Here is a 60,948-nt window from a genome sequence, read left to right as displayed (position 1 = left end):
AAAGATGCAAGGCGAGTCCGCAGAGTCGCGATTGGCATCATGTCGCAGTGATGGCAGCCGCCATCACCGAGAGCGAGAGCTGCATGTTCCTCGCCCAAGCAGGAAACACACAGTTCGTGGTGGTCCCCGTCGATGAGCGCGGCTCGGCAGGAGCCGCAGGAAACGCGAGACATCTTTAAAAAGACACTCGTTGCTCTTTTGTGAGGAAAAAATGTGTGCCGCGGTAGGCGAACACACACACAAAACACACACAAAACTGAAAGGATATTCCACGCCGGAGAAGCGCAGCAGGGAACGGCGGCTGAAGGCGGCGATGACCAGCGGCTTCAGGTAAGGGCTCGTCCTGCTGAGGTGCTTGTTCCAAACGGCTGTGGCGGCTCGAATCAATCCAGCGATGCGTGCAGCTTCGTTGAATTTAAGAAAATCGGCGTGTTAGACAGCTATGCTCGTATTTATAGGCCTAGGCCACGCCTGTTTGGGCGGGAGGTGACGCAGAAGGGCGCGAAGCGCCCTCATTGGTCAGCGTCCTGGCCTCGCATAGGCTGTGCTTTTCTGGCAGAGCAGCCAATGGGTGAGCTGTATTGCTCCGCCTAGGTTGTATGCTTCAGAAAAGCGTTTTACATTATTACAAAATTAAGGATTAATTTTAGGCTTCAATCTCGACAAAGAAATATCTTTCCCGTAGCGTTCTTCGACGCAGTACGAGAGAACTCTACGTAAGAGAACAATTGTTTTAGCTAGCTCACTGTTATGATCCCATATTGGCTGATCTTATCTCTCCTGGATTTTCCTCAGACGCGCGTCTAATAATCTGTGAGACGTCTCTGACAGACCCGATCTTGTCACCTCAAATCGGCAAGGTTTAGCAAATATGCTTCCTGTAATTACGGTTTACTTAAAATCTTTCCGTGAGCACTTTCCAGTGCTCGACTGACTTCCTCAGGTTTCAGAGATTTTGAGTAAACCTAATTAATCGGTGTGGCTCTTCGGTCCACGGTGTGGCTCTTCCGTCCACGGTGTGGCTCTTCCGTCCACTTTTACGAGCTAGTTTTCGGCATAAAATTTACTTGACTTTCTCAGGTTACAATGATCAGTCGTCAAATCCGTTGTATTCAGGATCAGAAGAAAACCTCAAGGAGTCGCACTTCTGAGTTCTGACACCAATTGTTGTGGCAAAAAACAATAACTAACAAATGAAAACAACATCTCGGCAGTAAGAAGCAGTATGATTCCAAATTGTCCTTAAAGATGGTTTATTCATTCTTGCAAGAATGGTTCTCAGATTCCAACCATACAGTCCAGCTGTAGGCGGGAGTGAGACCCAGAGGAGGGGTTCTGCTGGTAGTTTTATAATGCTCTCATCAAAGCTATCTTAACAACAAAAGGAACTAAGGACCCATTGGTTGTCTTAACCCCTCCCCAGCTCGGGAATCTTCTCACCCCTGTCACACACACACCCTCCAGCTGTATCAACATCATAATACAGCTCAAAATACAGACAACATTAATTTGTTAAATCATGAAGAACAAAATAAGAAATAAAAGATAAAAATTGCCATCACAGTACATATATATATATATAAATAAAAAATAAATGAGTAGAAAAAAAAACTAAATTAAAAAACAGCCACAGGACTTTCAGACAATAATGTGCGTCTTTCAGGTCTGCAACTTTTACAAACAAGAGGCAAAAGAGCTGCATTTAGAATAGTTAATTAAACTTATGTTGTAACTTAAAAGCACAAATTTGGAAATGGACCCCAAGACAGTGTTTAGGTGTGAAAAGCATGATGAACGCTGTCTGAATGAGAACTGGCTCTAGCCGTGGTGGTCAGAGAGTTACAGCACGTGAGCAGGGCTTGGCTTGGCTGGCACGTCCAGGCTGCTCTCGCGGCCGCAGTGAGATGGCATGTTTCCAGCGCTCTGCTCCTCCGCGGGAAGAGGAATCCTCTGGTCACGGATCTGCTGCATGCACTGCCTACAACCAAAGATCAGTCCGTCAAAAACAGCCTTTTCCAGTAACGATTCTTTTAGTACCACAATTGGTAACACTTTACAATAAGGTTCATTAGTTAATGCATTAACTAACATTAACAAAGATAAATAAATAATCTAACAAATATTGCTAATTGTTTATGTTAGTTAATATAAATACAGCTGTTCAGTTTGTTCATGTTAGTTCAAAGTACATTAATGTTAACAAACACAACCTTTGATTATATTCATATATTAGTAAATGTTCAAATTAAAGGGATAGTTCACTTTGAAATAAAATTTTGGTATGTTTTAGCTTACCTCAAGTGCATCCAAGATGTAGGTGTCTTTGTCACCGCAGAAGTTTCAATTTTGATATTTTTAGGTCAAACCGTTCTTGTCTGTCAGTCATATAATGCAGGTCTATAGGTACTGTCTCCAAAAGCATGCAGAGAAAAGTCCAAATTAAAAAATTCCCCATCGTAAGTGCACATTGATGGCCTAAGACACGAAACAAGCGGTTTGTGTGAGAAAACGAACAGTATTTATATAGTTTTTATCTCCTTTACACAACCACGTCCAAGTGATCTGTTTACTTAGTCTGCGCAAGCGCCGTAAAGCGCCGGAAGTGGTCTCTCGAGCGTGTACGTCACTCATTGTTTACACAGAGATTTCGGCAGTGTTACCTTTCACAGTGAGGAGCTAAACTTATTTAGTTTCACATTGGTTTTACTACATATCTCTCTCATGTAAAACTATTCTTACCAAATGGTGCCCATATAAAAAAGTAGTAGTTATAGAAATTCAAGTAACCACCCAAAAAATTGGTTTTACTAACTTACATCAAAAATACATTTTATTGTTCAGTTCATGTAATGCCAGCTTTACAAATTGTTCACATACCTCCGTTGGATGCGAAAACACCATAGGTACAGCTGATGATGACAGTACTATGCGATCCTCTCCTTGTTTTATAAAATCATCAGGGGAAAAATTATCGCTGCAGACCCTCCGCAACTTTAGTAAGTTTGTGTGTGTTGATATCCAGCCGAAGAGCAATCAACCATAACTTCAAGATAGATGGCTTACAAACTGCTTGCGCAGACTAAGTAAACAGATCACTTGGACGTGGTTGTGTAAAAGAGATAAAAACAATATAAATACTGTTCGTTTTCTCACACAAACCGCTTGTTTCGTGTCTTAGGCCATCAATGTGCACTTACGATGGGGAATTTTTTAATTTGGACTTTTCTCTGCATGCTATTAGAGACATCTCTGCATGCTTTTGGAGCCAGTACCTATATGCCTGCATTATATGACTGACAGACAAGAACGGTTTGACCTACAAATATCAAAATTGAAACTACTGCGGAGACAAAGACACCTACATCTTGGATGCACTTCAGGTAAGCTAAAACATACCAAAATTTAATTTCAAAGTGAACTATCCCTTTAATATTATCTAAGATTAATAAATGCTGTAGAAGTATTCTTAGTCTTAGTGTTCATTCTTAGTCCACGTTAACTAAGGTAGTTAACTAATGAACCTTATGTCAGATCTGCTTCTGTGTCTTGTGCTCTGTGGGACTTTTATGTTGTAGTTTCTTTGTCTAGTTTCTGTAGTCTTTCCTGTGTCCTGTTTCCTGTGGTTAGGTTGTAGTTTTGTAGTCTTTTACATTTTCATTAGTCTGCTCCAGGTGTGTCATTTTCCCTCGTTAAGCTCGTTTACCCCTTTGTTTAAATAGCCCTTGTTTTCTCTGGTTCTCTGTCGGTCGTTGTTTCATGTCATGCAGGTGTCTCCAGTTCCCCGTGGTTTCTTTGTTTTTCTCAGTGTTATTTAGTTTTTCAAGTAAGTTATGATTGTTTATTTTCATTAAAATCTCTCTGCATTTGGATCCTTCAACTCTGCCTGCCGTCTTTGATTCCCCCGTCCCGTGACACCTTATTGTAAAGCGTTACTCAATAATCATACTTTTTGTTTGGAAAGCAGCATTATTTTGAGATATTAAAAATATTATTTGTATCATTTTAAACTAAATATTTAAGAAATTCAGTGTTATTTTAGATGGTACTGAGCATTTTAGTAAGGTGTTTGGTCTACGTCAAACGAAAGAACTTAAAGGGTAACTAAACCCTAAAACTTTTTTTAGTTAATGATCTGTAAAGGCCATTGCACACTGAGTCGAACCCGTTTCGATTTTTTTTATGACGGACAAAAGTTTCGGAGGCAGTGTGCAAGCGTGATTGACTTAACGTGGGGTCGTATTTATTTTTTAACGTGCGAAAATTTCGGATGCGAATTTCGGACTCAGTGTGCAATGGCCTTAAGACTGGGGCTTTATTAATGCTGTTCATTGATTCAAGTCATTTTTTTTGACATTTGGGTATAAAGTGTTTTATTTCTACAATATATGGTGTAAAAACGTCTGAGTGCTGCCCTCTTCAGGTTGAACGGTGGCTACTGCAGTTGAATTTTCCTATTGGCAGTTGTGGTACCCTGTGATGTAAGAGGGTACCAGCTAACCACACCCTTGCCTACAGAGAGATACGTCTCAGGTGCACACACCCCCTCCACCCCCTCCACTCAAATATTGCCAGTGGGTGGAGTCAGGCTCTGACCAGGGGTTTAGTTACCCTTTAAAGAACAGTTAACATCATGAAAATGACTTCCCAAACCCAACTTACCAGGCTGTTCGGGACATGATGTAGTAAATGTCGGGTTTCTGGAAGCCATTGAAGGTGGAGAATGCGGCTACAGTGTAGGCACCCATGTTCTCGAACAGCAGCCAGTCGCCCACCTGCATGTCCGGCAGGCTGCAATGCTCCATGATGCGGTCCAGCCCATCACAGGTGGGTCCCCAAATACTGCATGGGTACATGCGCTCATCAGGCTTGGGTTTCTACAAGAGTGTACGGGTTAGTTTTAGAGAATAAAAACCATCATAAAAAAAAAAAAAAAAAAAAGACAATCTGATGGGCTAAAACTAAATTTCCACACCTTGTGTAGAATGGACAAGACATGCGCATGGTCGAACAGAATGCCGTTAAAGGAACCATGAACGCCATCATTCACGTAGTACATCAAGGTTCGGTCATTGGTCCCATCCTCTTTTTCTGAAGTGGGAAATTTTTTTAAAATCAAGTTAGTCATCACATTTATTCATATGGCAGAAGACAAGTGTTATTATTCAGCTCAAGTCAGTTCAATGTTGATTCAATTCAGTTCAATAACAGTGACGATGCTGCAAACCCATCACAACCCATCTCAATTCAGTTCAAATTTTCTTATTCGATGGTGTCAGTGCAGTTAAATCATTTACATTTACATTTAGTCATTTAGCAAACGCTTTTATCCAAAGCGACTTACAACAGAGGACTACAGCAAGCGAGTCATCATGAAGAGGCAAAAATAACGCAAGAAGTGCTCAAAATACAAAGTTCTGGCATTGCTCAGAGTAGCATAAGCCAAACAAGGGAGGATTAAAGAGATGAGTTTTCAGTTGTCTTTTGAATGTGGTCAGGGATTCTGCATTCCGGACGAGGGTAGGGAGATCATTCCACCAGCAAGGAACCGTGAATGAGAATGTTCTGGAGAGTGATTTTGTGGCTCTCTGTGATGGTACCACGAGACGTCGCTCATTGACCGATCGCAGGCTTCTGGTAGGGATGTAGACTCGTAGGAGCGAGTGAAAGTAGGAGGGAGCTGAGCCTGTGGGTGATCTGTAAGCAAGCGTCAATCCCTTGAACTTGATGCGAGCAGCGAGTGGTAGCCAGTGCAGAGAGATGAACAGAGGAGTGACGTGGGCCCTTTTGGGCTCGTTGAAGACAAGACGGGCTGCAGCATTCTGGATAATTTGTAGAGGTTTAGTAGCACATGATGGAAGACCGGCCAGAAGAGCATTGCAGTAATCAAGCCTAGAGATAACCAAGGCCTGGGCGAGAAGTTGTGTTGCATGCTCAGTTAGAAAGGGCCTGATCTTCCTGATGTTGTGCAGTGCAAACCTGCATGATCGAGCTGTCTATGTGATGTGGTCTGTGTAGGTCAGATGCTCATCAAATGTTACTCCAAGGTTTCTGACCGACCTTGATGGGGTGATTAAAGTTGAATCTAGCTGGATAGTGAAGTCGTGCTGTAGAGACGGATTGGCAGCGAGGACGAGAAGCTCAGTCTTTGCCAGGTTGAGCTGCAGGTGATGTTCCTTCATCCATGCCGAGATGTCCGCCAGGCAGCTTGAGATACGTGCAGCTACTGTGGGATCATCAGGTTGAAATGAGAGGTAGAGCTGGGTGTCATCAGCATAGCAATGGTAAGAGAAGCCATGTGCCTGTATGATGGGTCCCAGTGATGTGGTGTAAATGGAGAAGAGGAGCGGTCCAAGAACTGAACCCTGAGGAACCCCTGTAGTCAGTTGATGTGCTTTGGATAACTCGCCACTCCATGCGACCCTGAATGACCTACCTGTGAGATAGGACTCAAACCAGTGGAGAGGAGTTCCTGTGATGCCCAGTGATGAGAGGGTGGACAGGAGGATCTGATGATTCACAGTGTCGAAGGCAGCAGACAGATCCAGGAGAATGAGAACTGATCATTTGGAGGCAGCTTTTGCGATCCGTAGGGCTTCTGTGACTGACAGAAATGCAGTCTCGGTTGAATGCCCTTTCTTGAAGCCAGATTGGTTTACATCTAGTTGGTTGGTCAGAGAGAGGAAAGATGATACTTGGTTGAAGGCAACTCGTTCAAGTGTTTTCGCAATGAATGGTAGGAGAGAGACAGGTCTGTAATTCTCTAAGAGTGATGTGTTTAATGTCGGTTTCTTAAGCAGTGGAGTTATTTGAGCCTCCTTGAATGCTGTAGGAAAAGTGCCAGTGTGGAGCGATGAGTTGATGATGTGTTTGAGTGCTGGTAGAAGTGTGGGAGAGATGGCTTGTAGAAGGTGTGAGGGGATGGGATCTAGAGGGCAGGTGGTGGGGTGACTGGAGAGGAGAAGTTTAGATACTTTTTCCTCGGTTAGTGGAGAGAAGGAGGAGAGAAGGTTTTTGGGAGTGGGAGGGGTTGGACTGGGTTCCTGTGTGTGTGGAGCTGAGAACTGACTGCTGATAGTTGTTGTTTTGTTGGTAAAGAAGTTAGCAAAATCATCAGCAGTTAAAGAGGAGGTGGGTGGTGGTGGAGGTGGACAGAGGAGAGAGTTGAATGTCTTGAAAAGAGTTTGTGTGTTAGCGGTGCTGTTGATCTTGTTGTGGAAATAAGAAGATTTTGCAGCATGAACATCAGCAGAAAAGGAAGAGAGCAGAGATTGATACATACTAAGGTCAGTTGTGTCTTTTGATTTGCGCCATTTCCTCTCTGTTGCCCTGAGTTTAGTCCGGTGTTCATGAAGAACCTCAGATAACCAGGGGTTAGAGGGAGTAGTACGTGCTGGCCTGGAGGAGATAGGGCAGATATTGCCTAAAGAAGAAGTTAAAGTGGAGCATAAAGTATCTGTTGCGGTATTAACATCCAGAGATGAGAATTGTGAGTGTGAGGGGAGAGAAGATGACACAGCAGAGGAAAGATGGGAGGGAGAGAGTGAGCGCAGGTTTCATCTGAAAGTAACTGGTAGGGGGGTTGGTGGAGCATTGGTAGAGAGTTGTAGATTGAAAGTAATGAGGAAATGATCAGAAACATGGAGAGGTTTCACCAAAATGTTGTCCGTGATGCAGTTGTGTGTGTATACCAGGTCCAGTTGGTTGCCTGATTTGTGAGTACCTATGGTGATGAGCCGTTTGAGATCGAATGAGGCTAGGAGAGAGATGAAGTCTGTTGCATTCGGCTTGTCTAGATGAATGTTGAAATCACCAAAGGCTACAAGTGGGGTGCCATCCTCAGGGAAGGAAGACAGCAGCACATCCAGCTCTTGTGACGCAGATTAGCAGTATTGCGCTGCCTTCTGTGCGTGATGAGAGAGCGTCGTCGAGAGACAACAGGAATGTATTGAAAGCACATATTGAGTAAGGGAGATACTATACCAGTGTGAAAGGAAGAGGGAGAAGAGGATACTTAAGTGCCTTTTAGGTGTCCTTGCTCGGTGGAGTCGCGCAGGTAGAGTCGATGGTCTTTACCCGAGTCGGTCTTCACACGAGGAGAGCTGAACGCTACCGCTGACGCTTCCGCGACAGCGCGCACACAACAGAAATATAGGCTAGTGCTTTCAAACGCCTGAGTGAGGACAGCTGTCTCTCCAAGCAATTAACACAGGCAAAGCAAATACTCCGAAAATGGGAGAAATCGAAACTGCTTGTTGGACAGCTACACTTAAGTGCTATAAAATTTTAACTGCAATACTTTTCAGACGCGGCTGTTATGTAAAGTAGTCACGCGTCTAGTTAAAATACAGATTTGTTTGAAGGTAAAAATGTACAAATAACCACAGAATCGAAAATAGCCCTACTTTCTGGAAAATAATACACTGAACAACAAGAGAACTGAATATTAAGAAAAAACCACTTGCGCGCTCTTGTCCTTCCCGCAGACTGACGCTTTGTCCTGTGAGAAGATTCTCAAAGATAATTGTGAGACTTTTGTCGAAACAATTAAAAACTATATTCTAGGGATGGCCCGATACCACTTTTTCCAGGCCGAGTCCGATACCGATACTTTCATTTTTGGTAATGAGGAAATGATCAGAAACGTGGAGATCGATAATATTGCCGAAATCGAAATCGATAATATTGCTGAATATTAAGCGCATATTAGAAACAAACATGGTTTTGGATGTTAGCTTTTACCGTCAGAGGCCGATTGCTCCTTCATGATGACCTTTTTGGCAATGATGTTGACCGCCAGCGTGTATGCAGACGCCACGTAAAAGCGGCCAGGTTCAGAAATGATCCTCACGCCGGAGTCAGCAGGGAAGTATTTATCCAGTGCAGGGTTAATCACAGCAGCGATCTGCAAACCACAAAAAACAAACAAAAGTTTATCATATAAACGTCTTCGATCACCCAAAGTTATGATGCTGATTAAAAAATAATAATAAAAAAATACCTCTTCAAATTTCAGTTTGGTGTCATCTGAGCCTGGAAAGCCTCCGCCAATATCAAGCAGGGTCATGTTATATCCCAGCTCCGCCTGGTGGACAATGCATTTTTCAGATTAATTATGCACTGTGGCAGAAATGAGTGTGTTTTTTGAATTTCTACAGCAAAAGGCCACTCACCCCCATGTCAAAAACACAGCGTGCATCTGAGATGGCCTGCCTGTATGTCTCAGGATCAGTGCATCCGCTGCCCACATGGAAACTGACCCCGATCACATCCAGCCCAAGCTCCTTGGCCCTCTCCAGCAACAGCCGGCTGCTCTTCAGCGTGGCACCAAACTTCACACTTAACCGGCACATGGCCTTTGAGTCGTCAGTGGCGATACGGAGAACCAGTCTGCAGACACAGAGAATGGGTTTAATGGTCATGAAAACCTTGTCATACTGCACAAAATCTTCCTTTTTTGTTATTAGTCTGTAGTTGTCAACTGATATTTGGGATTTTTTTTTACATTATCGGCACAAGTCTTTCTGTTTGGCCGATAAGTGTGACTTTAATTTTGATTGAGAATACCTGAGCACAGGCTTAGTCTTCATTATTTTACCGTATTTATTTAACAGTTCATTTCTTAAGTTTAACAGATTTGTTATATTAAAAAATGTTTCCTAGTTGAAATTTTTCTAAATATTTACTAAAATAATTAAGTTGTATGTAAGATATAATTGCAGTAATTGTTATGCTTGTTTACTATCAATACATTTAATAGTCTGATTTTATATTAGCTTTATTATGTCACGATACACACACGGGAGAAGGTAAGATCCAATCGCAGTACTTTATTGGGTAATCCACAATCGTAAATCCAGTCCAGGCAAGGGTCAAAAACCATACAAGCAATCCAAAACAAGAAACAAACCAAAAACAAGACGAGAAACAGACCTCAGGAAGTGTGTAGACATTAAACAAGGACTCCGTGACCAGTGTTGGGTAAGTTACTTAAAAAAAGTAATTAGTTACAGTTACTAGTTACTTCTCACAAAAAGTAACTGAGTTAGTAACTGAGTTATATCATTACAAAAGTAACTAATTACTAGAGAAAGTAACTATTGCGTTACTTAGAGAATTTTTTTTTAAATATGTGAAATAGGTTGGATACCCCTAATATTAAATATGTTAAATGAATGAAATGGTCACTAAATAGAACAAATTATTATTATAAAACATTGTACACTAATCTACGCTAGTTTAATGTTGCATGTGGGACAATGTGAGAAACATTAAATATTAAAATATTTTCTATAGTGAAACAACAAAACACAATCGATGGTTTAGAACTTTTAATACCCTATTTCACGACTGGCCAAAAAAAAAAAATAGTAGTAAAAAAATATACATATACTCTTTGTTGTGCAAATTAACATGATAAAACCTTTACAACTGGTAGTAGACATACTGTATCTTGAAGTATTTTCTTCCTCACAAAAGTAAACAGTTTAACTAAAAGTGTTATCAATATACAATACTGAACAATGTAAAAACATAAATAATAATAATAATAAAATATAATATTTTGGGGTTTGATTTTTATAACCTGAGAACGTCATCATCAGAGGTTATTTATAGTTAGGGAAAGTTAGGCATTTCTTTGGCCAATCTGCAAAAAAAAATTCTTACCAATAGCTTTTTTTACCATGTGTTCCTATCTGTGTCTAGTAACACCTCCCAATTTATCCACGGCCAAATCCTCGGGGAAACGCCTGGAGAGGCCATCAAAGTTGGGATGCCCAGAGGGCCTGGGTACCAAAAAAAAAAAAAAAAAAAAATTGAAAAAAAAAATCTCAAAATGAGATGTCTAACTATGGGTTTTTAGGGGTGCTGAATCTATCCCAGCCATTAGTTTTGAGTAAAAATGACTCCAAATCCATACAAAATCCATAAAAATGTTTAAAACCATTACAAAACAAAACTTCCTAAATCAGTTTAAAATTTACCAAACCTCATCCAACTCCCCTGCATCTCCCTCACTCCTGTTATCATCTGGCTGGTTGATGTTCTGGCAAGAGTTACCATGACAGTTCCCACAAACAGAAATACACTTGACTCCTAGCTGCACCTGAGAGTGTCACAGTCCTCAGCACAGTTGCAGCTGACAAACTTCAGAAGGTGGTCCGGTGCAATGGGACCACCTCTGTTGTAGGGACTGGTGCATAACCTTGTTCTCCTTGTTTCCATCCATACCCAAGGACATCCAGTTATGGACTTTGTCAAGTCAAGTCACCTTTATTTATATAACGCTTTTTACAATACAGATTGTATCAAAGCAGCTTCACAGTGATAATATGAAAATAATACAACAAAGTTTGCTTCTAGAAGAACATTGCGTCATCGTCCACCTTAAGTAAGGTAGATCAATAATATTGTTGAATATTAAATGTCCCCAACTAAGCAAGCCAACAGCCAAGGCAACAGTGGCAAATAACCAAAACTCCATCAGTGACAGAATGGAGAAAAAAGCCTTGGAAGATCCCAGGCTCAGTCGGGGGCCAGTTCTCCTCTGGCCAATCAACAGAACCTCTCCGGGAGGGCCACCCGGATCTTTCCAACATCGTAAGATGTGTCTTTAGCTGTTGTGAGAAAAAACGGGTGGTTTGCCCTATGATGGACCAGCATAACCACAACGTCAGTGTCCTCGGCCCTCACCTCAACAGAGGACTCTATTGCCTCATTTAGTGCTGCACACACGATAGAAGTGTCAGCATCATCAGAGCATTGGTGTACACCCCGAAAGCCAAAAATACTCAGACTTATAAAACCGTGCGTATGCCAGAACCTGCGCAGAATTCACTTTATAAATCCCAGTCAGCGGAAGACTGTGCACACATGCGTCTCCTCCCCGAAATAACCTTACAACGCCTAGTTTTACTATGCATATCCTCATCTGCATATCATTTGCATATGATTATTCATCCACATGTTTAACGGTACAAGACATTAGGAAAATATGAAATACGGATGTGCCGTCACATTACATTAATAAAAATGATTTAGTAGCCTCTCCTTGTCATGATTCTAGTCAGTGTTCCCGTCTTGTTCCATGTTTAGCAGCTCCCCATTATGTTTAATGTTTATTAGTCTCCCCAGGTGTTTCCTATTAGCCATGCCCTCTTGTTTTCTTGTTTAGCTTGTCTACTTCTGTATTTACGCCCTGTGTCTAGTTTCAATCTTTGTCAGTTCTTAACGTTGTTTGTTCTGGTCAACTCTGTTGAGTCTTGTTCCTGAGTCTGAGTCTATATTTATGTAGTTATAAGTTTATTTAATAAAGTAATGCTGCACGTGGATCCTGCTTCCTCCTCTGCTTCAAACTACCGTGACAGAAGAACTGACCATAACATGGATCCAGCAGATTGTCTCTTCCGCCTCCGCCAGGGTAACCGTCCGATGGAGGAATATGTGAAGGAGTTTTGTGAGCTTTGCCATGGGGTGGACTTTAATGATGCTGTCTTAAAGAACATATTTGGCCATGGACTTAATAAGTTTCTTCATTTCCTCATGCCTGACGATACCCCTCACTACACTCTAGTGCAATATATTGGCTTTGCCCTTTTATTGAGCGGTTCGCCATTTACTGTGGGCTTTGCGGATGAGGAACCCCGCAAGCTCACAGTATCTCCTAAGCCTGAGCCAGTTCATGTCATGCTCTTTGGCAACTCCAGTACTCACACCGCTCGCCAGCACACCAGAGCCTCATCGGATCTGCCCCGTCATGGCCGCCAGTCCAGAGTCTCGTCCCGCCAAGACCACTCTTCCGGAGTTTCGTCCAGTCTTGACCACCCTTCCGGAGTCTCGTCCAGCCGTGACCACCCTTCCGGAGTCTCGTCCAGCCGTGACCACCCTTCTGGAGTCTCGTCCAGCCGTGACCACGCTTCTGGAGTCTCGTCCAGCCGTGACCACCCTTCCGGAGTTTCGTCCAGTCTTGACCACCCTTCCGGAGTCTCGTCCAGCCGTGACCACCCTTCCGGAGTCTCGTCCAGCCGTGACCACCCTTCCGGAGTCTCGTCCAGCCGTGACCACCCTTCTGGAGTCTCGTCCAGCCGTGACCACCCTTCCTGAGTCTCGTCCAGCCGTGACCACCCTTCCGGAGTCTCGTCCAGCCGTGACCACCCTTCCGGAGTCTTGTCCAGCCGTGACCACCCTTCCGGAGTCTTGTCCAGCCATGACCACCCTTCCGGAGTCTCGTCCAGCCGTGACCACCCTTCCGGAGTCTCGTCCAGCTGTGACCACCCTTCTGGAGTCTCGTCCAGCCGTGACCACCCTTCTGGAGTCTCGTCCAGCCGTGACCACCCTTCCGGAGTCTCGTCCAGCCGTGACCACCCTTCCGGAGTCTTGTCCAGCCGTGACCACCCTTCCGGAGTCTCGTCCAGCCGTGACCACCCTTCCGGAGTCTCGTCCTGCCGAGACCACCTTTCCAGAGCTTCTTCACGGCATGCCCGCCACGCCTGAGCCCTCGTCTTCGAACAAGATGGCCGCCACCACGCCTGTGTCTTCGGACAAGATGGCCACCTCGACGCCTGTGTCTTCGGACAAGATGGGCACCTCTACACCTGTGTCTATGCCTGTTTCTTCAGACAAGATAGCCAACTCCACGCCTGTGTCTTCAGTCAAGATGGTAAGATGTGTCTTTAGCTGTTGTGAGGAAGACCGGGTGATTTGCCCTATGATGGACCAGCATAACCATAACGTCTGTGTCCTCAGCCCTCACCTCAACAGAGGACTCTATTGATTCATTTAGTGCTGCACACACGATAGAAGTGTCAGCATCAGAGCATTGTTGTACACTGATCCTACTTCTTTGGAAGGTCTCAGGAAGGAGCAGAATGAGCTGGGCCTTGTTGTGCTTGTTGTCAAGGAACTTTTCCCGTGGAACAATGGTTTTTTTAAGTCTGAACGAATCTGAATGTCACAGCATGCATTTTTTGTACGTCTCAGGTGGTCATGGTCCTTGGTGGAGCTACCGTATCTGTCAAAGATCACAGTAATCCGTAGATGCTTCTCTCCATTGATTTTGGGAGCAGATCTGATGACTTGACCTTGTGCTTGGTTTCCATTGTATCCAGAACAGTTTTCAGCTCAGTAAACAGCCCAGATGGAGAAAGACAATGATGTTGTTAACGCCATAGTTGGATGGTTGGAGGAAGTCAACCCCTTCGATTCCATACGTGACAGGAAGACTCTGGTATCTTTCTCTACGGGGTTCAGCAGCACTCCCGGGGACTCAGTCAATGCTGATCAGGCAGAGGAGGTTGGCAGAGCCATACAGGCCAAGATGGATGGGAAAACTGTTCTGATACAAAGTAGGATCAATGTACACCAATGCTCTGATGATGCTGACACTTCTATCGTGTGTGCATCACTAAATGAGGCAATAGAGTCCTCTGTTGAGGTGAGGGCCGAGGACACCGACGTTATGGTTATGCTGGTCCATCATAGGGCAAACCACCCGTTTTTTCTCACAACAGCTAAAGACACATCTTACGATGTTGGAAAGATCCGGGTGGCCCTCCCGGAGAGGTTCTGTTACATAGCTGATCTTCCTACACAGCTTCTCTGGCTGGGATACCGTATCAGCAATTTCTGGGTATAGCAAACCAACTTTGCTCACCAAGCTCTGCAAGACTGACAAAGCAGAGGGGGCCATGGATGTGTTCAATGACATCAGAGCCAAGAAAAGTGACATCATCAAAGCTGGCTGCGAACTGTTCAACTGTCCGGGCTGCAGCCGGGAGCATCAAGCCTGAGAAACTGCCTCCGACTACAGGAGCTGCAGCACAGCACTCTCTGCGGGCATATCTCCAGACCAGAGATAGGCTACTGCTATAAAGTCTGCTACACTAGTCAACTAGTCTCTCTCCTGTTTACTGAAGTCAGCTGAATCCGGGCCGTATCCAGATCAGAGGATGGACCTGCGGCTGGGCCCATCCACAAAGCATCCCTCATCAGCCCTGTGAAGGCCTCATCGACACGACAGCCATCAGCACTGATCCTCAACAAACCCGTCTACATACCGACGTGATGACTCCGACCTCCAACCAGATGGAACTGGATAAATGTTCTGATCCAATCTAACTTTGCTCACTAGTTTGTGTCATAACTGACCTGTAATGCTGCCTGAATCATAATCATACACTGTTCACTGATTGGCCAGAGGAGAACTGGCCCCCGACTGAGCCTGGGATCTTCCAAGGCTTTTTTCTCCATTCTGTCACTGATGGAGTTTTGGTTATTTGCCACTGTTGCCTTGGCTGTTGGCTTGCTTAGTTGGGGACATTTAATATTCAACAATATTATTGATCTACCTTACTTAAGGTGGACGATGACGCAATGTTCTTCTAGAAGCAAACTTTGTTGTATTATTTTCATATTATCACTGTGAAGCTGCTTTGATACAATCTGTATTGTAAAAAGCGTTATATAAATAAAGGTGACTTGACTTGACAAAGTCCATAACTGGATGTCCTTGGGTATGGATGGAAACAAGGAGAACAAGGTTATGCACCAGTCCCTACAACAGAGGTGGTCCCATTGCACCGGACCACCTTCTGAAGTTTGTCAGCTGCAACTGTGCTGAGGACTGTGACACTCTCAGGTGCAGCTAGGAGTCAAGTGTATTTCTGTTTGTGGGAACTGTCATGGTAACTCTTGCCAGAACATCAACCAGCCAGATGATAACAGGAGTGAGGGAGATGCAGGGGAGTTGGATGAGGTTTGGTAAATTTTAAACTGATTTAGGAAGTTTTGTTTTGTAATGGTTTTAAACATTTTTATGGATTTTGTATGGATTTGGAGTCATTTTTACTCAAAACTAATGGCTGGGATAGATTCAGCACCCCTAAAAACCCATAGTTAGACATCTCAAAAGCTAATATTGGTAAAAAAAAAAAAATTTTTTTAGTTTTTTTTGGTACCCAGGCCCTCTGGGCACCCCAACTTTGATGGCCTCTCCAGGCGTTTCCCCGAGGATTTGGCCGTGGATAAATTGGGAGGTGTTACTAGACACCTATAGGAACACATGGTAAAAAAAGCTATTGGTAAGAAATTTTTTTGCAGATTGGCCAAAGAAATGCTTAACTTTCCCTAACTATTAAGCCAAATTCTAGTCGTGTTTGCCTTACGTCTTCACAACTGGTCAATCAAAGATGTTTTCTGGGAACGTTCCCTGCAGGTTATTTTATATTATAACCATGTAAACTAATTAAAACGTTGCAGATGAAAAACTATATTATGCTCGGACACACTCGGTCTCTCGCGCGAACTGTCGACTTGAGCGCGCTCTCAGACACACTCGGTCTCTCTCACGAACTGTCGACTCGAGCGCGCTCTCGGACACATTCGGTCTCTCTCGCGAACTGTCGACTCGAGCGCGCTCTCGGACACATTCGGTCTCTCTCGCGAACTGTCGACTCGAGTGCGCTCTCGGACACATTCGGTCTCTCTCGCGAACTGTCGACTCGAGCGCGCTCTCGGACACATTCGGTCTCTCTCTCGCTCTGACGACGTTCGCTTCGCTTTTGTCCAGTCTGGCGCCTCGAAACACGCACACACACACACTAGAGAAAAAGTTTGCAGTTCCTATAGCGGAGAGAGAGAGCCCGATCATATGAAAACCGCTTCAGTGAACTCAATTATAGTAACAGCGCATTTTTTTTGTCAGTAACGGTAACTGCGTTGTAAAGGAGGAAACAGTAATTAGTTAGATTACTCGTTACTGAAAAATATAACTCCGTTAGTAACGCCGTTTATTTATAGCGCCATTATTCCCAACACTGTCTGTGACAAACACTAAAACAGACAGGGTATATATACACAGATACTAACAATGTGATAGGGAACAGCTGAGTGCAATGATCTAGTCTGGGTTTCCCCATACTGCCTTTGCGCAGCGCGATTTTATTCTCGCTGAAAGGCAGTCTGGAAACCATGGACCTGATTTTCGCCTCGTTTAGGGAACCAATCACAGAACGGGGAGGGAGCAGCAAGACGATGACGACATCTATGCGACACAACTAAGCAGTTTGTTTATGGATTCAACATGGCAGCAGACGCGAAGCTACCTTTTGATGCAGCCTTAGATATTGTTCTAAGTAGTTTAGAACGCAAGTTTATTTCGAAAAAAGAGCAGTTTTTGGCGTCAGCTTTTGGCGTCTCTACATACGTCATCTGGTATAATGGAAACGATTGGTTATGAGCTACGTACAGGCGCATTTGATAGACATTCAATAAACGGCGCCGGGCATTCGTAAACCACGCCTCAAATACGAGAAAATGCGCATGTGGTTCCCAGACCCAAGTCTCAACGAGAATTGGGTCTGGCGTTAGCCAGGCTAGCAATGATCAGTGATTAGACAGACATGATGATGGGAAACGTAGTACAGGATGATGTGGTGACTGAATGGGGAAGAGACCTCTAGTGGTTACCCAGGGAAACACAAACCAGACACTGTGACGTATTAGAAATGGTAAAGCTTTATTAGAAATGGTTTTCTAGTGACGTTACTCACTTAGCACTATCATGGCATCCTGCAACCTTCATGAGCTCCACGTCGCTGTCAAACGTCATCATCTGCACGCCGTGAGCGGAGGCGTATTTGATCTGAGACACCTGTTTGCAGGGGTTAGCATAGATGATCCTGCTGGAGTCCACACCCACAGACTGCACGAGCTGGATCTCCGTCTAGCAGAAGAGAGGAGGATTGAAAGTCAGGTTAATACAGGATAGTTTTTGCTGCGGAGGTCATTGAGGCACATGGAGAAGTCACATTTGCGATTTAAGGGACTTTGATGAAGAATCTTCCACATACCTTGCTCGCACAGTCGAATCCCGCTCCCAGAGACGCCAGTGTCGTGACAACAGCCCTGCTGTCGTTGCACTTCACTGCGTAGAACGGAGTGACTCTGGGTAAAGCGCGCAACCAACGGAGGTGCTTCTTCATGACGTCACCCAGGTCAGCCACGTAGAAGGCATCTTTGTCATCCTAAAGGGAGAGAAGAGATGCGATCAGAACTCTTGACTGTATTTGCAGCCCCATTTAGGAACCAATGGAGGTATATCAAGATGAATTATAGTGCACGAATCTCATGAAAACGTGACCGTGTCACATTTCATCACAAAAACCATTTGCATAATCAAAAGGAGGCATATTTTTATATTAACATTTATTATTTTTTACAGCAACATCATACTTCCCAGCAGACTGATTGTATTAAGAATTGCAAACATTCTACACGTTTTCTGAAATTGTATGTTAAAATGCACAAATGAGCATTATCTAATTATAAATACACTCATACATTCCAGAACAGAAATCTGAACATTAGATAAAGCCAGATTCAAAATTCTTCTTTTATTTTTTTGACATATTAAAGTTTATTACTTGTCAACAACCAGAAAAAAGTTACCATGTTTTTAGAAATAAAATGAAATAAAATGCCTGATAAAATCAGGCAAAAGATATATGGAGGGAAAAAAACTATCTCTCTCTCTCTCTATATATATATATACCGGTCAAATTTTTTTTTGCCAAATAGCCCCAAATCTCTAAATTGCCTTGCCTTAAGCGGACAGGTAGGAATGCAGGTATATAAAAAAGGGTTAACTCACCGATAAGGACGACTCGTTGATCTTCTGCTCCACGATATCCCGTGCACAGAATCCCTCCTCCAGGAAGGTGAAGTCAAAGTCTGATCCAGTCAGTGTGGTCATCGTGTTTGTTCAAGAATTGATTGCAAAAGAAACTGTAAAAGAAAATGACAGGGGTGTTATAAAATGTGACCTCTAAGATAACAGACTTTACTCTGACAGATAGTCTTTCCTTGAATTCAACAGCCACAGTGTCCTCAAACAAGCACCTTATCTTTGCTCCAATGACCCTGTACAGGAGGACCATCACAGCTACTGTGCCGCTAGTCTCCGCTAATCTCTAGCATTTTAATATCAATGAGATACCATTAGAGTTTGCAATATTTTTTTATATATATTTCACATTGTTGTTTTAACTTTTTATGGTGTAATTTTTTTTTATTTAAAACAATTTTATATAACTTTTTATTTTTTATTTATTTCTGTTTTAGTTATTCTAGCACATCAGGATAAACTAAATGATAATGCGGCTCAGCTCTTTCTTCACCACGACAGACCGGTACATCGACCGCATTACTGCAGAATCTGCACCGATCCGTCTGTCAATCTCCCGTTCCATCCTTCCCCCGGACAACATAGCTCCTAGGGTCATTCGGGTACTCAAACCCCTCCACCACGTTAAGGTGGCAGTTCAAGGAGGGGTATTATTTCGAGAAACATTTTTGTTAAATGGTTTTAGTTACTATAATAACCACAAAGTTTAAGGAAAGCACTCATATACAATTTTTTTAAAGCTTTTAGGATGTTAACACTTAAAATGTAACTAAAAATGTTGTAATTTACTTTATAAAAACATCTTTGCAGGCTGTTATGGAAGCTTGTTTCTGCTACAGAAAAGAAAAAGAAGTAATTGCAACTTTTTATCTTGCAATTCTGACCCTTTTCTCAGAATTATGAGATATAAACTCACAATTGTGAGTTATAAATTCCATTTATGAGGGGAAAAAAACAGACTTTTTTTTCTCAGAATTGCAAGTTTATATCTCTAAGCAACTCATGTTAGCCCATTATCAGGGTTTCATAGCTTCTGACCAAATTTGTTTTTGAGATACACTAAAAAAGATCAACATCTACTAAATGAGCTAAACATTACTAAAATATTCACATTCAGAATGTCCAAGGACTTAAGATCCTATTAATTTCCACAATCTTTTCCTTTTTTTTTTTTTTTTTACACTTTTAATGGCTTACCAAATGAATGGAAGAGATGGAATTATAATATGCTAACAGACGTCAGACAGCCAGGGAGGTTCACTAGTGAAGTTGAATCCTTTGAAATATGCCTCAAGGCCAGGGCCAGTCTGTACTTCTCTCAAGCAAGAATTCTGAAAGGATTAAATGACAAGAAAAATTATATCTTTACAGTCGATGAAAGCCTAAAGAGAATGTAATAAATCAGTCCAATATACAACGTTTCTGGTAAGTCACATTGTGTGTGAAACTTTAATTGCATGTTATAACACAAAATGTGTCTTTTATCGTAACAGACAGACCATATCGTGTAAGATTAGGAAATTGTTTCTCAAGGGAACTGGAACCCACGCGCATTTTTTGGACACGATGCCGGGCATTTACGCAAAGACACAGTAAAATGAGTCCCTCCCCTTCGAAGAGTGCGACTACACCAGTTACCCAATCAGGAGACCCCCTGTTTGCACAAACTGTAACAGGCATTCTAGTCAGCCAATCACTGATCAACTCCAGCCAGCTTCCGATTTCATCTCAGCCAATAGAATGCAGTCATTCTAGTCTAGATGGAAATAGGGGTCCACACGCACCCCCTGGCTTTTTTATGCCACCTGATTTTTTGAAATCCTTAAAATGTCTATTTTCCGAATCTGCCAGTTGCCAAACTGAAATAATACCCCAAAGGATTCTTTCCTAACCCTTTGCTGCACCCGACCGGAACCTGAAAAATCTAAAAAATTATATAGAAATTGGCATAACATTTCAAGTAAACAACACACAGAGACAAATGAACGCATTTCCCCATACAATTCTGACCCCAGGAATTAAATGGAATGGCTAATTTTGAAATGTGACAACATATTGACTCTATTTCTGGACAAAAATAGCAAAAAAGGATGGGGGGTTGCGTCCTACTCTAGATCTGCGCCAACTAAACCGCAGGGTTCAGAAACTCAAGTTCAAGATGCTTACACTAAAAAAGATTGAGTCACAGATTCAGTCCGAGGACTGGTTTGTCACGATAGACTTGAAGGACGCTTACTTCCATTTATCCATCCATCCATCCATCCTCATCACAGGAAGTTTCTGACGTTCGCTTTTCGGGGGCAAAGCGTACCATTATCGGGTTCTTCCGTTCAGCCCAGGTTTGTCACCCTGCACTTTCACAAAATGTGTGGATGCAGCTCTGGCTCCCCTGAGACTCCAGGGCATCCGAGTGTTGATTTATTTCGACGATTGGCTGATTTTAGCTCAGTCCGAGCAGATGGCAGTTCGGCATGGATATGTTGTTCTGTCTAACATGAAGATGCTGGTGTTGAGGCTCAACGCCAAGAAGAGTGTGCTCCTCCCGTCTCAGAGGAACACTTTTCTAGGTGTGGTATGGAATTCGACAACGATGCGGGCACAATTGTCAAGTTGCGACTCACAGAAGCCCTTTCACCAGAAGATAGGGCCGCCAGAGAAAAACTTTGGCCCATTGTTAAAAAAGCCAGGGATGAAGGAAAGAAAGCCTCCTTTCGCGGTGCGTTTGCCTTTATCGACGGAAAAAGTTCAACTACTCTGATGTAAAATAGACCGGTTCTGCGGTTATGGTCTTTATTCTCGTTGAAGGGGAAATAAGGTATAGGCTGTTTTGTTTCGTTTTTAAGTTTATGTGACTACACTTGGGATTCATTTAATTGTCTTCAACTAGACTGTTTGCTCCTTTTATTCCCATGGGCAACACATTTTGTGAAGATCTCGTTGTTCCTCTGGTTGAATTGCAAACTCTGCTGTGTAGATGATAAAGGTTGGCTTTGGCGATGTTCAGTTCGATCGCTCAACTTAATATCTCTATATTGACAGTTTTTTTCTTGACTACCTAAAAATGCTTAGCGACAAGCAAGGTGGTTAAGTAATTACTCTCTAATTTAATTATTTAATTTCGGTTATATATTGTTCCTATTTTAAAAATAGAATTGTTTGTATTTTTTCAGATAAGAGGTACTAAACTTGTTCTTTGTGTATAATGGATTTTAAGTTTCATTCTTTTTCTGTTGTATCCTTAAACGTAAGGGGTTTACATGATGCAGTAAAGAGGAAAGCTGTTTTTTTATTTTGTAAAAGCAGTGAGTCGGATATAATTCTTCTTCAGGAAACACATTCATGTGATATGGATGTAAAATTGTGGAAAAATCAATGGGGACATGCAATTTACTGTAGCCATGGCTCAAGTCATTCTGCTGGAGTTTTCATTTTATTGCACAAATTTAAAGGGCACATACTAGAAGTTAAGTCTTCTGGTGAAGGCAGATGGATTATTTATGGCGATTAAGAAGGATAACTACATCTTTATTTTTTTTAATATTTATGGTTGTAATTCCCGATCTGCCAACAGGTCTCTCTTTTCTCAGATAACCTCTGAAGTGAAAGAAGTAATTATCAAGTACCCAGACTCGTTTGTGATTTTGGGCAGGGTATTAAAATATGTGTGGATGATTCCTCGGACAGACTTCCTCCAAGAAATAACGATAGCCAGCAATTAAATATTAAAATTTGTATCATTGTGCTCGGAGTTTTCTCTTACAGATACATGGCGTTTCTTTCAACCTGATCTGCAGAAATTTACTTGGTCAAATAGAAATATGTCTTCCCAATTGACCTCTTCTTGATCTCTTCCTCAGCTCTTCAATTTATAAAAGATGTTTCTCATTCTTTTGCTAACCTCTCAAACCACAAACAAATAAGTCTAAAATTGTGTAGTAACACTGATAAAACTTCAAGTTTGCGTGGTTATTGGAAATGTAATAATTCTCTCCTAAAAGATGCAGCCTTTAATAATGTAACGGTCACCAGCTGGAGTGCCCTTGAGAGCCACCAGAGGGCACTCCACATAAGACTATCACTCACAAACTACATTTTCCATACTCACTCCCCGGACTCATCATCACTTATCATTGATCACAATTACCTGTACCTCATTCACTGATTGCATTCACCTGTCTCATCATCCTGTTCCCTTTCGTCCTGGGAACTCCGACGTGTCGTCGGGGGAGTTCCCTGACGAATTGGGATCACGCTAGGGAGACCATTTGCCTACGAGAGAATTAAAACGAGCCAATGAAAATTGGCATGCAGGAATGCATTCCGCAGCCCGCCTACCAGCGCGGGTATGAAAGGCGGAAGCAACGCATGCATAGTGCTTTTAGCTTCGGAGCCGACCGGTTGTGTCCTCTCTGAGTGAATGAGTTTTAAGATTGTTTCTTACGCTCAACGAGTCTGCTGTTTCGGGACGGGATCTCTCTGTGTTGGTGAGACGGCGTTTCAGCGACCGCGCGGTTCCTGTCTGCCGGCTGTTGAATCAAAAGCTGTTCTCACAGCTGGTAAACGGTTGAGTGCGCACAGCGGGCTTGCAGTTTTCCCCGCTGTGTTGCCGCGTTGGGTCCCTGTGTGCTTCAGCACAATAGAGAGAGTACTTTCTTCCTGAAAGAGCAACACGAGTGGAGATCGCGTCCTTTTCAGGATGACGTTTCACTCGTGTGTTTCTGGATGCGATTGTTTCCTGTCCTCATTTGACGGCCACGTTCACTGTTTCACATGCCTAATCAGTGTGTTGAAACTGCGTTCGTGGGTGGTTCATGTTCTCTCTTGAGTGCATGACCACGTCGGCACGTTGTTCGTCTCCCCTTTCACGTAAAGGCTTGAGCCGCTCAGCGTGCCGTGTGCCGTCGAGCGCCGGCTGACAGCGCGGGTTGTCACGGCAACCCAGCGCGCGTCATTCGGCGCTCTAGATGCGCGGTCGAGACTCGTGTGCCTCTACGAGGTTGAGTCCCTTTTGCTTATTTCCCAATCTAGTTCCTTTTCTAAAAAGGGGAGGACTACTTTGGCTTGTGAGCATTTGGTGATTACAGGGGGTTACAGTGCGGTATGTCTCGTCAGGTGAAAGACCCTCACGAGCTTCCCACTCCTCTAGCGCATCGCAAACATGCTGAGACTGTGTTCGTGGGTGGTTTATGCTTTCTTATGAGAGCATGACCACGTCGGCACGTTGTTCGCCTTGCCTGAAGGCTTGAGCGCCCAGCGTGCCGTGTGTCATCGAAATGATGACCACGTTCACTGTCTTGCATGCCTGGGACGGCCACGTTCACCGTTTCACATGCCTAATCAGTGTGTTGAGACTGTGTTCGTGGGTGGTTCATGTTCTCTCATGAGTGCATGACCACGTCGGCACGTTGTTCGTCTCCCCTTTCACGTAAAGGCTTGAGCCGCTCAGCGTGCCGTGTGCCGTCGAGGCTTTCGGGTGGGATTCTGGTCCTTCTCATGGGGGACCAAGCATTTCATTCGGGGCTCCAGGGGAGGACAGATGTCGATCGCTACATCGGAGAGAGGGCTGTTATACTCTGAAAATGATGCTGCGTTCCTACTATAAAAGTATGTTCTCATGCTGAAGATTCAGACTTGACAGCTACACTTCCTGGGCTATTCTAAAGTGTCTGGGTGAGTGTGAAAAATTTTGGCAGTATGGAAGCATTTTGGTGCCAATATGGCAAGCCAAACATGCCTAAATCTGCAGAAGTTTTTCCTCTCTCACTACCCCTGCACATTCAGTGCACGTGGGTAGTTCTGACTCTGGGTGGAGCTGCGCTTGTGACTGACCGTGATTAGTCACAGTGCTGGCCCTCGGGCAGACGATGTCCACACTGGTGGTCCAGAAGCGCCTTTAAACCAGCCCGCTCGGGGTTTGTTTCCCCTCAGCAAGAGGATGGGAAACGACCCTGAGAGGAGCGACCCAGAGTATGTGATGTCTGCTCTTCGGGAGTGTGTGTTATCACCACTCCTTCCCCCGGGGGAGGGCCGGGTGGAGAATTTCGTTTCTGTTCCGCCGCTGGTCATCCAGTCAGCGGTACCCAAATTTTGAGCAGTTCACTTCCTCTGAGTCACTCACGGGCCCCAGCGCTTAGATGACAGTGAGGGCTTCGGCCTTGTCACTCTCGTCTCTCGCTGGGCGACGAGGCGGAAACCAGGACTCGAGGCCCCCGGGCCTCGCTCCTCGTTTCCCCTCACGGTCGAGACTGGCAGTAAAATGAGACCTGTCTCCTCCGTCCGAGAGGGTCAGAATGGCAGTGTGCGCCGCCCCGAATGGCGACACTCCCGCTCCCCTCTCCCCAGCTCGCGGATAGCAGTGACGCAGCCTCGGCTACGTCGCTCCGGTCGGCAGCTGGGCCTGGAGGCGCAGAGACCAGGACACGAGGAGTCAGGGCCTCGTTCCTCGTCTCTCCCCCTCCCTTCGCCACCGGGCAGCCCGCAGCAGAACGCCCACGGGCCTTCTCTGCCGTCTGCCCCCCGGTGGAAGCGGGTATGTGTCGAGTTTGACGCCCAGACCCCGCTCTTGGTCGCTACAACGCCACCAGAGCCGGGTCCCTGTCTTCCACCTCGCTGCCCCTCCGTGGGTACGCCGGTGGTTCGGTTGGGCACGTTGGGGCGGTCTCTAGAAGCCTGGCTAGCGCTTCTGTGTCAGTCCCAATGGCTCATCCGCACCATCCGGTTCGGCTATGCAATTCAGTTTGCACGCCGGCCTCCCAAGTTCAGCGGCATCCACTCACCCGTGTGCAGTCAGTGGATGCCCCTGTCTTGCGGAAAGAGATCGACGTCCTGCTGGCGAAGGACGAGGTCGAGCCGGTCCCTCCTGCCGAGATGAGGTCTGGGTTTGCGGCCCCTACTTCATTGTACCCAAGAAAAGCGGTGGGTTATGGCCAATCCTGGACCTGCGAGTTTTGAATCGGGCCCTGCACAAACTCCCGTTCAAAATACTCTCGCAGAAGCGCATTTTCGAATGCATCCGTCCCCAGGATTGGTTTGCAGCGATCGACCTGAAGGATGCGTACTTTCATGTCTCGATTCTTCCTCGACACAGACCGGTTCTACGGTTTGCTTTCGAGGGCCGAGCGTGTCAGTACAAGGTCCTACCCTTCGGGCTGGCCCTGTCGCCCCGCGTCTTCACGAAAGTCGCGGAGGTGGCCATGGTTCCCATGAGAGAACTAGGCGTTCGCTATGCGATCACAGGGACATGGTGCTTCGGCACTTCAGCCGGTTGGGGCTTCAGGTCAACTGGGACAAGAGCAAACTCTGCCCCGTGCAGAGGATCTCGTCTCGGTATGGAGCTGGACTCGGTCACTCGGACTGCGCGCCTCACGGAGGAACGCGTCCAGTCAGTGCTCACCTGCCTCAGGTCCTTTCGAGGCAGGACAGCGGTTTCACTGAAACAATTTCAGAGGCTCCTGGGGCATATGGCAGCCGCAGCCGCAGTAACGTCGCTCGGCATGTTACATATGAGACCGCTTCAGCGCTGACGTCACGATCGAGTCCCGAGGTGGGCGTGGCAGAGCGGCACGTTCCGGGTCAAAGTGACCCCGCACTGCCGCCAAACCTTCTCCCCTTGGTTAGATCCTGCGTTTCTTCGGGCCGGAGTGCCCTTAGTCCAGGTGTCAAGGCATACTGTGGTTTTCACAGATGCTTCAGCCATGGGGTGGGGCGCCACGTACAAGGGCATGCAGTCTCGGGTCTGTGGACGGGACCCCAGCTGCATTGGCACATCAACTGCCTAGAGTTGCAAGCAGTACGCCTAGCTTTGTGTCGCCTCAAGGGGTTTCTCAGACACAAGCACGTACTGGTCCGTACGGACAGCACTGCGACCGTTGCGTACATCAACCATCCCGGTGGTCTACGCTCCCGTCGTATGTTGCGACTCGCCTCCCACCTCCTCCTATGGAGTCAGAAGCATCTGAGGTCGCTTCGTGCCGTTCATGTTCCAGGGGCGCTCAACCGTGTGGCAGACGAGCTTCACGGCAGCCTCCCCTGCCAGGAGAATGGCGACTCCATCCCCAGGCGGTCCAGCTGATTTGGAGTGTCTTCGGAGCCGCACAGGTAGACCTGTTTGCCTCTCCAGACACGACCCATTGCCAGTGGTTTTACTCCCTGACCGAGGGGACCCTCGGCACGGACGCCCTGGCACTCAGCTGGCCCCGGGTCCGGCGCAAGTATGCGTTTCCCCCAGTGAGCCGCCTTGCACAGACTCTGTGCAAGGTCAGGGAGGACGAGGAGCAGGTCCTTCTAGTGGTGCCGTATTGGCCCACCAGGACTGGTTCACGGAACTCATGCTCCTCGCGACAGCCCTCCCTTAGCCGATTCCTCTGAGGAAGGACCTCCTCTCTCAGAGACGGGGCACTCTATGGCACCCGCGTCCAGACCTCTGGAAACTCCATGTCTGGTCCCTGGACGGGACGCGGAGGTTTTAGGTGGTCTGCCACAGGCAGTGGTAGACACCATCACTTCCGCTAGAGCCCCCTCTACGAGGCGCCTCTATGCGTTGAAGTGGAACCTGTTCGTCGCTTGGTGTTCCTCCCGTCAGGAGGACCCCCGAACTTGCCCGATCGGAGTCGTGCTTTCCTTCCTGCAAGATGGGTTGGAGCGAAGGCTGTCTCCCTCCACCCTCAAAGTGTATGTTGCTGCAGTAGCCGCAGATCACGATGCAGTAGAGGGTAAATCTTTGGGGAAGCACGACCTGATCTTCAGATTCCTTAAGGGTGCTAGGAGGTTAAATCCACCTCGCGTTTTGCACCCTGTACCCTCTTGGGACCTAGCTCTGGTGCTAAGTACAGAGCCTCAAAGTCCTCCTTTGAGCCTTTGTCAACAGTTGAGTTTAATATCCTGTCCAATAAGATAGCGCTCCTGTTGGCATTGGCCTCTTTCAAGAGGGTCGGGGATCTGCAAGCTTTTTCGGACGACGAATCGTGCCTAGAGGCCGGGCCTTCTCACGTGGTATTGAGACCCCGGCTTGGATATGTGCCCAAGGTTCCTACCAGCCCCTTCGCGGATCGGGTAGTGAACCTGCAAGCGCTGCCCCAGGAGGAGGCAGACCCAGCCCTAGCTTTTCTTTGTCCCGTCCGCGCCCTGCGGGTTTATGTTGACAGAACGCAAAGCTTAGGACCTCAGATCAGCTCTTTGTTTGTTATGGAGGCCAGCAGAAGGGGAAGGCTGTCTCCAAGCAGAGGTTGGCTCACTGGTTAGTGGATGCTATCACCCGAGCGTATGAGTCTCTGGGTGAGCCTTGTCCTCCCAGGTTGCGTGCTCACTCCACTAGAGGTGTTGCCGCTTCCTGGGCTTTGGCTCAAGGCGCCTCGCTGACAGACATCTGTAGAGCTGCGGGCTGGGCGACACCTAACACGTTCGCTAGGTTTTATAGTCTGCGTGTGGAACCTGTTTCCTCCCGAGTGCTCGCTACGGCCAGTGGTGCGAGGGAATAGGTTGTGTCGGCTTGCTACGCCACCCTGTGCTTCGGCCAGGTACGTGCGTTTTTTGCTCCGTTGGCGCCCAACGTCGGTGAGCCTCGTGAGTTCCTCCATCACCCCTCCGGTGCCTGGCGTAGCGGACCGCCAGCGCCAGGTCTGCTACCTCTAGCGGAGTTGCTAGTAGACTGGGTGTTCTCTAGTGGTCTCTACTGTGACCCATGATGCCACGTGCAGTTCAGCCGTGTCTTCCCCTTGACAGACTCTTTCTATCGTCCCTGTTGAGTTTGCTCCCACTTCCTCGGATGGGACCACCTCAGGGAATGCCATATGTTTCACTATCCCACTGGGCTAGTACATATGTGTATTCCAGGCCTTCCTCAGGCAGGCTGGGGCTTCCGTAGCGTTCCCTTCCCCTTTTTTGGGGGGTTAGGGCACGTTTTCCCAGTGTTATCCAATATCCACTGAGCGGGTCTTGTGGAACAGCAGTGTGATTCCTAGCTAGCTCCCGCAACTTATTCAAGAAACTGCTGCAGGGTAGCTTAGCTGGGCGCTGGAAGGGGCCAGCACCATGGCGTTTTATTAGGGATCCCAATTCGTCAGGGAACTCCCCCGACGACACGTCGGAGTTCCCAGGACGAAAGGGAACGTCTCGGTTACGTATGTAACCCTCGTTCCCTGAGTACAGGGAACGGAGACGTGTCGTCCCTTCGCCATGTTGTTGTACCTTCGCGGAGGACTGGACACCGTTCGGCTCCTCAGCGAAAAGCACTATGCATGCGTTGCTTCCGCCTTTCATACCCGCGCTGGTAGGCGGGCTGCGGAATGCATTCCTGCATGCCAATTTTCATTGGCTCGTTTTAATTCTCTCGTAGGCAAATGGTCTCCCTAGCGTGATCCCAATTCGTCAGGGAACTCCCCCGACGACACGTCTCCGTTCCCTGTACTCAGGGAACGAGGGTTACATACGTAACCGAGACGTTAGTCTGTCTATTTATACCATGTTATTTCATTCACTCACCGTCTTGTATGTTGTTGCACTGCATTTCCGAGCGTTTCCCTGGTTTCATGTCTCTTGGTTTTTGGATTTCTTGCCTGTTCCGTGGATTACTCTTTTGCCTCTGACCCCTGCCTGTTTTGTTTGTTTCTTTGTTTGGACTGCCTACCTGTGCTTTGACCTCTTGCCTGTTCTTTGGATTACGTGTCTGGATTGCCCCATATAATAAAGCTGCATTTGGATCTCACCTTCTAGTCTCGGAGCAGTTTCGTAACAAATAAGGGTATTAAGAACTTGTTTTCTGGTATATTTTCTGAAAATTCTAGTGACGGTTATAAAACAAAATGGGAATTTTTAAAATATAAGGATAGGCAGATCACCATCAGAAGAAGTAAAGAGTTAAAATCCTCTGAAAAAATAAATAAAAATTGAACTCCTAAATAAAAATAAACACTTTATTGCAAAAAACATTAACTCAGGAGGAAGAATTGCTTTTAAGAGAATTAAATTGACAAATGAATCAAGCTTATTAGGATTTAGCTAGAGGGGTCTTTATTAGGTCAAAAGCCAAATGGCTAGAAGAAGGAGAGACTAACTCCAGTTACTTTTTTGAAAAGAGGAATTGCAGGAGAAATTCCTTAACAACTCTAAATATTAATTGTGTCAGGTGCACTGATCCTAACTTTAGGCTTGTTCGACTTCATGCAGCTCTGCGCAGACCGATCGGCGGCTGACTTGAAGCAGTGCATGCCGGTTAGAAATTTTGTCCGACTTGATACAGCGCAGACGCCATGTGACTGTGACGTATGCCATCAAAGTACCACGAGAGCTATTCGAGAGTAGCCGGAGAGCTCAGCCAGCGCATCTTCTCAAGAGCGGCTGCACAAACTCTGATGACGACACAACTGTTCCACGAGTGGCCGGATTCACCGCATGATAACGATCACGTGTTTGTTTGTGTGCTAATTCTTCATCCACATATATTAAGGGTTCCTACTATTCCTTTTAAGTTTGAATCCTTTGTATGGTTTACTGACTCAAAGAAATTTAGTAGGTTTAATCACCTGCTTTGTACCCCAGTTAATTAAATCAATCTGTTACAACTTAATTTCTAAGTTTACCACACATTTTTATGACAAACTTTAATTCCAAATTGAATTAAGATTTACTTTGTCATTTAGCAGACGCTTTTATCCAAAGCGACTTACAACTGAGGACTACAGCAAGCGAGTCATCGTGAAGAGGCAAAAATAACGCAAGAAGTGCTCAAAATACAAAGTTCAGGCATTGCTCAGAGTAGCATAAGCCAAACAAGGGAGGATTAAAGGAAGGATTTTTTTATGTCAAGTGCTCACGGAAGAGATGAGTTTTCAGTTGTCTTTTGAATGTAGTTAGGGAATCTGCATTCCGGACGAGGGTAGGGAGATCATTCCACCAGCATGGAACCATGAATGAGAATGTTCTGGAGAGTGATTTTGTGGCTCTCTGTGATGGTACCACGAGCCGTCGCTCATTGACCGATCGCAGGCTTCTGGTAGGGATGTAGACTCGTAGGAGCGAGTGAAAGTAGGAGGGAGCTGAGCCTGTGGTCGATCTGTAAGCAAGCGTCAATGCCTTGAACTTGATGCGAGCAGCGAGTGGTAGCCAGTGCAGAGAGATGAACAGAGAAGTGACGTGGGCCCTTTTGGGCTCGTTGAAGACAAGACGGGCTGCAGCATTCTGGATCATTTGTAGAGGTTTAGTTGCACATGATGGAAGACCGGCCAGAAGAGCATTGCAGTAATCAAGCCTAGAGATAACCAAGGCCTGGGCGAGAAGTTGTGTTGCATGCTCAGTTAGGAAAGGCCTGCTCTTCCTGATGTTATGCAGTGCTAACCTGCATGATCGAGCTGTCTTTGTGATGTGGTCTGTGAAGGTCAGATGCTCATCAAATGTTACTCCAAGGTTTCTGACCGACCTTGATGGGGTGATTAAAGTTGAATCTAGCTGGATAGTGAAGTCGTGCTGTAGAGACGGATTGGCAGCGAGGACGAGAAGCTCAGTCTTTGCCAGGTTGAGCTGCAGGTGATGTTCCTTCATCCATGCCGAGATGTCCTCCAGACAGCTTGAGATACGTGCAGCTACTGTGGGATCATCAGGTTGAAATGAGAGGTAGAGCTGGGTGTCATCAGCATAGCAATGGTAAGAGAAGCCATGTGCCTGTATGATGGGTCCCATTGATGTGGTGTAAATGGAGAAGAGGAGCGGTCCAAGAACTGAACCCTGAGGAACCCCGGTAGTCAGTTGATGTGCTTTGGATACCTTGCCACTCCATGCGACCCAGAAGGACCTACCTGTGAGATAGGACTCAAACCAGTGGAGAGGAGTTCCTGTGATGCCCAGTGATGAGAGGGTGGACAGGAGGATCTGATGATTCACAGTGTCGAAGGCAGCAGACAGATCCAGGAGAATGAGAACTGATGATTTGGAGGCAGCTTTTGCGATCCGTAGGGCTTCTGTGACTGACAGCAATGCAGTTTCGGTTGAATGCCCTTTCTTGAAGCCAGATTGGTTTACATCTAGTTGGTTGGTCAGAGAGAGGAAGGATGATACTTGGTTGAAGGCAACTCATTCAAGTGTTTTCGCAATGAATGGTAGGAGAGAGACAGGTCTGTAATTCTCTAAGAGTGATGTGTTTAATGTTGGTTTCTTAAGCAGTGGGGTTACCCGAGCCTGCTTGAATGCTGTAGGAAAAGTGCCAGTGTGGAGGGATGAGTTGATGATGTGTGTGAGTGCTGGTAGAAGTGTGGGAGAGATGGCTTGTAGAAGGTGTGAGGGGATGGGATCTAGAGGGCAGGTGGTGGGATGACTGGAGAGGAGAAGTTTAGATACTTCTTCCTCGGTTAGTGGAGAGAAGGAGGAGAGAAGGTTTTTGGGAGTGGGAGAGGTTGGTCTGGGTTCGTGTGTGTGTGGAGCTGAGAACTGACTGCTGATAGTTGTTGTTTTGTTGGTAAAGAAGTTAGCAAAATTATCAGCAGTTAAAGAGGAGGTGGGTGGTGGTGGAGGTGGACAGAGGAGAGAGAGGAACGTCTTGAAAAGAGTTCGTGTGTTAGCGGTGCTGTTGATCTTGTTGTGGAAATAAGATTTTGCAGCATGAACATAAACAGAAAAGGAAGAGAGCAAAGATTGATGCATACTAAGGTCAGTTGTGTCTTTTGATTTGCGCCATTTCCTCTTTGTTGCCCTGAGTTTGGTCCGGTGTTCACGAAGAACCTCAGATAACCAGGGGTTAGAGGGAGTAGTACGTGCTGGCCTGGAGGAGATAGGGCAGTTATTGTCTAAAGAAGTTAAAGTGGAGCATAAAGTATCTGTAGCGGTATTAATGTCCAGAGATGAGAATTGTGAGGGTGAGGGGAGAGAAGATGACACAGCAGGGGAAAGATGGGAGGGAGAGAGTGAGGGCAGTTTTCGTCTGAAAGTAACTGGTAGGGGGGTTGGTGGAGCATTGGTAGAGAGTTGTAGATTGAAAGTAATGAGGAAATGATCAGAAACATGGAGAGGTTTCACCAAAATGTTGTCCGTGATGCAGTTGTGTGTGTATACCAGGTCCAGTTGGTTGCCTGATTTGTGAGTACCTATGGTGATGAGCCATTTGAGATCGAATGAGGCTAGGAGAGAGATGAAGTCTGTTGCATTCGGCTTGTCTAGATGAATGTTGAAATCACCAAAGACTACAAGTGGGGTGCCATCCTCAGGGAAGGAAGACAGCAGCACATCCAGCTCTTGTGACGCAGATTAGCAGTATTGCGCTGCCTTCTGTGCGTGATGAGAGAGCGTCGTCGAGAGACAACAGGAATGTATTGAAAGCACATATTGAGTAAGGGAGATACTATACCAGTGTGAAAGGAAGAGGGAGAAGAGGATACTTAAGTGCCTTTTAGGTGTCCTTGCTCGGTGGAGTCGCGCAGGTAGAGTCGATGGTCTTTACCCGAGTCGGTCTTCACACGAGGAGAGCTGAACGCTACCGCTGACGCTTCCGCGACAGCGTGCACACAACAGAAATATAGGCTAGTGCTTTCAAACGCCTGAGTGAGGACAGCTGTCTCTCCAAGCAATTAACACAGGCAAAGCAAATACACCGAAAATGGGAGAAATCGAAACTGCTTGTTGGACAGCTACACTTAAGTGCTATAAAATTTTAACTGCAATACTTTTCAGACGCGGCTGTTATTTAAAGTAGTCACGCCATCCATCCATCCATCTTCTTCCGCTTATCCGGGGCCGGGTCGCGGGGGCAGCAGTCTAAGCAGAGACACCCAGACTTCCCTCTCCCTAGACACTTCCTCCAGCTCTTCCGGGGGGACACCGAGGCGTTCCCAGGCCAGCCGGGAGACATAGTCTCTCCAGCGTGTCCTAGGTCTTCCTCGGGGTCTCCTCCCGGTGGGACGTGCCCGGAACACCTTCCCAGGAAGGCGTTCAGGAGGCATCCGGAACAGATGCCCGAGCCACCTCAGCTGATCCCTCTCGATGTGGAGGAGCAGCGACTCTACTCTGAGCTCCTCCCGAGTGACCGAGCTCCTCACCCTATCTCTAAGGGATCGCCCAGCCACTCTGCGGAGAAAGCTCATTTCGGCCGCCTGTATCCGGGATCTTGTTCTTTCGGTCATGACCCAAAGCTCATGACCATAGGTGAGAGTAGGAACGTAGATTGACCGGTAAATCGAGAGCTTCGCCTTGCGGCTCAGCTCTTTCTTCACCACGACAGACCGGTACAACGACCGCATTACTGCAGCAGCTGCACCGATCCGTCTGTCAATCTCCCGTTCCATCCTTCCCTCACTCGTGAACAAGACCCCAAGATACTTAAACTCCTCCACTTGAGGCAGGAACTCTCCACCAACCTGAAGTGAGCAAGCCACCCTTTTCCGACTGAGTAGTCACGCGTCTAGTTAAAATACAGATTTGTTTGAAGGTAAAAATGTACAAATAACCACAGAATCGAAAATAGCCCTACTTTCTGGAAAATAATACACTGAACAACAAGAGAACTGAATATTAAGAAAAAACCACTTGCGCGCTCTTGTCCTTCCCGCAGACTGACGCTTTGTCCTGTGAGAAGATTCTCAAAGATAATTGTGAGACTTTTGTCGAAACAATTAAAAACTATATTCCAACTATTGATAATGATTTTAAAGATTTTTGTGAGTCAACTTTGACAATTAAAGAAGTTAAATCCGCTCTTTTCTCTATGAAGAAAAGGAAATCCCCTGGTGTTGATGGTTTTTCCGTTTAATTTTCCGTCCATTTTTGGGACTTAATAAAATCCCAATTGCTTTACGGTATAATAACGGTATAATTTCCCTTATTCCAAAGTCTGAAAAAGATCCTCTCTTAATTGATAATTGGCGACCAATTACAAACTCTAACGGTTTGACAGTCAGGTTTTGTCAAAGGTAGGCATATCAGCAATAATAGACTTATTTTAGATTTATTGGATTATGCTGATTTTGTACACTCTAAAGCCATCATTATTTTCTGAGACTTCGATAAGGCATTCGATACCATTGAGCATGAATTTCTTCTGCAATCTCTCAAACTGTTTGGTTTTGGGGAATCTTCTGTTAATGTAATTGAAATGTTCTATAAAGAAATGAGTAGTTCCGTCATAGTCTAAGTGTGAGATAATGTCACTGCATAAATGCAATGACACGTTATTTGGGGTATCCCGGTCAAACACAAAATAAAGTATTTAGGTATTCACTTAACAAAAAATTTAGTAGACAGACAACAACTTATTTTTTCTAGTCGGATTAAGAAAACCCAAAATATTTATTAGAAGTGCTACATTTTCACAACATTATTAAGGTATTTTTAAATCAATTGAATTAGAAGATGTCTAATAAATTCAAATTCTATATGGTTTTTCATTCTGACATGGCCTCCTTTTTATCTTAAAATGTAATTAGTTTAACCGGGAGTTTATTAAATATATCTAATTTTCATCAGCAGGGTCTTCTTGCATGGAAATTGTGTTACTTCCACAATTTCTCACCACATAAAATTATTTTGTGGAATAATATGAATATAACTGTTAGAAACAAATCTCTTTTTCCCCCCAATTGGTTTAATAGAGATTTAATTTATATCCCTTCTTTATTTGACAATTCTGGTAACATCTTGTCTTATGAACGCTTCCATGACTTCCCTATTCATTTTAAAGAATACAATACTGTGCTTAAGGCTATTCATACAGGTCTAGTGCAACTGGTTAAGAGCCACATATTATACAACCAAAAAGATCCGAAAGAATCGGCTTTGTTATTGGATGGCATTAGCATTTATGATAAGAAATGTAATAATAAACATATCCACCAAGTTTTTCAAAAAAGGGACCTAATTTGCCCTAGAGGCAGATCCCATTGGGCTGCCTTTATTGGCAATATTGAATGGAGAAGAGTGTGGTTGTTACCCCATAAACATTTTATAATAGACCAAATAAATCCGCTTTAAAATATTACATGATATACCCTGTTAATGCAAAGGTGTCCAAATATAGTGATATTTATAGTACTTGTTTGTTTTGTGGTGACGAAGATACCAAGCGGCAACCTCCCCGTCTCTCTCTTGAAACCAACACGGAAGTGAGTTAAACTGTAATTCATCGTCTGACCGCTTGAGGCTGGCTGCAGAAGTGAGTCAAATCTGTATCTCCCCCATGTTAAAATGACCAACTTTACAGCAGAAAAAATATGTTTATGTCACAGGTCGGGGCGGGCCAATCAGCACCCACCCCTGAGACCCGTACCACCCTTGGGGAGTCGGAAAGAGGCCAGGCAAGGATGACAGACAACAAGACTTCAAGTAAACAGTATTTTATTGAATATAAAAATGGATAAGAAGATTTAAAATGGTGAGTCTTCTGAGCAGGGTCGTTCCGTCCTGCGGACCCGCCGAAGGCCCACAGAGTGCAGTGTAGGGGGTGCTCTGGTGAGTGGCTTCGCTGTCTTCCAATGGAAGGGACGAGTCGGGGCTCACGACTGGGAGGAGGCTGCTGCAGGACAGTTCAGGTGCGAACGGGCCGGGACTTACGGCCGGAGGAACTGTGTTGGAACAGTTGAGGTGCGTGTTTCGGGTATGTACTCCTCTTCTTCGCAGCGGGAAGCAGACAGAGAACTTACGGCTGGGGAGCTTCACTGCAAAGCAGTCAGGTGAGTATACAGGCACGTAATCCTCTTCTTCTACAGGTGACAGACAGAGAACTTACGGCTGGAGGGCTTCACTGCAAAGCAGTCAGGGGAGTATACAGGCACGTAATCCTCTTCTTCTACAGGTGACAGACAGAGAACTTACGGCTGGAGGGCTTCACTGCAAAGCAGTCAGGGGAGTATACAGGCACGTAATCCTCCTTCTACAGGTGACAGACAGAGGACTTACGGCTGGAGGGCTTCACTGCAACGCAGTCGGGTGGGTATACAGGCACGTAATCCTCTTGAAGGGCCGGCAGACACAGAGCTTACGGCGGGTGAAGTTCGCTGCAAAGCAGACAGGTGAATATACAGGCACGTAATCCTCTTCTTCAGCAAGGACAGACAGAGAACTTACGGCTGGGGAGCTTCACTGCAAAGCAGTCGGTTAACCCTCTGGGGTCTAAGGTGTTTTTGGGGTCCTTGAGATGTTTTGACATGACCTGATATTTGTATTTTTTTCAGTTACTTATAAACATATTAATGGCAAAGGTGTAATTAATACGGTGGCCGAGAGAGCTCAACGCGCTGCAACTGAAGAAAACACATGCAAATAAAAAAAAACACATGCAAATAGAAAAAAACACATGCAAATAGAAAAAAACACATGCAAATAAAAAAAAACACATGCAAATAGAAAAAAACACATGCAAATTAAGAAAACATCTTCATCAGTTTCACAACACACAACAAAACCAAATACAGAAACGCGCTGCAAAAGTTCACAACACAACCAAATACAGAAACGCGCTGCAAATAGAACAGAACACAACGGAAATGTTTCCGGGGAACCCAATAAGTGACGGACCCGGCTGGTACGTGCTTATTGCTCGTGAGCATCCCTATGCCCTACGCCCTAGAAGGGCAGACGGTAGAGCCCTTGAAGTGGGGACTTTGGAGGGAGCAGGGCACTTGTGTGCCGTTATGTAGCCGCTTGGAACGGACTTGATGAAGGGAGCAACGAAAGACAACGTAATTTCCTCATTATTTTCACCTGGGACGTTCCCATGACAACGCAGCGCGGTGTCCGTCAGCTGAATAGCTGTTCTTACCAGAAATATAGTTTTATTGCTGTTAACATAACTGTTGCAAATAAATATAGATTTTATACAACACAGTTTTTAAAATATGCGTTATATCTGTGTGTGAGTATCTCATATTTGGACCCTGCATTCTAACATTTCTTATGAAACTTATTTTAACGTAACATGACAAAATGTGTACAATGTAACTGATGTATAGATTAATATCTTTCCCTCATGTTCTTTTTCTCTATCTTTTTATTTATTTATTTATTTGAGTCTTCAGCTCATTGTTCTTATCTGATTAGTATTCTTATAACATTGAACATATTGTAAATACGTTTTGTATATTGTATACAAAGTTGTATGTCATAAACGTGTCATCTCTGTATGTTTTGCAAAAAAATAAAATAATAATAAATAAAATGAAAGTAGCTATAAGCAGTAAGCACCAAGCCAAAGAGTATAGAAGAACTTGACCAAGCACGTAACAGCCGGGTCCGTCACTTATTGGGTTCCCCGGAAACATTTCCGTTGTGTTCTGTTCTATTTGCAGCGCGTTTCTGTATTTGGTTGTGTTGTGAACTTTTGCAGCGCGTTTCTGTATTTGGTTGTGTTAACTTGTGAGTATTTGGAGCACACGTGTGTTGTGAAACTGATGAAGATGTTTTCTTAATTTGCATGTGTTTTTTTCTATTTGCATGTGTTTTTTTCTATTTGCATGTGTTTTTTTCTATTTGCATGTGTGTTTTTTTATTTGCATGTGTTTTTTCTATTTGCATGTGTTTTTTTTTATTTGCATGTGTTTTCTTCAGTTGCAGCGCGTTGAGCTCTCTCGGCCACCGTAAATTACACTCTATTTAGCACGAACATGGCTATCATAATATGTGAGCAACATGTATGTACATGTTTGCATTTTTGAGAGAATATTATTTATGCGTGGTTATTCAAAAAACTCAAACTTGAATTTTCTGATATAAGACCACAAACGACCAACTTCACATATTCCCACAATACTTTTGACTAATGCACTCTAAAAAATGCTGGGTTGTTTCAACCCAATTGTGGGTAAAATATGGACAAACCCAGCCGTTGGGTTACATTTTTACATTACATTTTTAACCCAACGTTTGGGTTTGTCCATATTTTACCCAAAATTGGGTTGAAACAACCCAGCATTTTTTAGAGTGTGGATCTTGTTGCTAGAGTATTTACTTCAAAATGATCTGAAAATCATTCGGGCTAATCGTTCACATTAAACAATAGATTGATTTAAATTTTGTAAGAAACTTTTTGTTTGGAAAGGCAATATGCAGGTATATATATAATGTGTGTGTTGTCTTTGCATTCTTTCTTGTGGCTCAGTGACACCTAAGGCTCATTAGTATGCAGCATTAGCAGGTCTTTGTCTTCTCAGGTGTGAATGAGGACATTATTCATGACCTTGTTGGATCATTCACGCCCATGTATGTACGTATATTCATACGTACATTCACGCCCATGTATGTACGTATATATATATATATACGTACATACATACATACATACATAATTGGTTCAGAGTTGGAAACATCTTGAAAAAAAGTAATTTGTATTTTTCCACAAACTGTGTATGCTTGCAAATTGTATAATAGCCAAGGTAAACATTTATAGTAATTGTGCAGTTAATTCTCAATCGTATTTTCAGAAAGTTTTGGATGTAGGCTATCCTCCCCAAATTTGTCACTAATAAAACACAAAAATAATTTAAAGAGAAGGCTTATATTGATCTTTTAAGATTTTGTTTGCACCTTGTAAATTAGGTTTTGATGTGGCAGTAAAAACTTTATAATCTATCCAAAACTTAATGTTGTCTTTCATATTTCGTCTGTAACATATGGTCTTTTATAATATATATTAGGGCATAAATGTTAATTTGCAGTTTAATATGTTTCTTATACAAAGACATTTTATTTCAACGTATTCAATCGATTTTTACTCATCTCAGTAGGCAATATAGATAGTTTCATTCACACACAGACACGCGCGAGCTGTAGTAAACAACAACATGCATATGTGCCGTGCATTCATTCAAACACAGAAACGCGATTCAAATTTAAACAGTCTTTTACGGTTTACAGACACCATTTCATATCGCGATTAGAACAAAGTGTCACCGATGTTAGGGCCGAGGGTTATTTACCACACTCCGGAGGAGCAGACACCAGAGGACACCAACAGAGTGAATTTAAAAGGTAAGTTTTTATTTAGTTTAAAAGGGATAAAGCAGGGGGGATGTTTGTGGCTGTAGCTTTGGTGAGGTGAGGGGAAGGGGGTGCTGGTGGGTACTTTTCCGTTCTTCAGGGATGTATACTCCTCTCTAGGTGGGCTCGTGGGACAGACAGTGACTCTTCTCGTAGTAAGACTCGTTGGATAGGCTCGTGGGACAGACAGTGAATTTTCTCGTCGTAAGACTCGTTGCATAGGCTCGTGGGACAGACAGTGACTTTTCTCGTCGTAAGACTCGTTGCATAGGCTCGTGGGACAGACAGCTTCCAGGTTCGGATTCGTTGATGTGCTCGCAGAGCCACCACTCAACTCTCAGCAGTAACTGCTTCTTTGTTTCATGCAAGGAACAGACAATTGGACAGTGAGATGGACAGTAGTAGGTGAGACAGAGACGGGGTACTTTACCAGCCTTCGCTCTCGTTCTGTACGTGATAGAACGGCGTCGTTGGGAGAAATAGTGAGACTGGACTTTCTTTGGTGGAATACAGTGCTCGTGAACTGTGGTAATTTAGGTGCGTTGGGCTTTTCTCCTCCGCACCATGCACACAACCTTAGGGACCTGGACACAGCTGAGGGGACAGATCAGTTTGAAAGAATCTTCAAAGTTATGGGTCAATTTCATCCATCAGAGACTCAGAGAGAACACAGTTGTTTGATCTCACCACACTTGTGCATAAATCACTCTTGTAAATCTTCACACGTGTTTGTTTCACTCTTTCAGACACTGCAAACTCACTCTATCTTCACAGCGATTAATCAACTCGTTTCTCTTCTCTTCATAGGGTGGATGATCCAAGGAATAGTGGTTTCAGAAGATGAACATGGATTCAGCGATCTTCCCAGCCGTCACAGTTACTGTTCTTCGCTCTGTCAACAGGATAACACACACTGCCCACAAACGTTAGTCGTACACTGGTGATGGCAAATCTTCACATGTGGTTTTCTCAAGAAGGTGAATCATAAAAGGGTGCATTTAACTTTTCCTCGGTGAATCACATGAATCCTTCAGCGGGTTTCCACTCTCTTTTCTTCCAGTCACTCTCCTTCTTTTTCTGTGCAATTTTTCTCACTTACTTCGTTGCGTTCCTGTTCGTGGTTTCTTCAAAGACTTAATGAGCACGCCTCGGGGGACCCAATGTGGAACACCGATAAGGCATTAAAACCTCAGCTTACCGGCATTGCCGCCGCTCACTGTCGCTGCTGCGACCCACTCGAGCACTCGTGCACTGCTGCCAGAACCTTCACCTGTTACTGTGCTTCAAGCCCCTCTCTTTATACTCCTTTTTTCCCGGGCGTGTGTTTCAATGAAGCGCCAATCATTGGCTTCAGCTGGCGCTCATTATAGTCGGCAGCCATGATGGGTAAACCCAGAGCTGGCCCGGTGTTACACCGGCATTTCTTCCCCCTGGCAACGAGTAGCAGTTTTTTTGTTCCGGGTTTGTTCACCCGGTGACAAAAGCACTTACTGGTCTGCAGCTCCCTCACAGCGAGTGTGTTTTCCAGCTGTTGTGGGCGTTGACTGGTTTGCATGTGTTGCTTCAGATCATCTGCGTTTGAATAGCGCGCGCTCTCCATGGGCGTGTCACATTAGCAGAGTAATGAGGTGCCTGAACGATAATGAGAACGGCTGATCTCTTGCTCTTTTTATATAGTTTGCATAAACAGAGAATATTTGTTTTAGTTTTGAATTAGATAATTTAGAACTACACACTTATATGATTATAGAGATAGGCTATATAGCTCATGTCTGAGTGAATAGTATTCACTGAGTTTTGTTTAAGTTTAGAGACGTGCACTAGAAAAAAAGTTCACGGAGACGGAGAGGCAGAAAGCACTCCCTGTTTACTTTCTTTATTTTACAAAAGCACAATGTTTTATTTCTATTTTACAAAAGCACAATGTTTTATTTCTATTTTAAGTAAACCCATAAATAAGAAGACATTTAACAGTTTATTTTTTTATATTTCTTAAGCCTGTATGACAAAAAATTACAGGAGTATTTTAAGTCTATTTTGCTGCTATGTGAAAAAAAAACGAGGAAAACGCACCGGCGCGTTTTTGGTCCCCAGAGGGTTAAGCATTCACCTACGTGTCACTCTTCACAATATAGCCTGTCAGATAATACACTCAAATATCTGTGGAGTACAACAGTGTTAGCCTCTTCTTACGTCTTTAGAACGTGATAGAAAACTCAGGTAAGTAATGGAATTAAGTTCACACTTCACACATCAAAACAGTGCATCACATCACTTCATCACTACAATTCAGCACTCAGTGGGAAATACATATAGATGGCCGTCGCCCATTTTCTGACCTAACATTCACATCAGGGAGTCCCATAGACAAGAGAGAGATTTTGGCTAATCACCCCATTCGCAGGGATTTTTGCGCTAAACAGGAACTAGCCCGGTGTTCCAATCTCGGCGAACATTAGTTCCGCCTTGCAAGGGAAAAAGTTGGAATTTCGTCACCTTGTGACATTTACAGCCTGGTTCTCTATGTGGCTTTGGTCTCTACAGCTAATTTTGCCCTTCATAACAACTGTGAGGGGGGTGAATTTTTTTAGAACTCATCTGTTTCGTTGATTAATATTTAAAGTTCTGCATAATTAAGGGTGTGTCCACTTTTGAGTGACAGGTGGATTCCCGCTGATGTCGTTAGTCATCATTAGCTGTGTGTCTGCTGTCTGTTAGCCGTCACGTTACCTCAGCTAATTTATTGTAAAAATAAATACATTCCAGCCACTAATCTTAGCATTTCTGCCGTGTTTGTGATTTTTCCACGTCTTTGGATTCCATCGTTGTCGTCGAGTATCGTTTGAGAGAACACCAGCACTGTATTTCAGTTGTTTTCCTCTGTGAATGTGTTCCATGGATCATGGATGTCTGACAATTTCGTTGCTTTTGGGAGTTTTCAGATTTAAAACGTCAATAGATATAAAGGCTCGTTCTGCTCTCACAGAATAACGTTCGATAGATTATAATCTGTTTGTACCGTCAGATGAAATCCTCCAGGTGTCGGTACTTCTCCGTCCATGCAATAAATGCACATCCTTGAATGAGCGCGGATTTCTAGCGCATTTACTTGAACTTCATAGGTAATATATCTATGGTTTGACCCATTTGAGAGGCGGCCAAAATCAGAATTTAAAATGGACTGAATAATAAAGCTCTCTACGAACTTGACGAGCGATGCCGCGCTGACGGACCATAGACTGTAATAAAAGAGTGACTGACATTGTGCACACAAATCACGGTCACACACACTCAGAGTAATATTGTAAGTTACTGCATAATACATTTTCAACTAGCAGAATAGCTGTACAGAATTACGATACACAGTCTCACTTGTAGCTATGTCTTTTAACTATAACATTTTGAAGGGCAAAAACAGGACCTTTTAATTGGCATTCTGATTTTAATTATCAACTGTCACTTTAGCACGAGGCCCTGTGGAGTCACAGACTTGGTACTGTGAGAAGCATTAGCTCCGATTAGCTCCCAAGCTAACTCGATAACGTCGCGCTAGGTGGCCGTGGTTTCAGATAGCCAGGCTCCTCAGCTCCGCCTCTTTGCCCATATTCTGTTATCCGGGAGTGACGATCGGTGACGCAAAGCCAAGATGGCGACGGCCGGCTCTGCCTACTTTAGGCTTCAAAAATGCTGTTCAGAAACCTACGGGTGACGTCACGGGCACTACGTCCATATTTTTTTACAGTCTATAGATGATACACTTATTTTATTCTTGTAAATTGGTTAAGAAATTTTGGTCTAACGTATATTCTCATTTAAATAAAACCACCATTAATGTACACTTTTAATTTAAAAGATAATATTTTTTATTAAACTGACTCCCACATATCTAAAGAATATATTTGTAACTTTTTTATTTTGTTTGGCAAATTTTTCATCCATAAACAAATTTATCGGGGCTCACTTACTCACATTTTTTGGTTGAAATAGACTCTCTGTTCCTGAAACTATACTGTATGAACAATTATTTTGTAATGGCTTTGGTGTCCAGGTTTAACCAGCTTTCTGCCAAATATTGTGTTTTCTTTTTTTGAATATCTATCATTATTGTGTCCCTGTGTACAGTATATGTAGGGTACTTTTATTTGCTTCATATCCTTTGTCTTTTTTTCTCTTCTATGTTCTCCTGAATGTATTTCTATATTTTAATGTTTCTTGAATAAAATAAAATAAAAGTCAGAAAAACACTTTTAGCGATGTAAATTAACTAGCGGCTACTTCCTTAATTTATGATTAGACTGTGTACAATACTGAAAGTGTAACCTAACATAACGGCTATAATGATGCTAAATTTCACTTAATAATATCAAATAACTCACCTTAAAAAGCATTTACAAAGTGTTTCCATTAGATCAGACTGTTGAAAATTAATAATGTTGTTCTCCTCGTGCACAAACGGCTATGGTGATTATCAACTGGCGAAGTATCTGAGTAAAAGCCGGCGCCCTCTCCCAGCCCTATATATAGTGACTGAAACCAGCTTCCTCCAAAAGAGCAAACCGGTTTGGTCTTGTTGCGGCTTGAGGCGTGAGCGACTGATAATGGAGGATCTTAGGCCGGGAGCCAGGTCAACTCCTCAGGATGCTTTTTGCTACCTTTTTTTTCACTATTATTTCCTATTATCTTATACCATGGGCCATCACAAGTTGATAATGACCACCCCCAACTCGGCCCCGTTTGGTCTCAGGGGCCAAAAAACACCTTTTTGGGAAAAGCTTTTTGACGGAATTATGTATTTGTGAATATTAAGCTACTGCAGCTATATAAATGGTCATATAACATAAGCATGGTGTATCCTGACATAGGGGAAACTTGCAGAAAAATATTCTGGGGATTTCTGCTGTAAAAATATCACCCCCAACAGACTAAAAAATGTCTGTCCACCTGACAAATTGTCATCAAAAGTGATCATTTTCAAGCATTTTATTATACATATCACTGCCTCAAATGTACATGAAAAACTTCCCAAGTTTATAAGCTTCAATTTAAGACCAAGATGACCTTTCTGTCTAGTGGATTACAGCTGGTATAACCAAAGTTCTCCCCTGTACCCCAAATCGGAGAAAACAGAACTTCCATTCCAGATATGGGATTAACCCCTTATATTGGCATCAGCAATTACATATTTAAAACAGTAATATTCTAAACTAAACCTAAACTAATCTTGACAAACTATATTGAAAGCTTACAATCTCTAGTTTAGACTGATTTTCTAAATAAATTACAGAGGAGCCGTAATTTATCAATTTGCAACAAGAATATTTTCATACTCCTAATGCCTAGTTCACACTACAGGATTTTATGCCCGATTTAAGCCCGATTTGCAAATCGTTGAGCTCGCCGACAGGTCGGGTTGTTATCGCGTGCAAATCGCAGGGGATTAGCGGCCGATGAACGCTCGCCAATCTGTTAGTATGAAAGAGCCAACAACGCATCAAAGACGCTCGCAGACGCCTCGCGGACGCGTCGCCGAGCCCAGAAAAATATCTAGCATGCTAGATATCTGGAGCTTTCGCACGACTCAACCACATGTGATGTCATGAGGTACATCCAATCAGAGCAAGGCATGGGTTGAGGTCACTGGGAAAATACCGTTTATATACTGTCTATGGGATTTTTTTCTTTTTCAAAGCAAATCATTGCGCAAACAGTTTGCAGCACTAATTTCTTTCTGATGTCCATATTCAAAGAAAGACTCGCGTGTTGTGCACACTTGTGTTCTTCTTCGCTGGGTAGTGGCGCGCGTGTTGTATTGTGTCATTTCCGGTTCGTTTTATCGCGTGATTTCTTCGTGATAAAACGTGGTTTGTAGACAAGATAGAATCGTTGGCTGACAGAGTTGTTGTCACCTCGTGTAGTGAGTTACCTCCTGTTGCGGATCAATCACGTTGTGTCGTGTGGTGTGAACAGCTCAACAACTTGAACACTCCTGATTTCACAGAGAGCAAGTCATGTAGTGTGAACTGCACAGTTCAGCCCGACGTTTTAAAATCCTGTAGTGTGCACTTGCCTTAAGACGTGTTCAGACCTTTATTTTGAAATAGTGATGAACATAAAAAAATCATGTAGAAACCTCAGTTTGTTTTCATGCAAAGAGTTCAAAAGATATCATCCATTAAATTCTTTTAGAAAAAAAGGTCTGAAAATGTTTTGAATATAAAGAAAAATATAAGAGATTCACCATTTGTGATGTGGCAGCGAGCTATAATGCACATACAGGGTCTTTTTAGGTTTCCATAGAGGTTGAATTCATTTTAGAATCTGCCAAACTTCCAATACTACTTCTGAACAGGATGTCTACTTCATACATTGTATAAAAATTGTAAAAATAATGGTTCAGATCACTCAAACAACATATGGAAATGGAGGCGCCCTTATATGGGCAGTAATGTCAACTAGTGAAAAAGTTTGGTACTGCGCCCAAACAAAATCTTACTGAAAGCTTATTTTTTTGAGATATCAACCTAAAATTTGAGAAACAACTTGTTCAGATTTTTGGCTTTGATTTTTTGGCATTTTTAGAGTCCACCAGGTTTTGAAAATATATATTTTATATAAAATATGAATAATAAAAAAAATAAAAAAATCGGATCATTGAGAAAATCACCTTTAAAGTTGTGCATTTATGTTTGCGATTGTGCTTCACTCACAAAAATAAACGTTTAATATATTTAAGGTAGGAAATTTACTAAATATTTTAATGGAGCATGATATTTACTTAATATCCTAATGATTTTTGGCATAAAAAAAAACTGTGACACTTGTGACTGGTTTTGTGATCTAGGGTCACATTTATTAAAGTCCACAAAGTCCTCGCAACACAAGGAATAAAGATAGTGTGCAGTCTGATATCAAAAAGCCAACCTTCAATAGAGTAAACGTTAGAAACCTTCTGTGCAGGTAAACATTCTTTACAGCCAAATTGCGAAACTAAAATACAGCTCAAACATAAAATAGAAAACATTTATTTGGTTCTTAGACCTTTTAGCTGCTTATCCATTATGTCCCCCTCAGACCATAGTGGTTCTAGCTTGCCTGTCTGTGTGTTTATGTGAAATCCATGGTTGGCTTTTTGATAAGACTGCACACTAGTCATCTTTATTCCTTGTGTTGTGAGGACTTTGTGGACTTTAATAAATCTCACATTTGGCCCCTCCTTGAACTGCCACCTTACCGTGGTGGAGGGGTTTGAGTACCCGACTGATCCTAGAAGATATGATGTCCGGGGCTATATGCCCCTGATAGGGTCTCCCAAGGCAAACAGGTGACGGGACAGACTAAGAGCAGTTCAAAAACCCTTTATGCTAGAATAAAAAAAAAAATGAGGATCGTAATGTCGCCCGGAATGGAGCAGCCAGGGCCCTACCCTGGAGCCAGGCCCGGGGTTGGGGCTCATATGCCTCCCCCCATGGGGCCCAACGGGGTTCAGCCCGAAGGAGCGACGTGGGGCTGCCCTCCCGTGGGCTCACCACCACCGGTGCAAAGTGGATCAGGCGGCAGTCGAAGGCGGGGGCCTCGACAACCCGATCCCTGGACACGGAAACTAGCTTTAGGGACGTGGAACTTCACCTAGCTGGCGGGGGAAGGAGCCTGAGATTGTGCATGAGGTTTAGAGGTAGCGACTAGAGATAGTCGGGATCACCTCCACGCACAGCTTGGGCTCTGGAACCACAACCCATGGTGAGAGGCGGCAGGCTGGTGTGGGTTTGCTTATAGTCATGTGTTGGAGTTCACCCTGGTAAACAAGAGGGTCGCTTCCCTGTGCCTTCGGGTCAGGGATAGGTCTCTCACTTTCGTTTGTGCCTACGGGCCAAACGGCAGTGCAGAGTACCCGGCCTTCTTGGGGTCTCTGGGAGGGGTGCTCCGACTGGGGACTCTGTCGTTCTACTGGGGGACTTCAACGCCCACGTGAGCAGCGACAGTGACACCTGGAAGGGGGGTGATTGGGAGGAACGGCTCCCCTGATCTGAACCCGAGCAGTGTTCTGTTATTGAACTTCTGTGCTAGTTACAGCTTGTCCATAATGAACACCATGTTCATCAGTGCACGTGGCACCAGGACACCCTAGGCCGGAGGTCGATGATCGACTTTGTGGTCGTTTCATCTGGCCTCCGGCCGTATGTCTTGGGTTTCTACCATTCTTTCATGATTTTTCATGTTCATCACTATTTCAAAATAAAGGTCTGAACATGCCTTAGGAGTATGAAAATATTCTTGTATTGACCGTAGTCAATTGTCGAGATCACGCGCGTGAACTCGACAATCGACTACTGTGGACTTCGACCGAAAACAGGAAATAAATACAGGTATGTGCGCTTGTTGAATTAACATCATTTTTATTAATATCTTTCACATCTAATGCAGTCAGATACACCGTGTTCACTCTGAAGGAATCACTCAACATGGCTGGGCAATTGTAATGACACATCAAGGATGTTAAGAGGCTAAAAGCAGGTTTAAAATGTGCCCCATTCAAGTCAATAGGGTGCAAATTTTAAAAAGAGGATAACAAGAATGTCAAAGAAATTATAGACTACTTACAGTCAGAAAGTAGACCTTCTTCCAAACAGTGCCGGTCAGCCAATCCTACAGTAAAAGGTCTAATGCGTGAGTGGGACATGCTGGTGTTGAAGGAGCATGGCATAATGTCGCAAAACAGTACAACGAATGCAGCTAGTGTTGCCTTTCCAGTTTAAGAGAACTGTCTTGAGAGAACTGCATGATGAGATGGGCCACCATCTTGACTGCACAACCAGCCTCATTAGAGATCATATTTTCTGGCCCTATATGCAAAAGGATATTGAACACACTGTGCTGAGAACAGAGGTGGAAAGTCCAGGGGTCAGAAAGTAAAAGTCCTGCCATATGTTTATTCCACCCATGAACTCAGTCAGCTGATTTCACTAATTAGTTATATCTCCTGGCTGAAAAACTGTGCTAATTAGCAAATCCAGGTGATTGGAACAAAATACTGAGGAGGACTTTTACTTTCTGAACCTGGACTTTCCACCTCTGGCTGAGAACCTGTTCATGCATATAAAAAAACATGCAGAGAGACAAGAGCACCCCTCAAGAGCATTAAGAAAACCCATCCATTTGAGTTAGTATCCATCGACTTCCTTCACTTGGATGAGTGCAAGGGGGGGTTACGAGTATATCGTTGTCATTATCGACCATTTCACTCGATTCGTGCAGGTGTATGCTACCACTTCAAAATCAGGAAAAACTGTAGCAGACCGTTTGTTCAATGATTTTGACCTGAGATTTGGGTCTCCCTCACAAATTCACCATGACCAAGGCAGGGAATTCGAAAATGAGCTCTTCGACCAGCTCCAAAAACACAGCGACATCACTGCCTCCAGGACGACCCCGTTCCACCCGCAGGTAAATGGACAAGTAGAAAGATTCAATCGGACTGTCCTGCAGATGCTCAAAACTCTCACAGAGAAACAGAAATTAAAATTGGAAAGAGGCATTGAATAAACTAGTTTTTGCCTACAATTGTACTAAAAGCGAAGTGACTGGATTCTCACCTTTCTACCTCTTGTTTGGTCGCTCTCCAAGACTTCCGGTTGATGCATTTTCCCCTCAATCCAGATAACAGTTCCATCAGCCAAAGTGAATATGTGGAGAGGTGGACAAAGGGTATGCAAGAGGCCTATGAGATTGCCAGAGAACATATGAAAAAGAGTACTGAGAGAAACAAAAGACATTATGACCAAAAAGTAAGGTGTGCAAATTACTGGGAGGATGAAGTCCATATTGTCATCTGCCAGGCTGCTGAGGATACTCCAATGGCGATACCACTTATTTTGTTTTCGATACGATTTTTTTGATATAAAAATGTCTTAAATTATTGAATTACTAAGAGTAAAATGAGTAATGATGCATACTAAACATTATATTTGAAAGGCATTTTAACATTCAATGTGCCTTAATTGGAACTTATTAGAATATATATATATTTTTTACACATGGTTCAAATATTTACTTGTAGTGGTAACCATGGAAATCTATTCATTTAATCTATTCTATTAATTTTCACAAGGGACTGCCAGTGACAGGCTGTTGCACCCATAAAATGCTACTTTTTTACTGTGACAGTGTGTTTTATATTAAAATTAGTTACAAAATAGAACATCAGTATGAACTTTTAACATTCAATTTAAAAAAATTAATTGCACAATCTATGTAGGCTACAACTTCAAATTGTTTTTTGTGAAATAACTCAAACATGTTTTTCTGTCTTCTGTTAAGCATTGTTCTGTTTCTTGGTTCCTTATGAAGCATCAATGGTTTCTTATGATACTTTTGGGAAACGCAGCCCTGATTGAATGCCGTCAGTGTATGAACGCTCTCAGTGTTTGATTGGTTCTGACTTGCAGCATTTGCGTGTGTTCAGATGAGCAGGAAAATAGTTCAACTACACAATTATTCACTAACATAGGTTATTCATCCAATTAAATGCATATTGTACGCATTACATTTCTTGTCAAATAAACAAAACAACGGATAAAAAAAACCCACTGGAGTATAGATATTTTTATATGAGTATCGATACTTTCGATACTCGACGTCAGTATTGCGATATATCGATACTTCGTATCGATACGCCCATCACTATACTCCAATCTATGAAGTGAAACCAGAACAGGGCAAAGGCAGAGCAAGAGTGTTGCATCGAAATCATCTTCTCCCCTGTGATCACTTACCTCTGGTTACTACACAGACTCAAAATACTACACCGAAGCGAAAACACCAACAAAAACATGCAGCTTCACCTTCCAAAAGAAGGGAGGAAGATGAGCTAGAGAACGACAGTGAAAGTGATGATGAGTACTATGTCCAAGTAAAGCCCTACCAGTTTAGGGCCCAACAAAATAGTCATAGCCAGATAGAAGTGGAAACCATACCACAACTGTTACCTACCTGTGAAAAATCATCGGAACAGTCAGAACAAATGACTAACTCAACTGTATTGCCACATCTAGCTGAATCGGAACAAGATGTACTAGCACAAGTTGATTCACCCACTAAAGGACAAAAAACAACTACTGAAGAACAACAGTTACCTGAACAATACTTACCTGAACAATAGTCACCCACTTAAGAACAAAAAACACCTACTGAAGAACAACAGTTACCGGAATGATACTTCCCTGAACAAAATGTACCTGCTGAAGAGCAACGTTCACTTGATCAACACTTAACTGTGCAGAGGAATCCTGTAGAGGAACCATCTGGAACTCGACAACGACGACCACCAAAGAGATTCACATATGAAAACTTTGGAACTCCTACATGTTACACACACTCCCATACACACATGGACACCAAATATGAATTATTGGGTACCAATGTCAATTTACTACTCTCAGCCCCCAGTTATCAGGGCCCGTATGTATAAAGCCACTCAGAGTAAAATTTTAGTCTCAAGTTTGACAAAATTCTAAGAATTACATAATTTTACTCTTATTCCTAAACTTAAGAATAAGTGTGATTCATAAAGGTTCCTAAGTGTTAAGACTTGGTCTCAGCTCCTAAATTATTTAAGAGAGCAGGGCCCGTATGTATAAAACTTCTAAGAAATGCTCTTAAGAATAGTCTCAAGCTTTGACTTAAGTATCAAAAAGTACTTAGTAAAGAGTAGGACTTTTCTAAGAGTAGGAGACTTTTATAAAGCAGCTAAAAGCAACTTTCAGTAAAGTATAAGACTGATTCTTAAAGTGGGACTTAAGTGCTGTGAACCCAAAATGGCCGTCCTCAACCTCTGAATCAGCCAATAGTGAGCCTCCAAGGGTGAGGTCACAACAGCATGACACCAATTAAGTAATGTAATTATAATAATTTAATTAAGACACTGAAACTTTAATATTTAAATATATATTTTTTTAATTGCTTTGCATTGTGCAAAATGATCACAAATTAGTATTGAAGGAAAATTGTCAGATTCACCCTTTATTCAAATAGTATTAAAAATGTGTTAAATATTTTGTAAGCGTATTGTGTAGTTGTGCCTGGAGTCAATTGTTTATTTGTGATAACACAATGAAACATCCCAAATTGTACAGACATAATTGTTAGCCAGGTTGCCAAACAAAGAAATTATGAACACGTGAATAAACAAGAGAGGACAATGAAATATGAATAAATGACTATATTGCAGACAATGTATGATTTTTTTTCTCCTGTGAGCTTTTTAGTTTTTCTAAAACCTGTAGCTGTAGTTTGCCCTTTTTTGTCACTTAATATTCAACAATAATATTGATCTGCCTGCTGGCTGTATAGATAAATGAACTAAATAGCTAGATAACTAATGATTTTTTACATTGGAAATTAAAGCTTTAGCTTAAAGGATAATTCCGGTATTTAACACCTTGAGTCTATATTGTAGTTTGTTTTGGATGAACAAGAGTGGTGGACAACATTTTTTTGACAATGGTTCCTCTCTCGAGTTTTTGACTATAAAAGAATTGGCCATGGACCCATTTAACATTGGAGTCAATGTGCATGTCCGAAAATGTCATTAAAACAACCTTTAACATTAGTTTTCATAACTGTGCAACTCACCGAGTGATTAGTGATGTTAGTTGATGTTCCAGAAACAAAAAGTGTAGCGAAATACAGTTTCTGTCGTGTTTTATTCGTCATTTTGTAAAATCCCATTGAATTCTGTTGAAGGACTGCGTGCTCGTTAATATAAATGCGCTACCGGAAACGGAAAGGGGGCTGTTTACATTTGGTCGATGTAGTCTTTTTGCTCGATCCGTTTCTCATAAGGCTAGCGAGCAGAGCTCTTTACCGCAGTTTTTGACCGCACAAATTCTAACCATATTGAAAGACGTGACCACTGACCAGTGCAATATGAAGTTGAACTCGACTGTGACCGTGAGTGTCCCGCGAGACATAAACATCGGTTATCGCCATCAAGTGGTCGGGAGTGTGCTAACGCTTCAGATTCAAATATTGAGCGGAAGTTACACGGTTCTGAAAAAATAGTTCCACTATAGCAAAATAAACGGATTGGAATCATATATTGCGACGATATATTGTTTATAATCATCAACGAACACCACTAACCACTCGGTGAGTTTAACAGTTTTGTAAACGAACATTATTGGCTGTTTTAATGACATTTTCGGACATGCACATTGACTCCAATGTTAAATGGGTCCATGGCCAATTCTTTTATAGTCAAAAACTCGAGAGAGGAACCATTGTCAAAAAAATGTTGTCCACCACTCTTGTTCATCCAAAACAAACTACAATATAGACTCAAGGTGTTAAATACCGGAATTATCCTTTAAGTTCTGCCAGGAAGAAATTGTCACGTCACTAATTAGGATGGTCCCTCCCCACCACCACCACCAGGATGGTCCCTGCCCATACCACCCGGGGGTCCTTCATCTGTCCATACCTCATCCCTCGGGGGGTCGGCTGCTCCCCTGCCTTCGTCTTCAGGCAGGAAATGCAGATTCCGTTACCCTCGGATTGCGAGCTCTGGGCGGGCCTATGCCAAAGATCCTTATAAGACAATACTTGCTTGATGGGCTGTTAATAAATGTATACTTTGTCACGTCATTTTTCCGAGTCTTTCTGGTAGAAATGAATCAACACTGAACTTACTTAAGCAGGACAATGACACTATTTTCTTCTAGAGTTGCTGTACAGCCAAGACTAACTTTGTTACATTATTTTCCTGTAATCTATGTAAAGCTTTGAAACAATCTGTATTATAAAAAGCACTGTAGAAATAAAGGTAACTTGAAATAATTTTGTAAGATAAATACCTTCACTAAGTTTAGTGTTTTGTTCTTCTTAACAAAATATAAATATACAAATATTTTCCTCATAATTTGATGGTTTAAACAAACTTGTAGGGTCATTAAAAAAAAAAAACGTTGCACATCACTTTTGGCCACTTCTGTATATTTGGTGTGGTCAGTGTCACAATAGTGCTATTCAAGAGCCTGCTAACTGTGGACTGAAGGACTCAAGTCATCACAGGTGCACTGCTGCATTTGTCCAGTTGCCAAAAATATAATTATTACTTTCATTTCATTGCCATAAAATTTCTTAAAGGTAAGTTACTAAAGAATACCTTGATGATTAAACTTTGTTATCGTTTGATCAACTCATTTAACTACAATACATCATATTTTCATTGAAAAGTGCATGGCCGCGTCCTCTCTGCTACCATCTTGTTACTCCTAACTAGTTTAGGAGAGAAGAATTTTAAATTTAATTTTTTAAAATTAAAGTTTCAGTGTCTTAATTAAATTATTTTATTATAATTACATTACATAATTGGTGTCATGCTGTTGTGTCACTATTGGCTGATTCAGAGGTTGAGGGCGGCCATTTTGGGTTCACATCATTGTAGTCCTTAGTTCACAGCACTTAAGTCCCACTTTAAGAATCAGTCTTATACTTTACTGAAAGTTGCTTTTAGCTGCTTTATAAAAGTCTCCTACTCTTAGAAAAGTCCTACTCTTTACTAAGTATACTTAAGTCAAAGCTTGAGACTATTCTTAAGAGCATTTCTTAGAAGTTTTATACATACGGGCCCAGTTATCCAGTCAAGTAAAGAAACGGAATGAACTTTCACTTAAACAGGTCTCAGATGGCATTGCAGGATTGTAATGACACAAATTGCCATCATACCTTCACTGACTGCCTTAATTTATTGCAATTAACTTGTCAAACAAGGGACTATTGCACTCACACAGGATAAACGGTTGTTAGGCTGAGAGAATGTGGACTGTTTAAACTCAAGAGAACGTGGACTGTTTAAATTCAAGAGAACGTGGACTGTTTAAACTCAAGAGAACGTGGACTGTTTAAATTCAAGAGAATGCGGACTGTTTAAACTAAAGAGAACGTGGACTGTTTAAATTCAAGAGAATGCGGACTGTTTAAACTCAAGAGAACGTGGACCGTTTAACCCTCTGGGGTCGGAAATCACGCCGGCGTGAATACTCTTAAAAGACTTAAAATACTCCGTCATTTGTGCTCATACAGATTTAATAAATATGAAAAATTAATCTGTGAAATGTCTACTTTTGTATGTGTCCACTTACAATCGAAACAAAACGTTCTGCTTTTGTAAAATAAAGAAATTAAACAGGGTGTGCTTTCTGCCTCTCTGTGTCGTGAACTTTTTTTTCTTGAGCACGTCTCTAAACATAAACAAAACTCAGCGAATACTTGTCACACATTTATGAGCTATATATCTTTATAAACATTTAAGTGTCTAGTTTTAATTTATCTGATTCAAAACGAAAACAAATATTCTCTGTTTAAGTAATGTATAAAACCAACAAGATATCCAGTTTCTCAAACGCTGCTCATTAGTTTTAATGTGACCACACGTGCAAAAGATGTTGATATGCCCTCATTACCTCAAAAATAAAGGACCAAACTTCATCAGTCCTCTGCTGTTCGTCGAATTTGAAAAACACGCTAGCTGTGAGCTTATTTGATTTACAAGAAGAAGAACGCGATTTGAAGACAAGAACTATTTTAAGGTAAGAGATCATTCTGAATTATATTAGTTAGTGTGTTATTGTTGCATAAACTTCACATTCAGCGGCTCCATCACTTCAGTAAATGTTCTCTACACGCGCTGAGAGTTCGAGTCAGTCGCGCTGTCTGTTTGAAAAGCAAAACGCACCAAACATTAGGCTTCATGTTTTTACTCCAATCTCATTTCATTACGTCATATCGATTGTAAAAATTTGAAGTAACATGATAATCAATATATTTTTCTCTAGTGTAGTGTTACTTGTTCCTTTTTAACGATGCCTGCTATACTATTGTTATTATTATTTTATGCAGCCCTGCACGTATATGCATACAAGGCACAACAAACCTGGTATATATATATGTGTGTATTTTGTAAAATTTAAAAAGCAATTTTAACCAGAACAAATCTAAAATGTGTTCACAAAATCGTGCCGCCCTTGTTTCTCTTGATTAGCATGTTCACAGCTTTTTATTTTTTATTTTTAGGGACCATGAGTTATGCTGACTTCAACATGAACATGGTAAAGTGAAAAATCAAAAGACCTTGGAAATGACAGGTATGTTTCAGGAATGGCACAAATGTGTGTGTCTGGTTAAGTCTCTGTCTTTAGTTCAGTGTGTTCAGTAATGTTTTTTTTTTTTTGTCATTTGTTGTGTATCTTTGGATTATGTTGTGTTGTAAATAAATCCAAACAATCAAAAAGCCATTCTTTTTTAAATCTCCTCATTCTTTGTGTAAGGTTCCTCTAGGCCCTGAGAGCTCCTAATAGGGCCATTATGTATTAATGTCTTATATATTATGTCTTTGTCTTTCTCAGGTGTGAAACACTCAATATTCATGAGTTGTTAACCCCTCCTCGCATAAAGCTTTCTTACACAAGACATGTCTTACAAATTTTAAATCAATACATTGTCTTATTTGAACGAGTAGTCAGGGTGATTTTCACATAGTTTTGAAGAAAATATTCTAGGCTACGTGATACAATTTTCAAAAGTCTTGTGAAGATATTATCAGAATGGGTTTCATGACCTTATTTCAGTGACACTTTTTTTGTTTATTCACAAACCACGCATAAATGTAATTATCTAAGAGTTTAGATAATTGAGATAAATGTAATTGAGATAAATGTAATTATCACGATTCAGAGCATGTCAGAACACCTCCAGGTCCCAGAAAACCCCTCAGACCCCAGAGGGTTAAACTCAAGAGAACGTGGACTGTTTAAACTCAAGAGAATGTGGACTGTTTAAACTCAAGAGAACGTGGACTGTTTAAACTCAAGAGAACGTGGACTGTTTAAACTCAAGAGAACGTGGGCTGTTTAAACTCAAGAGAACGTGGACTGTTTAAACTCAAGAGAACGTGGACTGTTTAAACTCAAGAGAACGTGGACTGTTCAAACTCAAGAGAACGTGGCACGTGTTTATGGAAAATATGCATTTCTTAGAGACAATATGCATTGCAAAACTATTATATGTGACCCGTTTACTTTTATCTGAGTGTGAAGTGAAACTAAATTGGTGGACTGGTTTATGACTTTGTGTGTATTGATGTCGGGACGACATCTTATTTTGTTGGGGAGAGTGTGACCGCGCTGCATGTTTGGGTCACAAAGGTGTTTGGTTATTTGTATGTATTTTGTTTTGTATTTGTATGTCAATTTCAATTTATGTAAAGTATATGTTTTATGTAAATTACTTTCATTATAATGAGTTTGCACTGAACAGTTCAGTTGCATTTTCTGAATTCTGAGTGGCAGTTGGGAGTTGAGAGTTGCCATGATGACTGTGGCGCATCCTTAAACAAGACAGAAAGGACCAATGGAATAACACAGTTTTGTCTAACTCACTCTCATTTATTACTAAAGGTTAGTAAAAATGATTAAATTTCAGAAAAAACTGTTATTCAGATGCTTTGGCATCTACTATTGTAGTTTTATTAATTATTTTGGGTATAGTTATATAATAGAAAAGTCTGTTAGTGTATCATCTACTGTGTGAAACAACTACAACTATCATCTACTGTGTGAGAGTCTGAAATATTATATTTATTATTATTATATTTGTTGTTTGATTGTGTGTGCAAAAAATTATCAACGCAGTGCAGCAGCAGGCAGGCCTAGAGCAGGCTGTCTAGCGTGCTCATTGGCTGCCGTGGGGCAACTGCAGCAGCCTACCACTGAGCCTCCCGCCAGAATGGGGGGGGCTCGACTTGCCACGTTCGACGCTGAAGCCGTCACTCCACCTGTCTCCGGCGGGCAGCGCAAGAAGAAGCGCCGGAACCTCTCCCTCGAGCCTCGCTTTCCCCATCGCCCTATTTTGGGGACAGACCTATTTTGGATCTGAGATATTTGAACAAAGAAGCTCTCATGAAGCGACCGTTCAAAATGCTCACAACCAGACAAATCCTTGCGCAAATTCGCCCGAGGGACTGGTTTATTTCTCTCGATCTGAAAGACGCATACTTTCAGATCCAGATTATACCACGTCAAGGCCATTCTTGAGATTCGCCTTCGATGGTCAGGTATATCAATACACCGCCCTGCCGTTCGGCCTATCTTTAGCACCCCGTACATTTACGAAGTGCATGGACACGGCCCTCGCTCCCCTGAGAAGTCAGGGTGTGCGAATCTTGAACTAATTGGACGATTGGCTGATTTTGGCACAGTCAGAGATGGAACTCATATCTCACAGAACAGTGCTTCTCAGCCATCTGGAAAGCCTGGGTCTTACAGTCAACTGGACCAAGAGCTCATTGCTGCCCCGTCAGTCGACCTCTTTTCTGGGAATAGAGCTGACTCGTTGGCTATGACGGGCCGCTTGTCGACACAGCGCACGCACCGTGTTCTACATCTGGGCGCTTGTCTTTCCAGAAAGGCAGCGTGGTTCCTCCAAAAACATTTCAGAGAATGTTGGGCTACATGGCTTCGGCTGCAGCAGTGCTCCAGCTGGGTCTACTGCGTATGCGCCCTCTACAACTCTGGCTGAATGCGGCTCGCGAATCAGAGTGACTCAGAGCTGCATTTCAGCTCTGCAGCCCTGGATAGCGGTCGAATGGTACCAGTTGGGAGTGAAAATGGGAGTCGTCTCGGACCGAAAAGTGATCTCGACGGACGCCTCCAAACTGGGTAGGGGTGCTCTTTTCGAGGGCTTTTATGGCCTCTGGTCAGACCAGGAGAAAAGCCTTCACATAAGCTGTCTAGAGATGATAGCGGTCGAGGATGCATTGAATTACTTCATCCCATCCCAGCGGGGCCACCACGTACTGGTCTGCACGGACAACATGTGAACCGCCAGGGCGGTGTCAGATCCAGAACTCTCTGCGCTCTGTCGGAAAGCCTCCTCGTTTGGGCTCAGCACTCACTGCGCTCATTTAGAGCTGCGCATGTGCCGGGCCACCTGAACGATGGTCTAGACAAACTGTCCAGGGAAAATGTTCCCCCGGGGGAATGGTCCCCCTGCAACCGCAGACAGTCCAGTCACTGTGGCGTCTTTTTGGCAAAGGGAAAGTCGACCTCTTTGCGTCAAAAGACAACGCTCATTGCCCAAGGTTCGCAGTGCTAATTATATCGACCCTTATAGTGCATATCTCGAGAAAAGTTGACTTTACCCGTAGCGTAATGCTATTTCGCAATATTTGTTCCCTCTTCTAGAGAGAACCGAGGTTACGTTAGGTAACCGAGTACGTTTTGTCTCTCTCACTCTCATTTATTACTAAAGGGAGTACTACACACACGTCCTAGAATAATGTAGGGAACCACTCATTATACAAGCATCAGGTAACAGTTCATGTTTTACTTACATAAGTATAATCCAAATAACACGTGAGTGAACGATCAGCAAACGAGAGCATTTAACAGAAGTGTGGTCACTCATTCTCTCTCTCTCGCGCACTCACTCTGTCTCTCACTCTCTCTCTCTCTCGCTCACTCATTCTCACTCTCTCTCTCTTTCACTCTCTCTCTCTCTCGTCAGTTAACGTTAATAATAAGCTACATACCTTGTTTCACTTTCTTTGCCATTGACATCCGACTGAACTACAAACTTTCCACTGACGTCTGGAAAAAAAGAAAGGGATGCGCTCGACAAGCATGCACGTATTTCGTTTAATATTCCACTAATAAAATAAATTTACTTAATAAACAGCCTTCTTTATTATCCCCATTATACTCTCTGTTGTCAGTGTTTCTTTGTCTGGACACTAGTGTACAAACGCTGCCTGGTATTGGTTGTTGGTATCAGAGCATTTTTACTATAATGAGTACATGAACTCAATATCGGGCCCGATATCGATACTGGAATTGGTATCGGTGCATTCCTAAGTACAATTAAATTGTGCATATGGACTGTACTATTTGTGCACATACGTGTGAGTGCTATGACAAACGCCTGGTTGAATAAACTGGTAAGACTAGTCTTACAAGTTAGTCATAAAAAAAATTATTGAAGACTGTTCTTTTTCAAGTCAGTTACATAAAAATGTAGATTGGTCTACTGAAAAGTAAGACTGATTAACTAACTAACCCCTAACTAACTGCTAGTTGTTCGCACTAGTTCTTAAGACACAGCCTTAACATAATGGCTATGTTTATGCAACTAGCCCCTGTACACTCCATTGCACACTGAACAAGCAAAAGACACAAGATAGTAGTGTTTTACATTTTTCACATCTGTGTGTAGTTGGGTGTGTATGTGGCTAATCATTTGATGTTTGTGTGTAGTTACTACTACAGTTAGAATAGCTTTTAATAGTGTTTGCTTTTGCAAGAGATGTGTGACTTTTTGCATGTTCTGTGTGTAGAGTTTTGAGAAATTGAGCCATAGTTTCAGAAATTGTGTGTAAGCAATTAAAAAAAAAACTGTAAGTGGAAATAAATAGACTAAAACTGTCACGAGTGGCTGGATATAAGTAGCTCATGAAGAGTAGGCTACAATGAAATAGTCTTGAATTCAATAATCCACAGGAGATGGGATATAAACATGGGGAACACATCCATTTTACAGACGAGACAGGACAAAGAACTGAACAAAACAGGGAGTAGCCTATATCAGAACTAAACAAGGGAACTAATGAGATAATTGAAGGACACCAGGTGAACTAAATTACTAATCTGCTAAGTCTTTGTCCTCAGTTAGGAATATGGGTGTGCTCTTTGATACCAATCTTATTTGAAAGTCATGTTTAGTATCGGTAAAACCGCATTTATATCTAGGCCTAAATTACGTCATATGCTCTCAATTACAAATGCGGAACAGTTAGTTCATGTGTTCATGACATCAAGGCTAGATTATTGTAATGCAATTATGGGTGGTTGCCCTGCATGCTTAATAAACAAACTACAGCTGGTCCAAAATCTAGAGTTCTTACCAGAACCAGGAAGTATGACCATATTAGTCCCAATTCTGTCAACACTGCATTGGCTCCCTATTAAACATTGGATCCTTTTCCTATTTAGCTCCCAAACCTTGGAACAGTCTTCCTAACATTGTCCGGGAAGCAGACACACTCTGTCAGTTCAAATCTAGACTAAAAACACACCTCTTTGACCTAGCATACACATAACACATTATATACTTCTATAATTCAATGTTGACCTGAACCTGGAACACTTCCCATAAATCCTAATGTACTTGTTACATCATGAGAAGGATTGCGTCTACGCTCCTATTGCTCCTGTGAAAGTCAGGAAGAGTGGTAGACAAAAAGCACCTTGGAGAAACTCAACAGCAGTGCAAAATATTTA

The 60,948-nt window shown here is 43.1% G+C and overlaps 1 protein-coding gene across 1 annotated transcript; it reads right to left on the bottom strand.

Annotated features, from left to right (window-relative positions):
• Positions 1–1,238: 1,238 nt before the first annotated feature.
• On the bottom strand, positions 1,239–44,122 carry LOC307008942 (ornithine decarboxylase-like). The gene is made up of 11 exons (XM_079632271.1): positions 43,999–44,122; positions 19,877–20,010; positions 18,647–18,780; positions 17,847–18,020; positions 17,547–17,719; positions 9,171–9,387; positions 8,999–9,082; positions 8,740–8,902; positions 4,973–5,088; positions 4,660–4,874; positions 1,239–1,978 (listed from the first exon to the last, which is right to left on the bottom strand). The coding sequence occupies exons 3-11, from the start codon at positions 18,746–18,748 to the stop codon at positions 1,840–1,842; spliced, it is 1,383 nt and encodes a 460-aa protein (XP_079488397.1). The 5' UTR covers positions 18,749–18,780; positions 19,877–20,010; positions 43,999–44,122; the 3' UTR covers positions 1,239–1,839.
• Positions 44,123–60,948: the final 16,826 nt, after the last annotated feature.

Source organism: Phoxinus phoxinus (assembly GCF_949152265.1).
Source record: "Phoxinus phoxinus genome assembly, chromosome: 13".
NCBI classification, from domain to species: domain Eukaryota; kingdom Metazoa; phylum Chordata; class Actinopteri; order Cypriniformes; family Leuciscidae; genus Phoxinus; species Phoxinus phoxinus.
Note: the sequence above shows the minus strand (reverse complement) of the source record. Positions and strands in the feature narration are given on the sequence as shown.

Bases quoted from the DNA above. Each gene is read 5' to 3' on its own strand.
- LOC307008942 (XM_079632271.1), bottom strand. From the start codon at position 18,748: ATGACCACACTGACTGGATCAGACTTTGACTTCACCTTCCTGGAGGAG. The intron at 9,388-17,546 runs GTGAGTAACGTC...CTGTGTCTGCAG, and splicing joins GGATGCCATGATAGTGCTAA to ACTGGTTCTCCGTATCGCCA. The intron at 8,903-8,998 runs GTATTTTTTTAT...TGTGGTTTGCAG, and splicing joins CCAAACTGAAATTTGAAGAG to ATCGCTGCTGTGATTAACCC.